This window comes from Bombyx mandarina, chromosome 15, assembly GCF_030267445.1.
Source record: "Bombyx mandarina strain Sakado chromosome 15, ASM3026744v2".
NCBI classification, from domain to species: domain Eukaryota; kingdom Metazoa; phylum Arthropoda; class Insecta; order Lepidoptera; family Bombycidae; genus Bombyx; species Bombyx mandarina.
The window spans coordinates 16,118,660-16,190,748 of record NC_143221.1 but is presented as its reverse complement, the minus strand read 5'-3'; the positions used below and the strand labels follow the sequence as shown (position 1 = coordinate 16,190,748).

At 42.2% G+C, this 72,089-nt stretch overlaps 2 protein-coding genes across 3 annotated transcripts; both read left to right on the top strand.

Moving 5' to 3' along the window:
* Positions 1–36,318: 36,318 nt before the first annotated feature.
* CPG16 (cuticular protein glycine-rich 16) lies at positions 36,319–39,715 on the top strand. Its single transcript, XM_028180090.2, has 3 exons — positions 36,319–36,427; positions 37,536–37,575; positions 39,034–39,715. Exons 1-3 carry the CDS (start codon positions 36,389–36,391, stop codon positions 39,627–39,629), a joined length of 675 nt encoding a protein of 224 aa, XP_028035891.2. The 5' UTR covers positions 36,319–36,388; the 3' UTR covers positions 39,630–39,715.
* Positions 39,716–43,956: 4,241 nt separating this feature from the next.
* LOC114247220 (uncharacterized) lies at positions 43,957–50,530 on the top strand. Of its 2 annotated transcripts, XM_089733441.1 has the most exons (4): positions 43,957–44,062; positions 44,707–44,746; positions 47,902–48,393; positions 48,460–50,530. In XM_089733441.1, exons 1-4 carry the CDS (start codon positions 44,021–44,023, stop codon positions 50,487–50,489), a joined length of 2,604 nt encoding a protein of 867 aa, XP_089589567.1. In that variant the 5' UTR covers positions 43,957–44,020; the 3' UTR covers positions 50,490–50,530. The 2 variants fall into 2 exon arrangements, with proteins under 2 accessions (XP_089589567.1, XP_089589566.1); XM_089733440.1 differs by having other exon boundaries at positions 47,902–50,530.
* Positions 50,531–72,089: the final 21,559 nt, after the last annotated feature.

Here is a 72,089-nt window from a genome sequence, read left to right as displayed (position 1 = left end):
AGCAAACAAATAAAAAAAAATATTTTCTTTTGAAAAAAGTGTGAGCCGTCACGGGACGCCTGGCAGATGTGAAACATCGACATTATTTTGTAAAAGTAATATGCAGAAAAGAACAGATTGTGATAGGAACTAAATATGTCGTAATGATAAAATAAAATATTACGAAAAAATAATTTGTTTTCAAGTAAAACACAGAGAGAATCGCACAGTCGATTGCGCATGGCGACGCGTCGCCACACCGTACACACTACTGCATATACAACATGTAACATAATTAACGCACACCCTGAAAGTAATTTGTTCAGAATCAGAATCTGGATCGATTTTGATTGTTTTTTATGTACCAAATTTTTTTTCTAAAATTTAGTTAAAACTAAGTAAATTACAGTCACCCTACACAGCTAGCTAAACAGTTCATAGAAACGAAAATGGAACGTAAGTCAGGGTATTAAGACTTTTTAAAATGAAATATCTAATTAGTAAAAAAAAATTTTATTTAATTAAATAAATCTGATACTTATTTCAAGGCTAATAGTCTATTACAAAATAAAATACCTACGCACACAATACCAACAGCGACCGCCGGCACACAGCAACACTACAATACATAAAAGAAAACCACGTAATACAAAAATAATTACTATCCCTTTCTTTCGTCGGTTTAATATTCTTACAATAAACGGCAGGCTAATCCCGATGCGACGCGGTTGCGTCGGCGGTGATCAAAGAAAAATCTAAACAACGAAGTCAACAAAATATTTTTGACAAGTCAGTCACGCCGCGTCCACCTTATCGATAAGAGGTCAAGTGATAGTGCAAATAAAATATATCCCGTATTTCGCTATGTCTTTTCGGTCAGTGACCTCCTAGATCAGCTGATTTGACGCCTCTCTACTTTTTTTTGTGGGGGCGAATTAAATCGCTAGTTTATAACACACAGACAATAAGTGCCGAAGAACTAAAGAATAAGATAATAACCGCCTTTGATAAAGTGAAAAGTGACATTGCAGTATTATCTAAAATAAAACAACAAATACGAAAACGGTCATTAAAGTGCATTGAACAAGCGGCGCGGCGAGTAGGTGTCTGTGTGTGCGTGCGCAGCGGAGTGTGAATCGGTGACCATTTTATTTCCACGAAATTGGAATAACTAATTTCACAAATAATCAATGTTAACGCACATATAAATAATATTTGGTGTATGCATAGCGTTTATACTATTAAAGTCTAATTGGGGTGTTTGAGGGTGTGCGTTAAATATGTTACATGTTGTAGACTGTATATATATACCATCATATAGCGTAGCGACGCGTCGCCATACCAGAAATCGGTTTTACGTGCGGCTATAGATGTTTCACATCAAAAATGAAACCATTCCATCAGTATTTTCTTATGACGTTGTCACGTTCAACTATCGTCAGTAAACCGACTTTACAGACAACCGATTTTTTTTTACTTCGCTTTCAGATCATGGGAACGAGTAGACCAAAAGACGATAATTACCAAAACATAACAGTGACCTAAATGACAATAAACTCATACAAAATAAAAATACAGTCTCTGGAGTCATTATTCACACCACGAACTCCACATTCGTTAGGATAAAGAATGGATATGGGATAAGGAAACCGAAAACGCGGAAAACAAAAGGATCTCCGAAGGATTCTTTATAATTGATATAAATAAGCCGACGTGCTCACGGACCACCTGCTATCAAGCAGTTACCACAACCAGAGTTCAGAATCTTCAACTCAAAAAACAATACGTGTTGTACTTTTGATTTTAATCTAAAATTGTTTCCTATCTAAGCCTTTAGAGGCTATGTCAGCGTATCCGAGCGGGTAGGAGACCTCACGTGCTCAATCTGAGAGAATTTACTAACACTAGCTCTAGCAAGAGCAGTAGTACACAGAATCTACCACCGGTTTGGAAACGCGACCCACTGAGAAGATCCGGCGAAAAGCTCAGTGGGCTTTAATCTACTTTCAATCTCGATCACGAGGTATAAAGGATGGGATATAGGCAACTAATAGTGCAAAATGTCTCAAGTCTATGACTATATTTTGGATATAGCGTTCTCTTAACATCACATGAGTCTGTAAGCTGATAAAAAAAAACAGTATAAAATCACACCTTAAAAGTTTTCACAGAAAGCTGTGCCAGGGCACGAAAGATTTATTCCATGTCCGAAGTCTCTTCGCCTAATTTATGATATATAGCGAATATTACTGAAACTTGGACACATAAATTAAGTGCAAAGTCCTTGAAAATACACTCTTGTTGCAAGCTCTGGAGGCTGCACGCCAGCGGTTGACCGAATCTTCGTGGAAACATAGGGGATGTTTTTCGGCTATTACCAGAGCCATAGATGTCACCATGTGAACGTTGCTATCTACCTTGAACCATGAGGTCGAATTCTCAACCGTTTTTTTTTGGAACTAAGTTTCTTATAAGACGATGCGGAGGGGTACCGTAACCGGGAAAAACCGTCCGTAACGTAAGATTTTTTCTATTTAGTTTGTTATCAACAGATGTCGCTGCACGTAAATTCAACGATTCCGAATCGCCGTGACGAGATGTTACACAGTTGATAGATGTTCTCGTATTTCTCTTGATAAATCATACGTACATGGCGTAGGAGATACCGTGATCATGCAGGCGGTTCCCCCAGGGCGAGGCTGCTCCATTGTACTGCAGAGAGGTTGATCCTTACGATTATTCCCAATAAAAAAATCATAATAACAAATGTTTTTTTTTTATTGCCCTTGTAAGCAGATGAGCATACGGCCCACCTGATGGTGAGTGGTTACCGTCGCCCATGGACTTCAGCAATGCCAGGGGCAGAGCCAAGCCGCTGCCTACCGCAATAATTATTTTCTTTATACCTCGAATAGAACTTAAAATTAATATTCTTATAATAAGGAACTTCGTTCCTATCCGGTGTCCCACGACACCACACATCTTTTTATTGCACTTTACAAAGAGAAATTTGTATTTCTAAAGAATTGGGTTAGCGGTATATTTGAGTACTGATATTTATTGTGCCCTCATTAGTTCAACGCTCGCAAAGACGCCTTAATCAAGTGTCGTTTTAAAGTGACTTGTTCGTGATGTTGTCGAAATGTGAATGAATTTTTATCGCTGCATTAGTGTCGCTCAGGTGGCAATTGTCAAAATGTCAGTTACTTTTTATCGCAGCCTCGACCTATGTGAAAATAGCAACAGCACGCGAGTTTTTTTTTATTTTTTTATTGCTTGGATGGATGGATGAGCTGACAGGCCACCTGGTGTTAAGTGGTTACCGGAGCCCATGGACATCTACAAGGTAAACGCGCCACCTACCTTGAGATATAAGTTCTAAGGTCTCAGTATAGTTACAACGGCTGCTCCACCCTTCAAACCAAAACGCATTACTGCTACACAGCAGAATTAAGCAGGGTGGTGGTTCATCATTAATCCACCATCATTAATTACGGAAATTATAAATTTGCGGGTTTTATTTTTATTACACACCGATTCGAACACCGTTGCATCACAAGATACGTATGCTCTAGACGTCTTATCCTTTAGGCCACGACGACTTAAAAATTGATTGTACTATTAACGCGACAGTTTTACTCTGGACGACGTGACAGTATTCCGTGTTTTTGGGTTTTCCTCGTGGCGTCGTTACTCGGGTTTAATTGCCAACGGCGCATTCGTGGTCTTACAGAATACCTTTTCTATTTAATTTACTATAATAACAACGTAACGGGACCGTGCCATGTCTGGGGAGCCGCAAAATGGATTTATGATTTTTCGAAAATTAATTTTTATTTTATTTTACCATACCAGCAATCGCACTGATCCAAAGAAAATAATGCTTAATGAACGATTAATAATCATATTGGTCCGATACGTAGTAATCTAATAATAATATATTAATAATAAAAAAACATTTATTCCAAACATAAATAACAAAAATTCAAAAAAATAAAAGAAAGTTAAGAGGCTTGGAAAAGGTTACCGGTTCAGCAATCTGTGAATGATCCATTCAAATACGGAGTGGATATCTTTGGTAAAACTGTTTAGGGTTTGGGGTTCGATGTTCTCATATCTCATTAAGCATTATTCACATTGCGTATCGCGACGACCAGCAGTCTATCGAGAAACTCGTTGTTCAGGGTAGGGTAAATGGTAAGAGATCCCGTGAACGTATCTCCATGCGCTGGACTGATCAGGTGAAAAACCTTACTGTTACCCCACTTAACGAATGCGTGAGCCAAGCCTCAGTTTGCAAACTATGGAAAACAACTGTCAAGGCTTTAATAAGCCACGACTTCTCTGCCAAGAACAACCGACTATGATGATGATGATGATTCACATTGTGTCGGTTAGAGCTCTAGTAATCGCTTACAATCAAATTAAAAACTAGTCAGCCCTCTTAATTAAACATACTAGTCCCGCAGTAGTCGAAATTGGACTATAATTAATTGGAATTGTAAGTTTGTACACTATTATGATTGTATTTTATACTTCTATAATCACAAATTTCGCCAAGACTACACTATAAAAATATTAACAAAGACAAACAATATTTAATCTATTCTCAATTTGACAACAGATGTCAAGAACAAAAGTTTGACAATAAATAGTATGCATGCGTGTGTGCGTCAAATACATGGTATGTAGTGTGGGTAATGTTTTCCTTATTGATTTAATGTATCTTTTATGCATTATTTAAAAACAATATTAGCATTGTGCACTTCTTCTCTATATTCTCTATAAGTGTGGAAAAAATTTCATACTCCTCCGTCCGCGCAATTTTCGTAAAAAGGGATACAAAGTTTTTGCTTCACGTATTAATAGATATACATATATATTATTAAAATAAGAAAAGTATGAAGATGACGTCTGATTGTACAGATATGAGTAGAAAACAACAAGAACAATCACAGTAATTGTAATGACAATATACCGAAAAAAGGCAAGCGTAAAAATCATTTAGTTCTAAGAATAAGAACATATATTTGTGCTTAATAAAGAAAAAATACGAAAAGTTTATAATTAAATTTAATTTTTCATATTATTTTCCTGTCAGGCAAACATTCGTGTCATGTGTGTGTGTATGTGAGTTTGTTTTTTCTTTATCTATGTATTTAATATCCATATAGGTTTTTTTTTATTGCTTTGATGGGTGGACGAACTCACAGCCCGCCTGGTGTTAAGTGGTTACTGGAGCCCGTAGACATTTACGAAGTAAATGCGCCACCCACCTTGAGATATAAGTTCTAAGGTCTCAAGTATAATTACAACGGCTGCCCGACCCTTGAAACCGAAACGCATTATCGCTTCACGGTAGAAATAGGCAGGGTGGTGGTACCCACCCGCGCGGACGTTTATATTTAAACTTTAAAAAAATGTAAATAAATTGCTAACCACAATCAAACTGGGAACGCTTTTCTACAAAACCATTCTAAATTATAATTTTTTTATATTTTTGTATTGCTTAATTGAGTGGACGAGCTCACGACTCACCTGGTGTTAAGTGGTTACCAAAGCCTATAGACATCTACAGCGTAAAAGCCGCCATCTACCTTGAGATGTGAGTCCTAAGGTCTCAGCTATTACAGTAAAACGGCTGCCCCATCCTTCAAATTGAAACGCATTACTGCTTCACGGCAGAAATAGGCAGGGCGGTGGTACCTACCCGTGCGAACTCACAAGACGTTCTACCACCACTAAAATATCATATGTGGTATGGTAGGACCTCTTGTGGGTCCGCGCGGGTGTAACCACCACCCTGCCTATTTCTGCCGTGAAGCAGTAATGCGTTTCGGTTTGAAGGGTGGGGCAGCCGTTGTAACTATACTGAGACTTTAGAACTTATATCTCAAGGTGGGTGGCGCATTTACATTATAGATGTCTATGGGCTCCACTAACCATTTATCACAAGGTGGGCTGTGAGCTCATCCACTCATCTAAGCAATAAAAATAAAAAAATAAAAATTTATATCATATGTGTAATTTAACAAAAATATCATAATAATATGTGCAGTCTTAACGCTTTTCTGAAAGGCTTAACGCTTTGAATTAATCTAGACTCAGCTTTTGACGTCACTACTTGAAGACGGAGCGCAAATTGCCTCATAGATTGAACCCGGCATGCCTATGACGAACGACTGTGGATTCTTAATCAAAATTACTCTCGTGCGATTGCGCGTGAAATCAACCTTACCTCCCCGAATTTACCGAAAAAATGTATATCGTACACAGATTGTCTTTTCGAGTTATTTAGAGAGGGAGTTTAACTTCAAAATAAATATCACCGTACTAAAAACAAAAAACCATTTGTTACAATAGGAGATAGTCATTTGGATCCAACATATATCACCTAACTGGCACTTTTTACTGGTGGTAGGACCTCTTGTGAGTCCGCGCCGGTAGGTACCACCACCCTGCCTATTTCTGCCGTGAAGCAGTAATGCGTTTCGGTTTGAAGGGTAGAGCAGCCGTTGTAACTATACTGAGACCTTAGAACTTATATGTCAAGGTGGGTGGCGCATTTACGTTGTAGATGTCTATGGGCTCCAGTAACCACTTAACACCAGGTGGACTGTGAGCTCGTCCACCCATCTAAGTAATAAAAAAAAGCCATTTGAAGATATGAGGTCTAAACGTCAAATGTACTTTTCAGAGCGACTATTTGACCCTTCAAATCGAAACGCATTACTGCTTCGCGACCCTAATAGTTAGGATTGTACCAAACGCGCAGGTCTTCTAACATGGCCTAATTAAATTTAAATGACTGGCATGCATTGTTACCACAACACAAATCCAACCGCGCACCTTGAGACAAAAGACCCGTCTCACTTGTCAATTGACATACTATCCCAATTTCCAAATCGGATGACTTCTTTGCAACACAAGTCCATTGGCTTTTTTGCACATTTATTGGGTAGTTCTATGAAAGAAAGAGTACATGAGTCTAATTACTTCCCAGTAATGGCGGAAAACCAGTACCAAAGAAAAAAATATTTTTGTCTTACGCCTACTACCGATAAATCTGATTTAACGAAGAATCTGTGACGAACAGTCAACATTTTCGGTATAATAATTGCCTTCAACTGATAAATTGTTTGTTTGTTAAACTTTAATGATTAACTCGGGAAATTGAATTTGCTTAGAGCTCAGGGAAGTACTTGTCACGACACACGGTCTCTAAGAACGGTTACACCATAACCCAATGTTTTATTTATGATAATTTATTCGTTTATAATCAGGCTTCGTGTGTTGTATATGTATTCTAAGCTATGGATTTAGTAGGAAAGGGTCTCTACTCTAAAGGGGGACTGAAGGTAATCAAAGTTTTTCGCTTCGCCCCCCAATTCCTCAAATCCCCTTAGTACCGTGTCATTTTGCTCTCTTACTGATTTTTTTGTTTTTTATATTTATTCTTCAAATCACTCACTCTGTTACCTCATCCAATAGTGAAGTTAGACTTCCGCTCTAACAGAACCTACGAACCCATTTAGCTTATGATTCGTCATACCTAGGACGAATTTAAATTATCCACTTAGCAAGATTAAACTTATTATTGTTAATTTAAAAACTATGAAACTTTGTGGGGGTTTTTTTTTTTATTGCTTAGGTGATTGGACGAGCTCACAGCCCACTTGATGTTAAGTGGTTACTGGAGCCCATAGACATCCACAACGTAAATGCGCCACCCACCTTGAGATATAAGTTGTAAGGTCTAAGGTGATTAATAGATTATTTTTATTGCTCATTGTAGGCAGACGAGCATACGGCCCACCTGATGGTGAGTGGTTACCGACGCCCATGGACTTCAGCAATGCCAGGGGCAGAGCCAAGCCACTGCCTACCGTTGAGTACTCTGTTTAATACTATTTCCCGCAAAAAACTTCTGAATGAATTTTGATGCAACTCTACAGTGTCTTTCTTTCTTCTTCTACAGTGTAATAATAACAGCAAGTAATACACAGGCTATTATAATGTAGTAATCAATGTACGACAGATGGTGCACAAGTAGTTTCAAGAAATGGATGGTTTTCATACAATAAGCAATAGTTACAGCGGATTGTGATCTGATTTCATTATAGCAGTTATCATCTATATATTAATACGTGACTTTTTATCCCTTTTTACGAAAATTGCGCGGACGGAGGAGTATGAAATTTTCCACACTTATAGAGAATATAGAGAAGAAGTGCACAATGTTAATATATTTTTTTAAATAATGCATAAAAGATACATTAAATCCATAAAGAAAACATTACACACACTACATACCATGTATTTGACGCACACAGGCATGCATACTATTTATTGTCAAACTTTTGTTCTTGACGTCTGGTGTCAAATTGAAAATAGATTAAAATTAAATACTGTTTGTCTTTGTTAATATTTTTTATAGTGTAGTCTTGGCGAAATTTGTGATTAAAGAAGTATAAAATACAATCATAATAGTGTACAAACTTACAATTCCAATTAATTATAGTCGAATTTCGACTACTGCGGGACTTCTAGTTCAAATAAAAACTTTATTTCATTTTAACAACATGTCTAATCTATTTTTCAAATCAAAACTTCTCGCTTAATGAGTATTGATAACATTATTTTGTATGACCAATGAATCCACGAACTTGTGATATCTTTTAAAATGTTTTTCGCGCAATCGGGCCGTAAGTACAACGAACCCGCGTAGGAACTTGCTTATCGCGCTCGTGTTTGTCAAACCAATGGCACGACCTTCTTCTGTCAATAAAAATATTTTCTCGAATCTTCCTTTTCGTCCCTTTTACCAATACGCGAAGATAAATGGAAACATTTTGGGCGGATAGTTATTTTTAAGGTTCGATCCCGGCTATGTCAAAAGAAACACGTTCATTTGGTCAATCGACTCCAATGCCACTTTTTTATGCTAAATATGCTGATAGCCTTGAGAGGCTATTTCAGCTTCGCCTTGACGTATAGGTGAGCTCACGGGGCTCAAACCGGGAGTGTTGCTAACACTGGCCCTAGCAAGAGCAGTGCTTCGCAGAACCTACCACCGGACTTTTTTTTTATCCTGATGGTACTTGAAACCGTTCTTAAGACGTCAACAACAACTGCAAAATGCGTCAATTTAAGTTCGTAGAAAAATAAATCTAAGAATACTCCTTTTTTACAAAATATATGCACATACGTTTTTTAACAATTTATTAATTGCGTATAGAAACTAATGAGTTCACAATTCAACTAGTATTAAGTGGTTATCAGAGCTAATAGACATCACCCAGGTTCGGCAACTCAGCCGAACTGTCTCACATGAGGTTTTCTTTTTTATTACTTAGATGGTTGGATGAGCTCACAGCCCACTTGGTGTTAAGTAGTTACCAAAGCCCATAGACATCTACAACGTAAATGCGCCACCCACTTTGAGATATAAATTCTAAGGTCTCAGTATTGTTACGACGGCTGCCCCACCCTTCAAATCGAAACGCATCACTGCATGACGGCAGAAGTAGGCAGGGTGGTGGTACCTACCCGTGCGGACTCACAAGAGGTTCTACCACCAGTAATAGCCTGCCAAGCCGGAATTCACAGTAATGCGTTATGCTCACAAAATATACTACTATCATTAAATCTTGCACTATTACTTCTGGCTCTACGGTTACCGGGATCCCTAAGTCTGCTTCTAGTGTTAGAGCTGAAGGTACCTAATGCAAAAGTTATTGGATCGCCATCTGCGTTAACGAATCTGTCGCGAGTTTAATTTTACTCTCAACCCGCCTAAAGAAGTTTCACTTCAAAAAGACTTATTACACAAAACATTAATTCAAATTCGCCCTACGCAATACAAATCACAAATATCACAAACTTTACACAACTCAATTTGATATTTCGTCTTCGTGTAACGAACACGGCATATTACGATTCTTCTCACGCTCTGTATTATGAATAACTTTCTTGTTACAAACAAAACTTAAATAAATAAGTAATCATACAGTGTTGATTGGTAGACTTCATGTCGGTTGTATATTTTAACCCGTCGCATTTTATTCGTTTCTGTGAGTAGTAGATGTTATGTTTGTAAGTAAGTATTCACTTCAGTGTGCCAATAAACGGTGACCGCAACGTACGTATCTATCATTTACTAGTAGATATAATTAATTCATTTCACCAAACTATGTGAAAACGCCGGAAATAGTGTGATTACAAGAAATAAGCGAGATAAAACCGTAAAAATAGTCTTAATTATTGAAATACTTATCATAATATCATCATAATACTAAAGCTTGAAACATAAAAACATAATATTTTTAATGCTTATTACTGCTAGAAGGGCTAACGAGGAAGTACTCTATCTTCCTTGATAATGACTCTGGACTCACTTTATAATTAATACTAGCGACCCGCCCTCGCTTCGCTTCGGAAACATTAAAACACACATGAAACCAAAAAAATTAAATAAAAAAAAATTAAAAAAAAGTAGCCTATGTTCATCAGGGACAATGTCGGCTTCTAATGGAAAAAGAATTTTTCAAATCGGTCCAGTAGTTTCGGAGCCTATTCGAAACAAACAAACAAACAAATCTTTCCTCTTTATAATATTAGTATAGATTATATTATGTTGTGGACCTCTGAAATGTAAGCAAAAACGCTACAAATTGCGAACTCTCTTTTTATTTGAAGCTCTCCAAAACACGTATGAAACAATTAAAAAAACGGATCCTAATAATTTTCCAGCTAGAATGCATGTCGAAATGTCTTCGCAGAGAGGACTTCCTGAGACCGGATGGTGACGCGGCAACTAGATGATAAATGATCCTGCATAATGAGGGCTTTCAAAACTTACTGAATTATTTCCATAAGCCAACTCAGGAGGCCGCTATATTTTGTGCTTACTACGTATTTTGAGATTTTGTTATTTGGCGTTTGTTTCCAATCAAAGCTCTAATCGGCAAATGACATAATCTAAATACCAACATTTCGCATGCTTTTCTTCCAATATAATTTTCAATAACTTCACAACACCTATATTACCGAGAAAATTTTGCACACAAATTGAGTAGCGACGTTAATAAAATAATTTGATAGCTAACTTATCATATTAACTACAATTACCAGACAAATATTATGTATATTTTAATTATAATTCAGCTTATCGGTACATACAATCACTTAGTTTCATGAAAAGTTAACCATTTTTACAGTATTTATGTTAGGAAAATAAAATTAAAATACATTGACAAATGAATTTTGATATCATTCCTATGCATCAGAAATTAAATTCAATTCGCTTCGTAATATTCCACCCAGCTTTTCAAAAGTTAAAAAGGAAGACAAAATTCTTACGAGTTTAACATTCCTCACCAGTTATCGACTTAAATAAAGAAGTCGTTATGAAATATTCATACCTATTCCATCCATTTTTATAACCTATCTAAATTTACGTGTTTGCTAACGCCCACAGATGATCGGGTAATAAATAAACTCGTAAAATTTTTCAATTTGCGTAATTAGTGGTGGTTGCATTTAATGTGAGCCTGCTTGGGTACCACTTTTGCGCCCATTTGCAATTTGCAACATTGCTAGTACGTGTAGTTTACTAGTGGTAGGACCTTTTGTGAGTCCGCGCGGGTAGGTACCTCCACCCTGCCTATTTCTGCCGTGAAGCAGTAATGCGTTTCGGTTTGAAGGGTGAGGCAGCCGTTGTAACTAACTAGTCAGGTCATAAGTATTGTCACACAGTAAAAACTTTTCTTTTAGAATGCTGGCCACAAAAAAGTTTATTGAATTCGAATTTCGAATTGTTCATGAAAATAAAAATGTATACTTTTAGAATTTTACTCATTTTTAAATATGGAGTGGACGCTTAAAGAAGACCGTGTTGCAGTTATTGCGTTGCATCGTTGCGGTTACGCGCCAATTCAAATTTTTAACATACTGAAAATTTTGAATATAACCAAATGATTCGTTTATCGTACCATCAAACGATACAATGAAGACTCTAGTGTAGATGACAGGTCAAGAAGTGGTCGCCCTCGGTCTGTTAGGACTCCAGCAGTGATAAAAGCTTTGAAGGCGCGAATTCAAAGAAATCCCAAACGTAAGCAGAAACTGTTGGCCCTTCAGATGGGGTTAAGCAGAACCACGGTGAAAAGGGTGTTAAATGAAGACTTAGGGCTTCGGGGATATCGAAGAAAAATAGGACATCGTTTGAATGCTCGTCTAATGGACCTGAGACTGAAGAGATGCCGCGCTTTGTTGAAGCGGTACGCGGGAAAAAAATATCGGGAAATTCTTTTTTCGGATGAAAAATTTTTTACCGTAGAAGAGAGCTACAACAATCAAAATGATAAGGTGTACGCACACAGTAGTGAAGAAGCGAGCAACCGTATTCCGCGTGTCCAACGAGGTCATTTTCCATCCTCGCTCATGGTATGGTTGGGAGTTTCTTATTGGCGCTTAACAGAGGTACATTTTTGTGAGGAAGGTGTGAAAACGAATGCAGCTGTGTATCAAAATACAGTCCTGACGAACCTTGTGGAACCTGTTTCTCATACCATGTTCAATAACAGGCACTGGGTATTCCAACAAGATTCGGCGCCAGCTCATAGAGCGAAGAGCACACAAGACTGGCTGGCGGCGCGTGAAATCGACTTCATCCGGTCCGAAGACTGGCCCTCCTCCAGTCCAGATTTGAATCCGTTAGATTACAAGATATGGCAACACTTGGAGGAAAAGGCCTCATCCCAATTTGGAGTCACTCAAGACATCCTTGATTAAGGCAGCCGCCGATATTGACATGGACCTCGTTCGTGCTGCGATAGACGACTGGCCGCGCAGATTGAAGGCCTGTATCAAAATCACGGAGGTCATTTTGAATAAACTTTAGTGTCATAAGAATCTATGTTTTGTTAAGTTCATTTTGGTATATGAATGGTTACATAATGAATAAACTTGTTTCAATTATTTTACATTAAACATGTAACAGAATTTATGACCTGACTAGGTATACTTGAGACCTTAGATCTTATATCTCAAGGTGGGTGTCGCATTTACGTCATAGATGTCTATGGGCTCCAGTAACCACTTAACACCAGGTGGGCTGTGAACTCTTCCAACCATCTAAGCAATAAATAAAAATAAAAAAAGTATTAAAACGTGTAGAATTGTTAAAATACAATCTGTTAAAATACAATTTTAACATAACAAATACAATTTAGACTTAAACCCCTTGTCTTAAGGTCTTCAACTACTTTGTGAATGGGCCATAAGCTTGTCTCATCACAATAAACACTTCAGTCGTCCGCAGGTTATATCGAAAAAGAAGAAAAAAAACTAAGTGTATTCGGTAATAATCACCATACGTCAAGAAGACGAATGCGAGATAATTACACCGAGTTAATAATGATGTAGTTTGAAGTTTTCAAACTCCATTCGACGTGACGGCTCGGCCAATCCGAACCTTTTGTTTGTGAATTGACAATTTTCGGAGAAATTAACATATATTTTTTTTTTACTTTTTGTAACAATTGACCGAGTTTCTCGATTAGGCGTCTCGTTTTAAACTTTGAGAGCCGTCGTCGAGTTTCGTTCGAAAAGGTCGAGTTTTGTTGTTCTTTTTTATGACCGAAATAAAAGATTGATGTTTCATGAAAATACATTTCCATGAAATAATTATTACTTTGTTACAATTTTTTTAATACAGCTTTTGTCTTCCCTGAGAAATGAACGTTTGATGTTTAGTTTAATGAAAAGTTTTTTACTGGTTTTTTAAGAAATTTTACTGGTGGTAGGACCTCTTGTGAGTCCGCGCGGGTAGGTACCACCACCCTGCCTATTTCTGCCGTGAAGCATTAATGCGTTTCGGTTTGAAGGGTGGAGCAGTCGTTGTAACTATACTTGAGACCTTAGAACTTATATCTCAAGGTGGGTGGCGCATTAAAGTTGTAGAAGTCTATGGCCTCCAGTAAATTCTTAACACCAGGTGGGCTGTGAGCTCGTCCACCCATCTGAGCAATAAAAATAAAAAGATCGCTACGAAAAGAAGGAAAACACCATTACATAGGACTGGATTATTAGACAATTAGATGAATACTAAGTAGTCACCGTTGACATACAATGTGAACGCTGCTATCCAATTACAGACATGAGGTCTATGTTTCAGCTGTATTAAATAACTGTCATTATCTCGAAGCCACAATATATAAAACTTCACGACCGACAGAATGGTACCTACCTTCTTGCGTAAGCTGTTCTCGATTTGCCCTATCATCCAACAATAATTGGAAGTCAAGAACAATTCAAGACTTCCACTGTGAAGGAATAACATTGTGTAATAAAAATTAAGCCCGTAAAATTATAATTTGCGTAATTACTAGTGGTAGGACCTCTTGTGAGTCCGCACGGATAGGTACCACCGCCCTGCATATTTCTGCCGTGAAGCAGTAATGCATTTCGGTTTGAAGAGCGGGGCAGCCATTGTAATGTTAAAAGTAAAACCTTACAACTCATGTATCAAGGTGGGTGGCGGCATTTACGTTGTTAGATGTCTATGGGCTCCGGTAGCTACTTAACATCAGATGGGCTGTGAACTCGTCCACCCGTCTGAACAATAAAAAATAAACGGCGGATTTGATTATTATACTCCGTCATTGCCAAAGTTCTTTATGAACATCGTAAATATGTCTAATCATCTCCAAAAGACCTTAAAGTATATTTTTGGTCAATATTGAATTTCCACGTCATTTTTAACAGTAAAATACGTTATTAAAATTAATAAGGCTAGACTACAGTATAGATGCATAATATGTGAGCTTTGGAACCAATACTTATGGGCAGATCTGACTGCCATAGTACATAGCCATCTTAAGGCAATTGATGGTAGGTCCTGAACAAGTTCTGAAGGAGATCGGCATCAAAAACTAGGAGCAAACAGAAAAAGAAAGAAAAGCGATGACAAACCGCTGTGAAGTATATACAAACGATGAGAATGTTTTGTTATTGAAACAAAAGAAATAAATGACCTAAAAGGTGTAACGATTTGTAATCTTAGATCGCTGCTGAGAGAGAGAGGCTAGTTCTTAGGCAACAGTTAGCATAAAGTTATTACTGGGGATAGTAAAAGATTCTGTTCTTTGTCAATTGAATACGGAATTCTCAGAAAAACATAATAATAAAAAATAGTTTAAATGAACAAACAAAAATACGCTTTTATAGAAAATCCAACTAAAAAATAGAAAATAAATCTTAATAAATTTGAATTAAAAATAGTGCAAGAAAAAATTATTTTATTGTAAAAAAAGCGTGGGGTGCATGGTATCAGTAGTTATAAATATTTTATGAACAGATGATGTAGAAGGGTTATTTTGATAATATCCTGAAAAGCACCCCTCGCTTTTCTTACAATAAAATCATTTTTTCTTACACTATTTTTAATTCAAATTTATTAAGATTTATTTTCTATTTTTTAGTTGGATTTTCTATAAAAGCGTATTTTTTTTTTGTTTTTTTACACTATTATTTATTTTTCATTTTTTAGTTGAATTTAAATTTTTTCAAATTTTTTTTTCTTTTTTTTTTTAAATATTTCATTGTCGTCGGTTCTTAATAAGAATACCAAATTTCGAGTTAATCCGACGTTTTGAAGGGGGTTAAAATCATGTTCAGAGATTCGGTTACATACTAACATACATACGTCTGAAGCTAATAAAAGCGTATTAAAAATGGCATCAAACAATTTTAACGCTACACTGGTTTGTATGAAAAGAGGATTTTATTTCATACATGGTCACTCCAGAGCTCCGGTCAAACAGAGCGCGTTGACTTCACATCCGGCTACGCAACATCCATCCAACGTTACACAGTATACACATAACAGTTACTTCGGTTCAAACGAGATTTCATCCGAAACAAAAAATCAGTATGAAAGCTTAAAGCAAATTTTGCGGATTTTTTTTGGAACGAAGCTCCTTATTGGGCGATACGGAGGGGTACCCTAACCGGGAAAAAACGTCCGTAACGTAAGATTTTTTCTATTTAGTTTGTTATCAACAGATGCGGCTGCACGTAAATTCAACAATTCCTGAATCGCGGTAACGAGATGTTATACAGTTGATAGACGTTCTCGTATTTCTCTTGCTAAATTATACGACATAGAAGGACGCCCTGTAGGGCGCCCTGTACCGCTGGTATGACGCTGTGGAAGGAAATTTCCGTGAGCTCCAAGTGTCGGACTGGCAAGGTGTTGCGCCGGGATTAATGGCAAAGCTTATTGTCGGAGGCCAAGACCCACTTCGGGACCATAGCGCCAGCGCAGTAGCAGTAGTAGTATCGTATTAAGAGACGTGATATTATCTCCACTCACCTCCGCTCACCAAACCTGAAATCTTTTTCACGTGGCGGTGAACGATTACAATTGCTGACCACCATTGAGTACTCCCCAAAAATCAGCAAGATCGAAACCTGGGTACCGTATTTTGTTTCAGCAATAGGCAGTTCTGACCAACTGATCGAAACTACTGCTCGTCTGAGAAGATATTTCGCCCAATATAAACGTTGCTAATAATAATAGCATTGTTACACGCTGGGATCCGGGATTAATAAATTTTCTACCAAAGTACAACTTAAAACTGTATTTATCACTTAGAACACACACAGAATACTTTAAAATTCTCAATTCGCTTCGCTTCAGGTGATCCGTTTCGCTTTCAGTACCTAGTTCCGATTAGTAACAGACTGCGTGCCATCCCTGTAACGCTTCTATAGTCGATACGAAATCCCTAGAATCGTCGAGAACATTCCTCGCAAGTCGAGTACATTCTATGTGTGTTTCCGCTATCTGACAATAGATGGCGTTGCACTCCTCGAGCGTTCTAGATGTTACTAGTTCCTTCGATATTCATTCGGATATTCCGCGATAGATGGCGTTGCTCTTACCGGCCTAACAACGTTTTATACGGGCGTTAAATAAGACCCTGTCTATTAATATGTAAATAATTATAATGCAATACAAATAATTTGTGACGTCACTTTTAAATAGGCCATTCCAGTATCACAAAGCAATAAAACTATTCGAAGCACACGATTGTAATTAAGCTATCGAACCATAGGACAATGCTGTAGAATGAAATATACGAATTTTATGATTTTTTTAATGTCACAAATAGCAATGCAAAACTGACACAGTAAAATTTACAAGCAGTATCATAACGAATGTAAAACTAGTTCAATGTTTTACGATTTTACTTTTATATGAAAACGACATACCAGCTAATGGACTACTTCGTTTTGAGTGACAAGTAGAACTCAAAGTCATATCTTGACGTAAATATCAGTGCTCATCCCGAGACACCATCTCGTTTATACTTCTTAACAATCACTAAAAGTTAGAATTTGCTTTTCTTATATGTAGCTTTTTTTCCTACCTATGCTGATAGCCTTGAGAGGCTATTTCAGCTTCTCCTTGATGTGTAGGTGAGCTCACGGGGTTCAAACCGGGAATGTTGCTAACACTGGCCCTAGCAAGAGCAGTGCTTCGCAGAATCTACCGCCGGATCGGAAACCCGACCCAGTGAGAATATCCGGCGAAAAACTTAGTGGGCTGTGTCTGTGGGCTAATTCACTCGTAGAGCCCTTCGCCGCAAGCGACGGGTTCGGCGAGAACGGTGACCGGTTATGTCTGTTAAGATTATTCTGGCTATGATGACGGTCCTTTGTGATTATTGCAAGATCGGAATATTAGAACTAATCATGCACCACCTACCCCGCGCTCATAGTATTAGCCCAGAAACCTTTCTTTAAGTTCTAACAACTTTAATATAAACCCCCAAAGCGCATAAGACAAAAAATAAGAAAGATTAAAAAAAAATTGCTTAGATTGGTGGACGAGCTCACGGCCCACCTGGTGTTAAGCGGTTACTGGGGCATAGACATCTACAACGTAAATACGCTCACCCATCTTGAGACATGATTTCCAAGCTCTCAGTTTTTACAGTACAACGGCTGCCCCACCCTTCGAACCGAAACCCATTACTGCTCCACGACAGAAATAAGCAGGGCGGTGGTACCTACCCGTGCGAACTCACAAGACGTCCTACTACCAATATATTTTTGTTAAATTAATTCTGCGAACGACAACTACTGAGTTAGTAATGTTACGCGCTGTGGTTCGGGATAAATAAAATTACATCAAAGTACAACTAAATACTGTATTCAACACTTAGAGCACTTCACTACACTTTAAAATGCTCAATTCGCTTCTTCCGCTTCGCTTCAGGTGATCCGTTCGCTGTTTCGCTTCGAGTAGTTTCGATTACTAACTGACTGCGTGCCATCCCTGCAACGCTTTTATAGTCGATATCACATCTCTAGAATTATCGAGAATTCTCCACACATCTCTAGTATTGTGTTTCCGCTACCTGACAATAGATGGCGTTGTACTTCTCGAGCGTTCTAGGTGCTACTAGATCCTTCAATATTCGTTCGACTATTCGGCAATAGATGGAGTTACTCTTATCGGCATAACAGTAACAAAAGATCATAGAGTTATTGATCAAAAGTAGCATAGCTCTAATTCCTTGTTACGACTTTGCTTAACTGAACTGCAGCGTAGTACATGCTGGCGTCGGCTAATAAAAACATCGGTCTTTAGACTGGAGCAGCTAAAGCCTCAACATATGACGCGCGACTGTAACCACCAATAAAGTTTACAGTCCTTCTATATTGGAGCTACGGGTCGATCCTCGTAAAACTCAATCCCAACTTTGTATGGTTTTGTCTAAATAACGTGACACCTGGTTAGGGTGGCCCTGTTTTAAAAATATGACGAATTTCATTTTTTTGTTTTCATTTATATGCCAGATTTCATGATTTGATAGAAGACATGGGTGGAGTGTGTGAATGACGATATGAGAGAAAGAGGAGTGAGTGTTGAGATGACAGCTGATAGAAGAGAATAGAATAGAAAAATTCGCTGTGTCGAAGAAAAATATACAACATTTGATGATAGGGTTTTTTTCTTCAACTTGTTATATTTTGCGCTTTGTTCTGGGCGGGTTAGTTTCTAAAATTCGCCAATTATTTTATTAAATTTCTACTGACTAGTTCAGCAAAAATACATATAAAATACAGTCTTATTGTCCACTGTTTTAAACATATACCAATGAACGTTAAGTGAATTTCCACTGGGTTGCAAGATCTTCAATCTCATAGGAGTAATATCGCTTTTTTGTCTTATACTAGTCGAGTGTAAATACCAAAACACATTATTGCTTATAACGCCCACGTCTACCTTTGAATCAAAATAATATTCACGTAAATTTGATACCCTGGTCACCCTACAACTATAAACCTCAATAAAAAGTGGCGAATGAAGCAGTCGTTTCGCGGACAATGTCAGGTTTATGTAGTCGCCTTAACTGTCGGTCGCAACGGACGGTCCACCGACAAATGTATGAGATTATCGTTTTTTACAAGGCCTATATTGTTAACTTGATTTATGTGTGAAGGTGTAAAGGAAATTAATCATAAAGTTACTTAATTCATTTTTTTTTCTTTTATTTGTTCGATATCAAAATAGGTTCCATAAATAGCTAAAGTTCTAAGATGAATCGCCGCGTAAATCTCAGAGGATTTATTGTATTTTTATTTTATTTCGCAACAATCCTAATAAAACTTTCTGTATAGAACATGTGGTACTGCTGTATAAGTATCACACATGAATAAGGGGTACTTACAAGAGTTCTATCAGTTATTAAGTGAAAAGGCTTAAATCCCACACCTCACCGTCCTCGTAGAACTCGTCGATTACCTTAAATTTTCGTACCGATACATAAGTATCTTAAGGAAGCGTCAGAACGCTACTTCGACAAAGCGACACGAAAACCCTCTTAACATGGCCGCCGCTAATTACTTTTCCGACCGCGACGGGTCAAGGTAAAGCCGCTGTCGCCCGAAATATTTCTTGTCGGATCCCCCGGATTCACTCTCGGTGCTTTTAGGACCCTCAAGCACAGATCACCGTCCTTGTCGAACCTATCGATTACAGCGAAGAGTTCCACGAGTGAACTAACCCATAGACCCATAGACACAGGCCACTATGTTTCTCGCCGGCTCTTCTTAGTAGGTCCCAATTTCGATTCGGTGGTAGACTTTGCGAAGCACTGCTCTTGCTAGGGCTAATGTTAACAAATTCTCTCAGGTTGAGCCCGTGAGCTCACCTACCTTTGAAGTCGTCGTGGCCTAACGGATAAGACGTCCGGTACATTCGTGTTTAGCGATGCACCGGTGTTCGAATCCCGCTGGCGGGTACCAATTTTTGTAATGAAATACGTACTCAACAAATGTTCACGATTGATTTCCACGGTGAAGGAATAACATCGTGTAATAAAAATGAAACCCGCAAAATTATAATTTGCGTAATTACTGGTGGTAGGACCTCTTGGGAGTCCGCACGGGTAGGTACCACCACCCCGCCTATTTCCGCCGTGAAGCAGTAATGCGTTTCGGTTCGAAGGGTGGGGTAGCCGTTGTAACTATACTGAGATCTTAAAACTTATATCTTGAGGTGGGTGGCGCATTTACGTTGTAGATGTCTATGGGCTCCAGTAACCACTTAACACCAGGTGGGCTGTGAGCTCGTCCACTCATCTAAGCAATAAAAATAAAAAATAAACCTACCCGTCCGGGTCTATAGCGTGGAATAGTCACGTAAGTTACCAGCGCAAAGGTAGGGCAAAAAAAGAAAACGAACACCTTATAGCGGTATAGGGTGAATAATAATGAAATACGCAAGAATGTAGACATATTTTCACAGTTAAAGAATACCGTTGTATAATAAAAATCATGTTTTGCATAGTTACTGGAGGTCTTGTGAGTCAGCACGCGCTGCCACCAATATCTTGCCTATTCCTCCAGCGAGGCAGTAATGCATTGCATAGTTTGAAGGCCGAGGTAACCGTTTGATTCATAGCAAAAATTCCAAACAGCATTTTTAAAAATGTATCTCATTTTGTGGAAATCACTCATGTGATTTATTTTCCTCTTAAATATTTTTTTATCCTGTGACTTAAACAATATCAATTGTAACTAAACAAAATCTTCTACTACGATTTTCGTAGTAATACTGTGTTATTAATATAAAAACATTGATCCTCAATCTACAACGAAAACACAACCTCAATTAATTAATAATTATGTTCATGCTGGAAAAGTGCCCTTGGGAATTTGAAGCAGGCATTTTACGTTTACAGCAATAAATACTATAGTGATGTTGTTAGCAAAAATACTCAAATCTCATTACAAAAATCGTAATTTAATTAATACATTTTCGGAGTATTTCGGAAAATAGAGTTAAGGAAATAGTGAAAGTCAGATGATTTTGAATATTTTATTAAATTTGATTATTTTTATAATATTTTATTATTATTTAATTTTCATTGACAAATTCAATTTCAACAATTTCATTTGACGGCCGTCTGGTGTAGTGGTAAGTGACATGGTCTAGTGACCACACCCACAAGGGTGTCGCGGGTTCGAATCCCGCCAAGGGGAGATATTTGTATGATAAATATAAATGTCTTTTCCTGGGTTATGGATGTATATTAAATATATGTATTTTTAGCAACGGCTTAATAATTTAAATAAATAAAAAAAATACAAAAGTGGGTAGGAACGATCGACACAGAATATTAAATCTAAGACAAGTGAACGCTGCGCGCGCTTCCAGCAAAAGTCATCCGAGGTGGCGTGATGTCCCCGCTGGTCGGTCGGTTGCCCCTCCAGATGACGTCACGAGTCCACGTGAGTGCTCGTCGTCAATGGCTCCGCCCATCGACTTTGACTTAAGAGGGAGTCGCCTCTAATACGGCCTCTCCTGACTGGTGGACGTCCACGTTCACCTCGATGTCATGACCGTCTTCAATCTCTGACGATGCAGGACTCACTCTGTGCACAGCGTTGCTATCGGGGTGTTCTATGATATCGTCATAGAAATAGATTGTTTGCATTACAATCATGATTTTGGTACCATGAACCATTAGTAAAAGTTAGTAGTTTTTGTGAGCATTTTACATCACATTTCAGTGTGTTCATGTATAGTAGGCTCTTGTTGAGTTACGTTAGATGTACTGACGACACGGCACTGTTACCATATCGGGTGTATAATATACTGTGAGAGTAAAGTCTGGTTGACATGGCCAAGTTAACATGTCAAGCTAATATACTCGTAACGTGAACTGCGTTACCACGTCACACCTTTACGTGAACTTTGTTACCACGTCACAACATATACGTGAACTATGTTACCACGGTACAACATCTACGTGAACTATGTTACCACGTAAATCTCTGCGTGAACTATGTTACCACGTTACAACATCTACGTGAACTATGTTACCACGTAAATCTCTGCGTGAACTATGTTACCACGTTACAACATCTACGTAAACTATGTTACCACGTAAATCTCTGCGTGAACTATGTTACCACATTACAACATCTACGTGAACTATGTTACCACGTAAATCTCTGCGTGAACTATGTTACCACGTTACAACATCTACGTGAACTATGTTACCACGTAAATCTCTGCGTGAACTATGTTACCACGTTACAACATCTACGTAAACTATGTTACCACGTAAATCTCTGCGTGAACTATGTTACCACATTACAACATCTACGTGAACTATGTTACCACGTAAATCTCTGCGTGAACTATGTTACCACGTTACAACATCTACGTGAACTATGTTACCACGTAAATCTCTGCGTGAACTATGTTACCACGTTACAACATCTACGTGAACTATGTTACCACGTAAATCTCTGCGTGAACTATGTTACCACGTTACAACATCTACGTGAACTATGTTACCACGTAAATCTCTGCGTGAACTATGTTACCACGTTACAACATCTACATGAACTATGTTACCACGTAAATCTCTGGAAGCATGCAGTCAACCCCAAGAATGTTTGACATTTCGCGTCACTGGTGACTCAACTAGTGCCTGAACCCTACGAGGACTCGGCCTAACCTGACCTCCACCAAAAATTAAATCAAATCGTGAATCTGTAGACTAGCGTTCGCGAGTCAACCAGAGGGCCCATTATGCCCCGTATCATTATTAAAGTTCCGAGTTTGTCAGTCAGAACTCTGACCATCTTAAGACAGAGCAACGATCTCCTGGCGCACTCGACGTATGAGACAAAGCAATCTGATGCTAATTGCATAGCATTATAAAGAATATTGGCATACTCTAACTTTCGCGGACACAACGGCTTAAAGTCTTTTACGAAGTTACCCCACGTCCGGTCACTAGACAATCACACGTGTAACCAAGTACGCTCATCACTCTTAAGACAGCCCAAAACTCGTGACAAATACTCAGTGCCTTCCCAGTTAAGGATCTAGCCCATTCTACTTCCTTACACATGTGTCTATGTATTGCACGGCAGGGTAAAACTTAGAAATAAGGTAACCATGAGCTCGATCTGAATTTACGAATCTAATGGATTCGGTTAACTTCCGTGCTGATGTGGTAGTTGCCTTTTTATTGTCACAACGCGTGGTGGAACTATTTTACATCTATTCTCAAACGCGGGTACAATCGACACGGCGATGGAACAACACGGCGTCCCGTTTGCATGATCACCGACCTGGACAGTCGGACTGTTGTCTAATTGACGTATTGATGGAGTTTGCCGACTAGTAACATTTTGAACCCTTCGAATGCTATTTCCACCCACCGAAACTGAGCATTCAGTCTCGAGCATGTTCTATCGCGTCAATAAAAATAGACCGTAAGGTCGGTTGTGATAAAGTCGTTGAGCTAGTTACTTGGTGATTTATTACATTTCATAAGAGAGTATCCGACAAAAAAAATCTACTTCGCACCAAGGATCGATATCATTAACGCTGGGGTCAAAATTAGAAATATAAAAATGGTTCGACCTTACTTTGGACAGTGCACTTAATGCTCCGATGATCCTGTCTGTAGCGTCGTACGCGCGGGACTCTGACGGCGGCGGTGATGTGATTCCCAACGCCACCACGGGTCCGGCGCCACCACCGTCCGCGGTCGAGGGACGTGCGTCTTCTATCTGCGACCCTAGCGGGCTCGACTCACGCGCAACGTTCACATTTGAGTTTTAAGCAATTAAACGCGCCAATATTATTCTCCAATATTGGTCTCGAACATTCGGCGAATGCGAGCGTCCTCCTACCCTGCTTCCAGTTACACGTATATCGGTCATTACTTTGTTAATTTAATGCAAATTTTAAAAATAAACTGTACGCCAGGATAACCCAAAAGCGGATAGGGCACAAGCCCTATCCCACTTCTGATTTTAGCAACGGCTTAATAATTTAAATAAATAAAAAAAATACAAAAGTGGGTAGGAACGATCGACACAGAATATTAAATCTAAGACAAGTGAACGCTGCGCGCGCTTCCAGCAAAAGTCATCCGAGGTGGCGTGATGTCCCCGCTGGTCGGTCGGTTGCCCCTCCAGATGACGTCACGAGTCCACGTGAGTGCTCGTCGTCAATGGCTCCGCCCATCGACTTTGACTTAAGAGGGAGTCGCCTCTAATAGTATGTATATAATAAAAATCTTACATTTATTTCCGATATCTGGTACTTGTAACACAAGTTCTTTACGAACTTATCACGGGACCAGTTAAAGTGGCGCGATTGTTTAAAAACAAAAAAAAAATTGAGATCGGGCAACACCGAATGGAGTCGCGTTTGTAATGGCGGCCTAAATTTCAAGTAATTTTTTTTTCTTAGGGGATTTTATGACCTGGTAACTAAGACCTTTAGGTCAAAAACAACAAATCAAACAAAATAAAACAAATCACACAACTTTACTCACGTTCCCGTCAAAAAGCCTCAAATCATTCTAATCTCCTGTATAATCATTCTAATCAACCAGCGGTCACACTAGGCGGTCATTCACAAACCCATTGGCTCTAAATCACTAACTATTATTTTAATCCCTGATTGTTTTAGTAATTCAACCGTCTGTTTAATCAAAATAGGGAAAACTCAACACTAGAGTCTGCATATTTCAAGATTACCTCGAGTTTAGCAGTCACTGTGGATTTTTGTGCTGACAAGTTCATGAAACAACAACCATATGCGATAGACTGGCATTGTGACGTCTCAATAAACCAAAAGCTACAATCAAGCTAATAAAAGTAGTTCGATTTTGACATTCACTCCTAACTCTTTGTATCCCCTCCTAGGGTTGCTCTTCCACAGAACGTCCAGGAGACAACGAAGTCGTCGGCTACTCCTGGTACCAGCGCGCCAGAGTAACGGTACTGTATACCGCAGCCTCAACCCCCTCAGATCGCCCCATGACCATCACCAGGAGGAAACTACCTCCTTATACCTTCTACTTCTATAGTTCTACCTTCCATCCATTCCATTCTTCCATTCTACCTTCATAGGGCTTCTATCTACGATTTTTTGTTATTTTATATTCTCGACACTCAAAGGTCAAGGTCATTTACGAAAGATTATCGAGAAGTCACGTCCTACAGCTTTCTATTTGATTAAGAAGGATTTTATTCTACAAGCCTTATAATATCGGTTTGAGTTCTATTCAAAATTTACGTGGGACCGGGCTGCAAGATTCAATTTCAAGTAAGTTTTTTTATTTCTATGAGCGAGAAAACTTACCAAAGCGACTCTTATCTATTCAAATGGCAACCATTCATAACTTTTTTCCATTTCACTCGATGTAGATATTCAAATTATTATAATTTTTTCAGAAAATTACAAATATTGAATCTAAATATTGATATCCTAATAATTCTACTTTCCTAATAATTCTACTTTGATTACCACTTTGTTATCATGTAGACTGTAGAACATACTTCTCATATACCTATATTGTAAAGGGTCAAGGATATCACAATCTATTTATCTGCTGTGCCTTTTTTATTGCCCTTGTAGGCAGACGAGTATACGGCCCACCTAATGGTGAGTGGTTACCATCGCCCATGGACTTCAGCAATACCAGAGGCAGAACCAAGCCGCTGCCTACCGCTTGATACTCTCCACAAGCCTCGTCTGAAGAAGGATATGTCATAGCACCCGAAAAACACCGTGGGGGGGGAGCTCATTCATAGCCGGATGGTACGTAGCAAAAAATACCTCTGGAAACGCACTGTGGATGACCGCAGTGGCACCAGGCAGTATGGATGAACTTTACTCTGGTGGCGGGCGGTGTGATGGTAAAAACGAGATGATGGTATCATCTCGAATAATTCCTCAGAGCACTCCCCATGAAACACACGGTACCTGCCTACGGTGCCTGTTCTTTGTACATGTTGGTAGCACAACCCTGAAAATTGCTTCAGCAAAGCTATTTCGTGTTCAAAAGACAGGACAGCCATACAGTAAATATAATAAAGATTTTCCTTGAAATTGTATAAACAACGCTGTTTATGACTTCTATGGATCACCAAATAAATCCGTGAGCTCTTCTACCCACGTATTCCGATTAAAGTCTCTAAATACCGTCTTGCACTATGTAATCTTTTTTTTTATTGCTGGATGGGTGGACGAGCTCACAGCCCACCTGGTGTTAAGTGGTTACTGGAGCCCATAGACATCTACAACGTAAATGCGCCACCCACCTTGAGATATAAGTTCTAAGGTCTCAAGTACAGTTACCACGGCTGCCCGACCCTTCAAACCGAAACGCATTACTGCTTCACGGCAGACGTAGGCGGGGTGGTGGTACCTACCCGTGCGTACTCACAAGAAGTCCTACCACCAGTAAAAAATCTTCTGTCTGATCTGACTGTCTTCTTCGGTATATAAATTAAACTATTTCTCCCCCAAATAAATTTTTAACAGACCGTTCTCATATTACCTAAGCCAATATTGGGATTAAGTAAAGAAGCTCACAAAATAACAACCCAAAAATAAATTATGCAAAACCGTATTAAAGTCGATACCCATAATTCAGTTAGAAATTCCCGATCGTCCTTGACGCCCCGTCCCAATTATATTCGGAATAAATTAGACGAAGCGAATGATGAAATAGGGAATAATGGTTGCTTCAATGGAAGAAAAATTCAATTTTTTTTTTCATTTTAATCAATATGATGTCGGGAGAAGCAGGTGTTATGAGATTTTCGGGATTTGAGAGGGTTGTTATTACGAAATTAACGCTAAATTGGAAAGCCTTCAGTATTATTACAATTTACTACAGGATCTTTTTAATGTCACGGCTTTTTTCTGCCACTGTCATGAGATTATTTGATTCACAGATATACACCGCAATATGGTTCTAGTCAGTTTCTCTGGAAAACCATTTCGGATATTGAACGTTGTATGACATTGACGGATTTTATTTGATCTTTGAAGTTGGTAACCTTTTTAGGATGCCCCTAGAAATCATCCGTATTTCTAGATTTAACTAGAAAGGTTTGCATCACAGCTACGATCTATAGCTTAAATGGGTGGACGAGCTCACGGCCCACCTGGTGTTAAGTAGTAACCGGAGCCCATAGACGTGTGCTGTTATGGTATTTGTACAGACATCGGTGGCCCATTGACACTCATGGGTTTGATAATAAAAACGAATCCAAACATTGTGTTCAATTTAGTACCTTGTAAAACACTGCGGAAAATATCAAACTACGTCTGTTAGATAACGTTTTTTATCAACCTAACATACGCATGTATGGTTAAAGTTTATCATATATTTTTCTAATTAAGGAAGCAATTTATCGCCAAAAGGCTGACTTTGAGTAAAAACAGCTAATTCATTTTGTTTTAACGGGTAGTTCTGAACACCACTAAAGCAACGCTGCTCGTATCCAATGAAGGTGTTCTAGTGGATCGTAGTGACGCTACCTAGTTTCGTCAGTAATTGTTAGATACGTGTACGTAGATCCGATCCATTTTTGAGAAAGCGTTTTTTGGGAAAAACAAAATTAAAAAAACAAAATGTGTGCAATTCACACGTGGTAGAAGTGAAACCTTCCAAAATTAAAATACAATTATCCTAAACGTCTTAAGTTTATGTAAAATTTTGTCATTAGTAAATAATTGTAAGGTAGCGCCCTCTGTGAATTGATATTTTAATTTCACGTATAATCCTAAATTAAAATTCACTACAAGAGCTTTCATACACACGTTAGTATTAAAAAATCTCACAGATGGCGCTGTATTAAATAGTATGTATATTTCTGTCTCATTCTTTGCTGGCTTCATCCTACACATTTTTGTATTTGTGTCTCTTACCTGTCGTTTTTTCCGTTGCATCCGGTTTGAAATCACAACGATTCTAAAGAAGTTTTCACTTCAAAATCTGGCCGAATAAGAATTCAATTTGGTGTTTCAAGGCAAGGTATTTGTAATTTGCACTACGATTTAGGTCTTGAACTCTTCCACGAGCATTGAAACACAGCGTAAGAATACTATTTGCCAAGAGCGTTGCGACAAGATTAACCTCTATCATGACCGCTGCTAAGTACACCGCAATGCCGTCTCACGCGTCAACCGTCACCCCACATGATACTATTCATCTGATCCACTCTAGATTTTTATAGACGCTACTAATTTTAATAGTAGCAGTAACTGTAGCCTACTGGTCGCCATGCTCGTCAAACTCTTCGAAAAGTATTCGACGTGACAATTAGCCTATTTATTTATTAATTTTTTTATTGCTTATATGGGTAGACGATCTCACAGCGCACCTGGTGTTAAGCGGTTACTGGAGCCCATAGACATCCACAACGTAAATGTGCCACCTACCTTGAGATTAAGTTCTAAGGTCTCAGTATAATTACAACGGCTGCCCCGCCCTTCAAACCGAAACGCATTACTGCTTCACGGCAGAAATAGGTAGGGTGGCAGTACCTACCAGCGCGGACTCACAAGAGGTCCTACCACCAGTAAATACGCGAAATTATAATTTTGCGTGTTTCATTTTTATTACACGAAGTTTTTTTTTTTTTTTATTGCTTATATGGGTGGACGAGCTCACAGCTCACCTGGTGTTAAGTGGTTACTGGAGCCCATAGACATCTACGACGTAAATGCGCCACCCACCTTGAGATATAAGTTCGAAGGTCTCAAGTATAGTTACAACGGCTGCCCCACCCTTCAAACCGAAACGCATTACTGCTTCACGGCAGAAATAGGCAGGGTGGTGGTACCTACCCGCGCGGACTCTCAAGAGGTCCTACCACCGGTAAAAACCTTTTCTTTTCCTACCTAAGCTGAGAACCTTGAGAGGCTATTTCAGCGTAACTAAGGTTACCTACTAGTTAAGACTAGTAGGTGAGCTCACGGGGCTCAAACCTGAGCCTTCACCGTGGAAGTCAATCGTGACAAATTTGTTGAGTATGTATGTATATTCATTAGAAAAATTGGTACCCGCCTGAGATTCGAACACCGGTACATCGCTCAACACGAATGCACCGGACGTCTTACCCTTTAGGCCACGACGACTAAGCCTATAGCCTATAGCATCAGTCCGCTGAGTTTCTCGCTGTGTTTTCTCAACGGATCACGATCCTATCGAGCAGTCATTGCACTCCTAGTAGCAGTTGCCTTTGAGTTGTTAGGTGCTCGAAGAGCTTTTAGCAAACCCATCCCGACTCAGCCTTGAGCTGGTGAAGCAGAAAAGCTCTGCGAACCACCGACAATCCCTATATACAAAAGAAAAGTAGATGATAGAGTTCACGTTATGATATCTATCAGTTCTTTTTTTTCCTACCTATGCTGATAGTCTTGAGAGGCTATTTCAGCTTCGCCCTAACGTGTGTAGGTGAGTTCACGGGGCTCAAACCGGAGTGTTGCTAACACTGACCCTAGCAAGAGCAGTGCTCGCAGAATCTATCACCGGATCGGAAACGCGACCCACTGAGGTAACCAGTTATGTACTTAGTGGTCACTTAAAAGGCTCGACAGCTTTACCAATATTGGAATAAGAAAGACAACATTATGAATTTCGTTAACCTATTTTGGAAAGAAATTTAAAATATTGTCATATATCCTTTTCGATGGTCAAACTAATCGTTGATTTCAAATTCAAAGAGATATATACAACCGCGGCGCACCATTAGTGAAAAAAATTAACGTCTGTTATCGATGCTAAATTCGTTCACGTTTTAATAAATAACATTGACAAGTGTCAAACGTGTTTCTGGAATATGGCAAAGAGGTCAAAGATAAACACATTATGATTGTGTGCTAATAACATTAAAATTATCAAAGCATGACATAAAAATATTAATTTAAAAACACAATTGCGTTTAAAATATTAATGTAGATAAATTCTAATCTAATTATCTCATGTCTTATCGGGTCTCTTGAATGCTTTGGTGGTAACAAGATGATGATGGCGGCTCAGGCTGGACGCCGTATCGTTATTTTAAATTAATTAATTACGACATTTTGTTTTCGTAATACAGAATGAAAGAACCTTAAATAACATTACTGGTGGTATTTACTGGTGGTAGGACCTCTTGTGAGTCCGCACGGGTAGGTACCACCGCACCGCCTATTTCTGTCGTGAAGCAGTAATGCGTTTCGGCTTGAAGGGTGGGGCAGCCGTTGTAACTATACTGAGACCTTATATCTCAAGGTGTGTGACGCATTTACGTTGTAGATGTCTATTGGTTCCAGTAACCTCTTAACACCAGGTGGGCTGTGAGCTCGTCCACACATCTAGGCAATAAAAAAAAAACATTATTACCAGACAGAAAATAAACAATTTATATATTGTTTGTGTGAGGTGAATAAAAGAATGGTTACAGAGAAATATTACACATATAGCTAGATTAATGGCGTTAAGATGAAGACGGAGTCTATAGGCTCAGAGCTAGATATGATACTGAATTTATTAACTTATTTTTTTAGCTCTTCTACATATCAAACATAAAATATGCGCAAATCGTAACATTTTGCATCATCGCGTAGCTTAAAGGATAAGACGCCAGGTGCATTCGTATCGAAAGATGCAAATGTAGCGGAGTTCAAATTCCTGAGAGAGGTACCAATTTTGACACGAAATACGCACTTCACAAATGTTTGCTATTGACTTCCACGGAGGAGGAATAACATCGTGTGATCAAAATCAAAGCCGCAAAATTATAATTTGCTTAATTAGTGGTGGTAGGACCTCTTGTGAGTCCGCACAGGTAGGTACCACCACTCTGCCCATTTCTGCTCTGAAGTAGTAATCTCCTTTCAATTTAAACGCCGGGGCAGCTGTTGTATTTTAAAAACTGTGATTTAGAACTCAAGGTGGGTGGCGCATATATGTTGTTGATGTCTATGGTCTCCGGAAGCCGCATATCAGGTGGGCCGTGAGCTTGTATACACCCATCTAAGCAATAAAAAAGATCATACGAGTTAAAAACAAAATCTTCAGAAGTAGAGTTGCTGTCCGTTGCATCGAGTTTCAAATCACAAGGGTACTAAAGAAATTTTTTAATCTTCCACATTCAAAGATCCTAAGCTACGGTTTTCGCCTGCGTTACGGGCACTGGAAACACATACGAGATAAGAACAAGTACATACCGAACCCAAACGAGAAATAACATTCGAAGGACATTGGTTCCGACCGGAAAATGAACCACATAGCCGACTAGGCGTCAATTAACACGTTAATATTGTTCTATCAATTCCATAAATATGACTGTATTTAATAATGGTCGTTAATTTGTATTTCTCCAAATGGCATTCGACCCCCTGCAACTCCAGGGAAGCCTGCCATCTGTTTCAGCACAAATATATGCATAGGAAATGAAAAAAAAATAGTTTAATTTTCCGATCACAATTTTTACATTATTATCATAGCAAAAAGTTATAACTTATATCGATTTTAAAAGCTATTTTTACAACATTAACTTACAACATTACGACACAGTAATTAGACTGGTATGACTCTCGTGATCTCAATTATAAGCCTAGCCTAGCTCTTTGTCTAGAATTTATAGAGTCGCAACACGCACATCGTACAAGCGAATTAGCGTTGAACGATGAAAATTATTATGGAATACTTTTTTTGGGTCTTACGATGGACTAGGAATCCTGTGCCTAAGAGGTAAATGTCCGATAATATAATTTATGACAGCTCGCTATTTTAAAAGAAACTCTAAATTCATCAAAATCGATTTTGTTAAACCATACCCTTTCTTCTGTTCAGTGACTAATGCAGACCATAGATAATGTTTTTTTTATTGCTTAGATGGATGGACGACCTCACAGCCCACCTGACGTTAAGATGTTACTGGAGCCCATAGACATCTGCAACGTAAATGCACCACCCATCTTGAGATATAAGTTCTAAGGTCTCAGTATAGTTACAACGGCTGCCCCACCCCTCAAATCGAAACGCATTATTACTGCTTCACGGCAGAGTGAAGGGAATAGGCGGAGTGGTGTTATTTGTCCGCGCGGACTCACAAGAGCTCCTGCCACCAGTAAAAACTACTGCGGATACTACTGCTCAATTCGAAGCCTCTTGCTTCAAGGTCGAAGGTTCAATGACATATGAATAAAATTAGCTCACTTGAGATTTCGTTTTAATATAAATTCACATGTTTCATTCACGCTCTCGATTTTATCTGCCACTTGTACCTACTCAATACGTGAATTAGAGGCTAGCTTAGCAACAAATCTTACTATCAAGGTACTGCGAATGAATGTCGGGGATGTTTCAAAACTGGCGTCAGTTTGGAAAGAACGGCGATTTAAATAAACTTGCTGAAGTCCATGGGCGACAGTAACCACTCACCATCAGGTGGGCCGTATGCTCGTCTGCCTAATAGGGAATAAAAAAAAGTGGTCCCCTGGTAGTCGAAATTCAACTATAATTAATTGAAATTCTAAGTTTATAAACTACTATGATTCTATTGTCAAAGACACTTCTATAATCACAGATTTCGCCAAGACTACACTTTAAACAAATATTAATAAAGATAAACATTATTACTCTATTCACAATTTTGACAATAAACAATTAGTATGCATGCGTCTGTGAGCGTGTTAAATACGTTGTAGTGTGTGTAATGTTTTATTTGTGTATATTTTTTTAAATAATTAGCATTCTGCACTCCTTCTCTATATTCTCAATAAGTGTGGGAAATTTCATACTCCTCCGTCTGCGAAATTTACGTAAGAAGGGCAAAATATTTTGCGGTGCCCATCTACTCCAAAAAAGACTTACACACATGACAATACAGATACTGATTATACCTAGTCAGGTCATAAATTCTGTAACATGTTTAATGTAAAATAATTGAAACAAGTTTATTCATTATGTAACCATTCATATACCAAAATGAACTTAACAAAACATAGATTCTTATGACACTAAAGTTTATTCAAAATTTATTAAATTATTCAAAATCACGGAGGTAATTTTGAATACAGGCCTGCAATCTGCGCGGCCAGTCGTCTATCGCAGCACGAACGAGGTCCATGTCAATATCGGCGGCTGCCTTAATCAAGGATGTCTTGAGTGACTCCTAATTGGGATGAGGCTTTGAGCACGCCTTTTCCTCCAAGTGTTGCCATATCTTGTAATCTAACGGATTCAAATCTGGACTAGAGGAGGGCCAGTCTTCGTGCCGGATGAAGTCGATTTCACGCGCCGCCAGCCAGTCTTGTGTGCTCTTCGCTCTATGAGCTGGCGCCGAATCTTGTTGGAATACCCAGTGCCTGTTATTGAACATGGTATGAGAAACAGGTTCCACAAGGTTCGTCAGGACTGTATTTTGATACACAACTGCATTCGTTTTTACACCTTTCTCACAAAAATGTACCTCTGTTAAGCCCCAATAAGAAACTCCCGACCATACCATGAGCGAGGATGGAAAATGACCTCGTTGGACACGCGGAATACGGTTGCTTGCTTCTTCACTACTGTGTGCGTACACCTTATCATTTTGTTTGTTGTAGCTCTCTTCTGCGGTAAAAATTTTTTCATCCGAAAAAAGAATTTCCCGATATTTTTTTCCCGCGTACCGCTTCAACAAAGCGCGGCATCTCTTCAGTCTCAGGTCCATTAGACGAGCATTCAAACGATGTCCTGTTTTTCTTCGATATGCCCGAAGCCCTAAGTCTTCATTTATCACCCTTTTCACCGTGGTTCTGCTTAACCCCATCTGAAGGGCCAACAGTTTCTGCTCACGTTTGGGATTTCTTTGAATTCGCGCCTTCACAGCTTTTATCACTGCTGGAGTCCTAACAGACCGAGGGCGACCACTTCTTGACCTGTCATCTACCCTAGAGTCTTCATTGTATCGTTTGATGGTACGATAAACGAATCTTTTGGTTATATTCAAATTTTTCAGTATGTAAAAAATTTGAATTGGCGCGTAACCGCAACGATGCAACGCAATAACTGCAACACGGTCTTCTTTAAGCGTCCACTCCATATTTAAAAATGAGTAAAATTCTAAAAGTATACATTTTTATTTTCATAAACAATTCGAAATTCGAATTCAATAAACTTTTTTGTGGCCAACATTCTAAAAGGAAAGTTTTTACTGTGTGACAATACTTATGACCTGACTATGTATAATAAAACCAGCTTTTGCCAATTTACGTTTTAAATAGATTAAATACTGGGTCGATACATGAAATTGATATTTTTTGATGATTTTCTGAAGTTAGTTTCAAAAACCGAATATTGAAGTTTTATTCTTTTGTTAATTGTTATTAAGTTGATATTGTTTTTCGTTAACATCAGAATAGTGTTTTATAACTATCACGGGAACGATTTGTTTACACGATATATATGTATTTTAGTTCAGAATGCATACAAATATTGTTTTATGCTACTGTTATTTTTATTCGAATTGTATTAAATAAATAAAAAATTTAAGCCTTAATGTAAGTTATTGTCTTATGAGTGAGTCCTTATGGATAAATATCACTGGCTTACCTATCTCTCTCGTGAAGCGGTCATGCGTTTCAGTTTGTTGGTGTCTACCGTTAATCAAAATTGAAACTCTTTGAACTTTTTGCCTCAAACATGCTAAGGCATTCACACTGTTACGTATATAGGCTCGACTAACAAGTTAACTCTAGGTGGGCCGCGAACTTTGTGATCACTGACCATACGTAGAAACAAAATAACAACTCAGTTGTTAACATTGACTCTTATACGCAAAATATTCATACAGTACCTTTAAAACTGGTGGTAGGACCTCTTGTGAGTCTGCGCGGGTAGGTACCACCGCCCTGCCTATTTCTGCCGTGAAGCAGTAATGCGTTTCGGTTTGAAGGGTAGGGCAGCCGTTGTAACTATACTGAGATCTTAGAACTTATATCTCGAGGTGGATGGCGCATTTACGTTGTAGATGTTCATGGGCTCCAGTAACCACTTAACACCAGGTGGGATGTGAGCTCGTCCACCCATCTAAGCAATAAAAAAAAGGCAAGTTACCTTAAAAAATATATTTCCAAATTAAAAATATATCCCTGCTTTATGCTGACGGTACCGCCTGTAATGGTGTCGTATGTCAGAGTCATGTGCTGTTGTCGGCTTTATGGCTTTGGTCTTACACCCGTAACGGCCTAACGGCGACAGCTTCGGTCGCTTAACGATGGTTGAACTAGACTTTAATGGTATCTTGTTCTTGACAATGATGTAAATTAAGTTTTCGTAGGCTTGTGTTAATTTGGGAAGGCGCAAGATCTCATCGACGTCTCAAAGAGTGGACAAGGCACTTGAACAAGCACTTCGGCTTCGCTTGGACAATAAATACGTGAATAACACAAGGGCTTCGAAGTTGATGGTGTTCAGGGTTCCCAGATACTACACCAACCTTGGTAAGAAGGCGCCTCTCAGCAGACTAGTTGGGGAATTTAATAATTTGCATAACAAGTATTCTCTGGACGTTTTTGCTGGCACTGTTGACAGTTTTAGACGAGAGGTCTACAACCTTGCTCAAGGAGTTTTTTCAATTAAGTAATAGCGTAATATAGTTTTTCTTTGTTTTTTATATAATAAACCGCTTTTTTTTATGCATGCGGTACCTGTAATTGTGTTAGCATTTAGTGTGAAATCAATGTATATGATACCTGTAATGTTCTGTGCTGATGTATAACATGTTGGTACCCAATAAATAAAATAAAATAAAACAAAACACGCTGAAAATCTTAAGTATTGGTAATGAACTTTTCAATTCAAATTAAAATATTTCAAAGATAAAACTTTGCTATAAGCATTTAAATAAATGAAAAAAAAAAAACTTCAGTTGCGTGTTAAATCTATGGAAATAATTGTAGTTTCTGTCACAAAAAATCTAAAGGCGATCGTCATATTTGTTCCTAATCATGTTTAAGCGCAGAGGTCAAATACTCATAACATCCAGATAAAGAGTACTATATAAAGCTTCAGTGAAAATGCTGTCATCAGTTCACGCTTCCAAGATGGCACTGAAAGTAAGTCTTTTTTTCCAAATCTATGTTTTATTAAAAACTAAAAATTACTGTTATTATTTATTAAGTTTTATTATGATATTTATTTGCGGACCACAAGATCTGATACCATACAGTTTCATTAATATGGAGGAGTGAAAGGCTCTTTATTAGCATCAACAATTTGATGTAATTAATTTCGATGTAATTGTTTACCCCATTGAAACAGCCGTAGAAGTTTTTAAGTTATGATATATTTTTTTCCAAAATGCTAAACTTTAAATGACTCTCCTGTAAAGCTGTAAAAATGTCGCTTAACCCAAATAGTCGGTCATCCCTCGAAATGGTCCACTCTGGAAACTGATTGTTTTCAAGGCAAATTTTCGAATAATGATCATAGTTAACTGACTCGATGGTACAGTAGCTGGCAGCCTAGCTGTCAGGTCGAATATTTTGGTTTCGGGTCGGACATTGAGCAAATATTCGTGTGACAAATTGGCTCTTATTGCGTAATATACATATATACGTATTTTTAAAACTTATGTACATTACACATGAGTATGTATTTCAGTCTCTAGTTTATTCGATTTCTTCCGATTCTTGCCGACATTATTAATTTTAAAGTGGTTATCGAAATCACAGACAACACCACCTCAAAGCCCATAAACACAGCCACATTCTTACCTTATCTAGCCGATGATAAATAAAATTAGTGATCGCTTATATATATTTAAATTAAATGTCAATATCCCGCGATAATTAACATTCATATATAACATTCCTCTTCAGTTTTATATGAGTCGACTATTATCAAAGCCGGCAATGTGACTTTTGGACAATTATTGGTAAATTAGAAAAACGAATTATTGACTTTGTATTCCATTGGCAGTCACAAAACTCTTCTGAACGACATCTTAGATAAATAACAGGTTAAGTATTAACCTTTATTTAATGCAGGTTTTGAACCGTATTCTTTGAAGGAGACGATTATATTCAAATCAATCTGTATTGACATATCAATAACATTTTTTTGTCCAAATGCACAGATTGCCACCTTTGATAATAAACGACTCATATAATCAACTCAGTCAACTGTCGATAACTTCATAACATGTATAATTTTTCGTTTCAGATTACTTGCTCTATTTTGGCTGTACTTGCAGTAGCACAAGGTTGGTACTAAGTATTTTTTTCATTTATTTATTATAGCACCACCAAAAACGGATGATCTCTGTGCCCTCGTGTTCTCAAGATCATTATTTTTATAACACAAAAGGCGTGAGTAAGCTCACTGTTTACCAGGTGAATTCAGATACCGACCTTGACGCATGAAGTAAAAATTGTATTACAAGCTAGATATGTTCCTACAAAGTCCCGTGTTGTGCTAAACCGTGGTATATGAGAAGAGAATTCAGTATAAAAAAGAGCGTAATTTTTCTGAAATAAGCATCGCAACTATGCCTGTTTTTTTTACCGATTATCCATAAAAAAATAACAGTAAAATTTCGATTATTCTCATATTATATTGAGTGATCATAGAGCATAACTCAATTTTCTAAATAATTATGAACAAAAATCCCGTTATCGTGTTGTAGAAGTACCGTGCTATAAGAAGGGTTTTGGGGAATTTTCCCTTCCGCGTTAGAGTGGAAGTGTTTTATAAAAGCCCGTGGAGGGTTAACTGTACTCAAATACTTTGTTTTAACTAAACCGGTACCACCATCCTACCGATAAGCTGCACGAACAACCAAAATATTCTCCGGTTTTAAGAGTTGGAGTTGGCTACTCGAACGCAATTGAGGCTTCGAGATTACGTCTCTGGATTGGAGATTAGATTACCGTGTTATAAGAAGGTTTTAGGGAATATTTATTTTCGTGTTAATGGAAGCGTGCTGTAAAAACCGTATCATAGAAGAGAGTTTCACCTGTACTTGATGGCTTCAGCATCCTTGAAGCCGAGGGAACGGATGACGACATAAATAGACTGATATTTAAGCCACAAACACAATGTGCGCCTTCTCCAGAATAGGCATATCCCGTAGACTTCACTTGCTAAAAATTATAAAAGATAACTTTTAATTTGTTTGTTCATATCCCTTTCTTCTTTATTAACCACTAAACGTCATAATGCAATATGTATAATTTGTGGGAAATTTTATTTGGAACGAAGTTCCTTATCGCGCATTGTGAAAGGAGGCTAGACGGAAAAAAATCTTACGAACAGTTGTCACGACACTTTTTAGATCCGTCATTCTGACCAATCAACGTGTAGGCGCTTATCGCGTGACATTGCTCGTATCCGATTGGTCCGCGTAATGAGTACAGTTTCTCGAGATAGCGTTTCAACAATAGTAATTTAGTTCATAGTCTTGTTTTTTTCTTCTTCATAATGCCGTAATTTATTATTAAACTCAAAAAAAAAAATTACAATTCCTTCACTAATTAATCGAAAGGAACTTCGTTCCATCCGGGTGTCCCTTGACACCTCTGAATTTTTTTTTTATATTCTAAAAGTTGAATTTTCGTTCGGGTTCCTGAAGTTAAAACGAATTATATTATAAAGCTAGTGACGCTTAAGTCCAGTACGCATAAAAATGTTATATTATATTATGTACGCACGTATGTTTCAGCCTTCCCTCATGGCAGTAGCGATGTTGATGGAAGCGGTGAAGTCGAAGCTGTAGCAGGAACTCTAAAAAAAGGCTTTGGTTTTGGAGGATACGACAATTCTGGTTTTGGTCATAGCGGCTTCGGCAGTTTTGGTCATGATTCCGGATTTGGCGGCTTTGGAAATCGCAACCCTGGATTCGATAGTTTCGGTCGTGACTCTGGGTTCGGTGGCTTTGGACGTGACTCCGGATTCGGAAGCTTCGGGCACGATTCTGGATTTGGACACCACGACTCTGGATTCGGTAGCTTCGGGCATGACTCCGGATTTGGACACCATGACTCCGGATTTGGACACCATGATTCCGGATTTGGACACCATGACTCCGGATTTGGACACCACGACTCCGGATTCGGTAGCTTTGGTGACTCCGCGCTCGACAGTTTTGGCAAAGACAATGCCGGACACGTAAAGGATATTTCCAGTTTAGCAGACCATGGTATAGACGAAGATAAAATCGAAAAGGGCCTTGAAGGCATTGCCAGTTCATTGGGTGGTATCGGCACTGCCATTGGTGGTGCCCTCACCTCAAATATCGCAAATGGCCTCAGACACTGATCTAGGCATGTCAACGCAATTTGTTTAAGAGCTTAGAGCTCACGTGTCTAAACAATGTTGTATAATAAATTTAATTTTAAAATGTATTATGTGTATACATTATTGATCTACGACCATATCCTGTAACCACGATAATTTTGAGTTTTCCAAGGGGAGAATCCATCCGCCGTCTATTGTCAGATACACATATTATTATTACTATGTTACGATTGGTTATTTTATTTAGAAATATTCTGCTTAAATGGCGGCAATACAATTTATTGTCATAGTTAAAACAAATGGCTGTAATATTTTTATAGTTACATCAATTAACAAAGCAAACTAATAAATCTCTGTCGAATGTTCGTACACTAAACTCAGTAAATAAATAACTCATAGATATTTCTTCTTCTTAGTCGAATACTTCATTACTGAAGGTCCGTGTCCCTGAAAGCCCTTCGTGGCTCTTTGTACCATTAGCTTCCATTTGCTTCGATTTTCGGCTTCTCTCAGGGCGTTCGCAACAGAGAGTCCAGTGAGTGCAGTTATCTAAACCAACCAACGGTTGGGTGGCCGGCTGGCGGGTCTTTTCCCTTCTACCTTGCCCACCACACTCAATCTTTCAAGGTTAACTGGTGGCCGCCGAGCAATGTGACCAAAGTAACCAAGAACCTTCTGGTAACAAATCGTCGCCAGTCTCGTTTCTATACGAAGTTGCTCGAGGACAGATTTGTTTGTTCTCTTGGCGGTCCATATTTTATTAAGCTGATACAATATGGCGGGATCGGATTAATTATTGTAAAGTTTGTCTCACTAAAGAAGTCCCGCCGACGCGGTGCTGCATGCGACAAAATATTGCCAGCGCTTCCTATAGAATTCTCCAAAAATCCCCTAGTTAGAAGACGGAGTGCTAGTGGCAGGTGGTAAATAAAATTGAACAATTCGCTATTTTATGTATTCATAAAAGAAAGAAAATACAGAATAAAAAAGAAGAATAAAATATAATTTTATTTATATTTTAACACCCATTGGTTTTATTCCAGACATACAACAGTCACTGCCTGAATCATAGTCATTCATATTACTTTCGTCATCCGACTCTGTTTCACTGTCGCTTGCTTTTGATATAATAATCCGATCCATTTTTTCATCCATTAACCCGTCATTCCTAAAATATTCATCCTCTAAATGTTCCGCATGTTGCACTGAACAAACCTATCTTCTGGAGTCGCGCATGTATTCGCGCGTCTCCCGTCAATAAAATTTTACAATTAAATTGTTTTAAATAAGTTTTTTTTTTCGGGTCCTGGTCAAAATTTTTCTCAGCCATGCGTCTTTGTACAAGACTCCATATTTTTTCAATTGGATTAAGATCGCAGTGACATGGTGGTAGTCTCAGAATTTCCTGGCTGTAGCTTTTTAAAAGTTCATCTACTGCATAAGTTGGTTGTCCTTTATTTTGTTTAATTAGATCAAACAATACGGCTTTCGTCAGGTCAGTTCAAAATGAACTTTTTACTGGTGGTAGGAAGGACCTCTTGTGAGTCCGCGCGGGTAGATACCACCGCCCCGCATATTTCTGCCGTGAAGCAGTAATGCGTTTTGGTCTGATAGGTAGGGCAGCCGTTGTAACTATACTGAGGTCTTAGAACTTATATCTCAAGGTGGGTGACGCATTTACGTTGTAGATGTCTATGGGCTCCAGTAACCACTTAACACCAGGTGGGTTGTGAACTCGTTCGCCCATCTAGGCAATAAAAAAAAAAGTTTTTTTTTTTTTATGCAATCACAATTGCATTTCACTTGTTAATGTGCCAATGTTTGCGCTTTGTTTGTTGTGCAGTGGTATGAGGCTTTGTCCATAACCACAAGTGACTTTTCAGGCAAATTTAGGATTACCTTTTCATTCATTCACTTTAGAAAATTACCGGAGTTCATATCGTCATGATAATGCTCGCAATGCTAACAGCCGCCTCTAATGGACGAACATCGCCAGACGTGCGGTTGCCTTGGAAGCACTGCTACCAACCCTACAGCTTTAACTGTAAATCTACAGTTTTTCGGAAATTCTCTTAGTTTTTACAGAAATCTACAGTTTTTTATGTAAGATGATAGCGCCATCTATTTTATTCGTCCGGACACTAAGTCAGCTTCAGTAAAACCAATTAATACTACTATCGAATACTACCATCAAACCGGAGGTAATGGTTAGGTGAGTTAATAGATGGCGTTAGTGGTCATTTCGATCGATGCTGTTTTACCGACATTCTGCTATTGGTTCTTTTACTTACTCGGGAATTGTTTTTAATGCCCTCCCTACAATGTATTCTATTTATTAGATACTATCATTAAATTATACAATATATAATATAAAGATAAGGGTGTAGATTTAGAGAGAGAGAGAGAGAGAGAGAGAGAGAGAGAGAGAGAGAGAGAGAGAGTATTCTTTATTGTACACCAAAAAACAAATAAACAGTGCGATACATTAAACACAAAAAAGTACAATTGTCGGTCTTATCGCTAAGAGCGATCTCTTCCAGACAACAATCGGGTGGACAAGAATCATTTGGAAACGAACTACGCGCGGTGTACCAATCCAGTGAAATACATAATATACATATATGTACACATACATATACACATAAATTTAATACACAATGTATTATAATATAATAATAATTATTACTTGTTGATTTACTGTTTTTAATTTGATATTTAGAGTTTTTTTGAAGCATAACTACAGTTTTGCTCTATGCTGGGGTTGGCAACCCTGCTTGGAAGCCAGTGGCGACGACAAGACGCAACCCTATCCATCGACAGCCATGACTACTCTGCCAAGAATGTCCGACTAGGAAGAAGTATTATTCAGTAGGAGTTCATTGTTCACCATGGGCAAGGATATTTTTCCTGGCACCGAAAACCGTGGTTATCACAGCATGAACGCTTCTATCGAACTAAAGAGCTATTGAGTCGACTATTATCAAAGCCGGCAATCTGACTTTTGGACAATGATTGGTAAATCAGAAAAACGAATTATTGACTTTGTATTCCATTGGCAGTCACAAAACTTTTCGGAACGACATCTTAGATAAATAACAGGTTAACTATTAACCTTTATTTAATGCAGGTTTTGAACCGTATTCTTTGAAGGAGACGATTATATTCAAATCAATCTGAATTGACATATCAATAACATTTTTTTGTCCAAATGCACAGATTGCCACCTTTGATAATAGACGACTCTATTGTCGGAGACTCTAGCTAGTACTACTACCCAATCTTACTGCTATTCAGTTCTCTAAGTGCTTTACCTACATGAAACACTTGGGTACATTACGACAGAGGCATAGACATAGACAGAATAATGGTACCCACCCGTTCAGGTCACACCAGAATCAGCACCAATCTTCATAGTATTTATATTACTTTGTCGCCGGCGTCGATTGTACAAAGGGGTAAGTTTAAAAATAAACACGAAACACGACCTTTAATTTCCTTATCCGAAAAAGCTCAACTAAGACGGTAGTTATCATCATCTTTGAATTTAGTTCCAAGGATTTGAAACTAATTAGGGATAAGTGAAAATCACAAAAGGCTAATTTTAATACCAGAGTAAGTTAATGCCTGATAATCGAAATTTATTAAATTTAATCATAATCTAAAATATAATAGACCAACACGTGTAACTGATAAATAATATTATTCTCTATCGACATTATAAAAATAATGGATAAAATTAAACACGGAAAAAGTTATCAAGTAAACTTTGATCAGAAGTTCAAGTTTATATGTCTATAAAGATAACGATGCCATGTGCCGCAGCCTACAGAGACTGTGTCATCGGATCTATTATAGGAGGCAGTCCATGGCGCAATTTAATGTTACCAAGTATTTGTCTACGTGAACAGTACGCGCTGATGGAGACGCTTATTTAATGTCTATTCAAAACCGTGTATGCAGTCATAGATTTGAGTATGAAGTTCGGGACAGTTGTTCAATCCTACCAGCTGAAACGATCGGGACCAATTAACACCTGCGTCAGCTGGAAAATGAAATACCCTCGAGCACGGCTCACCCGATCGGCGAAGACCGACCTTGACGCTCAGAATATGAGGCAACGGATTCATCAAGAGGCTAAACCACGCCTCCAGTACGGAGCGCTGATACTGAATCCTTTACGGTCGAATTTATTCTAGGCACAGGTTACCAGAAGCTCTAACATCTCGATTTTCAATAAGATTTAAGTTGCGTCACTATTTAAAAGATAATTTTATTTTGTAGCGATAATTGTCACTATTTCAGAAATGTTTCTTATCAATATTTTATAACAAAAACGCGAACTGATCTCATAGTTGAACGGGAAGGTCAAAATATGATCAAACATTTAGATAAAACAGCAATATAAAACATCGATGAACATGTCTTTATTAGTTACATTTACAATGGCTTTCAAAGTAAGTTGATTTTGAGTATTCAGTAATTTACGGTGTGTGTTATTAAAAGGAGAATCATTTACGATAGGACGTGTGATCCCACCGTACCTAGTCTCATGATTGTACCCGTTTCCGCCATGAAAAGGCCAAGTGTTTCAATTAAAAAAAAAACACAAACGTATTCCAATTTAATTGAAATAATTGTGAACTTAGCCATCTTATATTGTAAAACGGCTCTTCCGCATCTCAAACCAACACGCGTGACTTTTTCGCGGCAGAATTAAGCGGATAACACACCACCACATCCGCGCGGACTATCACCACGCTACCACCAGCGAAGCGGTTTCCCGAGGTGGTACGAATTACAACATGACTGTTGTCCTCAACTCCAACGTGTTCCTAATGTTTTAGAATTTTCTGCGGTTTTCGCGAGTCGCAGTAATAACCAAAAAAACTTTTACGAATCACTCTCCCATTCCTCATCATCATTTTACCGTAGTCCGTGAACACGAAAACGATGATGAAAGTAGTATTATCATTCATTAATTTTATTATGATAAGCGTGAGAGTTAGTTAAATTAATAAAAGTACCATATTAATTGCAAGATTCACCAATTTTCACAACGTTCTTGAACCTGTTAACATGATCTTAAATATTTTTCCAGATTGCTTGCCTAATATTGGCAGTAGCCATAGCAGTACAAGGTTGGTATAGTTTCTTTTATATATGGTTTTAAAATTTTATTTATTAACAATAGCATATTATTTGTGTTTACCACATATGACGAATGTGGGGTCACCAGATTTACTGAAAACATATTATCCATATTTATATAATTACTGGTGGTAGGACCTCTTGTGCGTCCGCGGGGGTGGGTACCACCGCCCTGCCTATTTCTGCCGTGAAGCAGTAATGCGTTTCGGTTTGAAGGGTGGGGCAGCCGTTGTAACTATACTTGAGACCTTAGAACTTATATCTCAAGGTGGGTGGCGCATTTACGTTGCGGATGTCTATGGGCTCCAGTAACCACTTAACTGTGTGTTAAGTGCTGTGAGCTCGTCCACCCATCTAAGCAATAAAAAAAAAAATAGTACGTGTTCTGTCCTTTATTTAATTAGGCTCCAATAAGTATACATTCCTAATAATACATTCATTACATTAACTGTTAGTCTCTCCGGGATTGAGTATGCATTACCTAGTCAGGTCATAAGTATTGTCACACAGTAAAAACTTTTCTTTTAGAATGCTGGCCACAAAAAAGTTTATTGAATTCGAATTTCGAATTGTTCATGAAAATAAAAATGTATAACTTTTAGAATTTTACTCATTTTTAAATATGGAGTGGACGCTTAAAGAAGACCGTGTTGCAGTTATTGCGTTGCATCGTTGCGGTTACGCGCCAATTAAAATTTTTAACATACTGAAAAATTTTAATATAGCCAAAAGATTCGTTTATCGTACCATCAAACGATACAATGAAGACTCTAGTGTAGATGACAGGTCAAGAAGTGGTCGCCCTCGGTCTGTTAGGACTCCAGCAGTGATAAAAGCTGTGAAGGCGCGAATTCAAAGAAATCTCAAACGTAAGCAGAAACTGTTGGCCCTTCAGATGGGGTTAAGCAGAACCACGGTGAAAAGGGTGTTAAATGAAGACTTAGGGCTTCGGGCATATCGAAGAAAAACAGGACATCGTTTGAATGCTCGTCTAATTGACCTGAGACTGAAGAGATGCCGCGCTTTGTTGAAGCGGTACGCGGGAAAAAATATCGGGAATTTTTTTTTTCGGATGAAAAAAAATTTACCGTAGAAGAGAGCTACAACAAACAAAATGATAAGGTGTACGCACACAGTAGTGAAGAAGCGAGCAACTGTATTCCGCGTGTCCAACGAGGTCATTTTCCATCCTCGCTCATGGTATGGTTGGGAGTTTCTTATTGGGGCTTAACAGAGGTACATTTTTGTGAGAAAGGTGTAAAAACGAATGCAGTTGTGTATCAAAATACAGTCCTGACGAACCTTGTGGAACCTGTTTCTCATACCATGTTCAATAACAGGCACTGGGTATTCCAACAAGATTCGGCGCCAGCTCATAGAGCGAAGAGCACACAAGACTGGCTGGCGGCGCGTGAAATCGACTTCATCCGGCACGAAGACTGGCCCTCCTCCAGTCCAGATTTGAATCCGTTAGATTACAAGATATGGCAACACTTGGAGGAAAAGGCGTGCTCAAAGCCTCATCCCAATTTGGAGTCACTCAAGACATCCTTGATTAAGGCAGCCGCCGATATTGACATGGACCTCGTTCGTGCTGCGATAGACGACTGGCCGCGCAGATTGAAGGCCTGTATTCAAAATCGCGAAGGTCATTTTGAATAAACTTTAGTGTCATAAGAATCTATGTTTTTTTAAGTTCATTTTGGTATATGAATGGTTACATAATGAATAAACTTGTTTCAATTATTTTACATTAAACATGTGACAGAATTTATGACCTGACTAGGTATAGTATAATACAACTGTGTTCAAAATTTCTCTTACATCATTTTGATACGCGAACTCATTAAATCATTAACAGGAAATTAGCTGTCATTTGTATCGCTTCGTCGTTCGTAGCAAAAATTCTCGTGATGTACAACGTACTCTTTTATTTTAGTGTGATGATTTTTACGATTTTAATATCTCCATAAGATTGCACTGCTCATTCTTGAAATGTTTTTGAAAGTGAAGCACCTCGTTTGAGCCCCGTAAAGCGTTGGTACGTTAAATTTAATAGCAGTCATCTTTCGCTCTCCTAACTACGATCACCGGGGATAATGTGGCTACTATAAGGCGATTAGTTGAATAAAATTGACGCATCACCTACGAAGAGATTGGAGGTCATTTAGAAATTGGTACCTCTTCTTCATTTTTCCTTCACTGCTGAATATCGCGACCACATGTGACTTTCATCCATAGGCTTCGGTCATGGGTGGCATGGACCCCGTGATTATAAACTACCACCAACCGCTTTTCTAACCAGATTTGACCATATGGCTGGTGTTCTGCCCAGGGAGCGCTTGCCCTCTATGCGACCTAAAATTATGAGCTTCTCTAATTCATGTCTGAGAGACCACATTATGTGTCCGAAGGAGCTCATAACACGCGCTTGGCAGATAGCAAAGAGCCTTTTTTAGCTCTGTTTTAAAGTTTGGTACATGGCAATTAAAAAAAAAACATCAAGCTATATATATACACAACAGAACAATAGCTTACAACATGGATTCATTATGAACTAATTTCAGAACACAAAGGGATTTGGGTTGTTCAATAGATGATAATAAAAAATGAGTGGCACATAAGCGTTAACCTTGAGTTTTTAGATGAAAACAATACTGTAAAGAAGTAATGCCAATGCTTTCCTATACACGGCGAACAATAGAAAGTCATGTTTGGCTATTAATAATAACAATATGCAATCAGTGATCCCTGATGCTACACAAAATTTAAGAATTTGTCAGCGCTTACCATTTCTGGGGTCAGAATGTCCTTGATATTTCAATTAGTATCATATAATTATGTATGTCACCAATGATCTTGTTAAAATTTCATAAGGAAACTTTGTAGGTAATGTAAACAAAAAATCCAATGAATCTTAAATTTAGGAGTCTTGTCAAAATTACCATGTACCCCACTTTATTCGCATACCATTTACTTTGGTCTTTATAGAATGAAAAGAAATTATAAACTTTTATAAGAAAATCGTCATAGAATTTTTGTACCGAAAATGGGCCTACAAAGCGCTTCCTTCAAATATTTTTAAATCGTCACATATCAATGCAACTCTGCTATTCTAACACAAAATTTGATGTGCGTGTTTCAGGCTTACCTCATCTTGGACTCGGTTTAAATATCGGCGCTGGTCTTGGTCTTGGTGGACATGGACACGGACATAAGCACGGCGACGCTGGACTAGGACTAGGTATTGGTGCTGGAATTCTTGGACATGGACATGGAAATGGAGACGGTGACGCTGGACTAGGACTAGGTATTGGTGCTGGAATTCATGGACATGGAAATGAAGACGATGACGGTGGACTGGGACTAGGTGTTGGTGCTGGAATTCATGGACATGGCCATGGAAATGGAGACGGTGACGCTGGACTGGGACTAGGTGTTGGTGCTGGAATTCATGGACATGGACATGGAAATGGAGACAGTGATGCTGGACTGGGACTAGGTGTTGGTGCTGGTATTCATGGACATGGACATGGAAACGGAAACGGCGACGCTGGACTAGGACTAGGTGTTGGTGCTGGAATCCATGGACGACATGGATATGGAAATCGAGACGGTGACGCTGGACTAGGACTAGGTATTGGTGCTGGAATTCATGGACATGGACATGGATATGGACATGGTGACGCTGGACTAGGACTAGGTGTTGGTGCTGGAATTCATGGACATGGAAATGGAGACGGTGACGCTGGACTAGGAGTTGGTGCTGGTGTTGGAGCTTATGGACACGGACATGGAAATGGAGACGGTAACGCTGGACTAGCAGTTGGTGCTGGAATTCATGGACATGGAAATGGAAACGGTAACGCTGAACTAGGAGTTGGTGCTGGTGTTGGAGTTCATGGACATGGACACGGAAATGGAGACAATGACGCGGGGTTAGGAGTCGGTGCTGGTATTGGAGTTCATGGACATGGGCATGAAAATGGAGACGGTGACGCTGGACTAGGAGTCGGTGCTGGTGTCGGAGTTCATGGACATGGGCATGGAAATGGAGACGGAGACGCTGGTCTAGGAGTCGGTGCTGGTGTCAGAGTTCATGGACATGGGCATGGAAATGGGGACGGTGACGCGGGACTAGGAGTCGGTGCTGGTGTCGGAGTTCATGGACATAGACATGGAAATGGAGACAATGACGCGGGACTAGGAGTCGGAGCTGGTGTTGGAGTTCAAGGACATGGGCATGGAAATGGAGACGGAGACGCTGGTCTAGGAGTCGGTGCTGGTGTCAGAGTTCATGGACATGGGCATGGAAATGGGGACGGTGACGCGGGACTAGGAGTTGGTGCTGGTGTTGGAGTTCATAGACATGGACACGGAAATGGAGACGATGCCGCTGGACTAGGAGTTGGTGCTGGTGTTGGAGCTTATGGACATGGACATGGAAATGGAGACGGTAACGCTGAGCTAGGAGTTGGTGCTGGTGTTGGAGTTCATGGACATGGACACGGAAATGGAGACGATGACGCTGGACTAGGAGTTGGTGCTGGTGTTGAAGCTTATGGACATGGACATGGAAATGGAGACGGTAACGCTGAGCTAGGAGTTGGTGCTGGTGTTGGAGTTCATGGACATGGACATGGAAATGGAGACGGTGACGCTGGACTAGGAGTTGGTGCTGGTGTTGGAGTTCATGGACATGGACACGGAAATGGAAACGATGACGCTGGACTAGGAGTTGGTGCTGGTGTTGGAGCTTATGGACATGGACATGGAAATGGAGACGGTAACGCTAAGCTAGGAGTTGGTGCTGGTGTTGGAGTTCATGGAAATGGACATGGAAATGGAGACGGTAACGCTGGACTAGGAGTTGGTGCTGGTGTTGGAGCTCATGGACATGGACACGGAAATGGAGATGGTGACGCTGGACTAGGAGTTGGTGCTGGTGTTGGAGCTTATGGACATGGACATGGAAATGGAGACGGTAACGCTGAGCTAGGAGTTGGTGCTGGTGTTGGAGTTCATGGACATGGGCATGGAAATGGAGACGATGACGCTGGACTAGGAGTTGGTGCTGGTATTGGAGTTCATGGACATGGGCGTGAAAATGGAAACGGTGACGCTGGACTAGGAGTTGGTGCTGGTGTTGGAGTGCATGGACATGGACATGGAAATGGAGACGGTGGCGCTGGACTAGGACTAGGTATTGGTGCCGGAATTCACGGACATGGCCATGGACATGGAGACAATGACGCGGGACTAGGACTCGGTGTTGGTGTTGGAGGTTATGGCCATGGTAACGGATACGGAAATGGTGACGCTGGCCTAGGACTCGGTGTTGGTGTTGGAGCTCATGGCCATGGTAACGGATACGGACATGGTGACGCAGGGCTAGGACTCGGTATCAGTGCCGGATCTCACGGACATGGTTACGGCCATGGTTATCACGATTTCGGACTCGGAGGTGGAGCCAATGTTGGCACTGGATTATACGGACGTGGTAGCACTGACGGCTACCGTCATGATGGAGCTAAGCTAGGTCTAGGAATAGGCGTCGGAGGTGGAGCAGGCGCTGGTTTATCTGACTTTGGATTTGGTGCCTTTAGCGGCTTAGGCAGACGCCACGATTATGGATACGACAGATATGGCAATAACGGCTATGGAAACTATGGTTACCGAGACTCTGGTCACGGCAATTACCCTGGCTATAATATAATCCACAACACAATTTAAATAGTGAATATACATTATTATTAATAAATTATATCTAATTCTTTAATTTTTTCATGGCCATCAGCTAACCTTTGACCTTTGTATGAAATTATTCAAGACGATCCGAACGTCACAGAATCCTTATGCTTCAAAAATACATCAATATTCTATATTAGTGTAGAGTGTGTTGGTGCTTCCCGCTGGAGGTTGATGCTTCGTGCTTCTAAAGGTTTAACCCGTGATACCCGAAAAAGCTTATGATAGTTAAAAAGCAACTGGGTTTTGACAGCGATTCCCCATTCCACGTTGCTACGTAATAGCATTTTTTTTTATTATTTATGAGAGCCATACACCTTTTAGGTTAAGTCGGCTATTATATAAACAAAACAAAAAAAAAACATATTTAAATACAGTGAAACATAAATCTTAAAGAAAAACACTTAAAATAACTATATCGCTTAATTTACATCTTTCAAGAAAGAACAAACTAAAAAACTCATAACACTATCACATTTAAAACCTGATACAAAAATATTATGCAAAAAAAGAACAATTCATACCTTTTTTTTTTTTTTTTTTCGGGTAGAGGGCCGAACCTCCTACGAGGTCCCCGCGCAAAAGGGGCGCGCGGGGTATGTGAGACTCAACGATCTGCATGGTGTTGTGAGCAGACCGCGGGCCCAAGGATTTTAGAGCCCACCCACTAAACGACTCCTCTGCACTCTTACACCCGACGTCCGATCCCCTCCGAGGTCAGAACCCAGATGAGGTAGGGGGGCTACCGCGGTCAACACTACAACCAGACGGCGCGGCTCACCCCAAGGACGCCCAGCCGACGGAGCCTTCGAGGCGAATCGAAGGCTCTGAAACGTCGGCCGTCTCGGTACGGCAGCCCGTCGGGCCGCCCAGACGGTGCCGCTGGTGTCCCGGAATACCCCGCTGGACCAGAACCAGCCTGCCGGGTCGGGACGCGATACACCGTCGACCGGTCGCTCTATTCACTCCACGGCAGCGCGCTAGAGTGCTGGTAGCGCGCCGCGCGGCCTCACCCCCTCAGGTCGCCCCTTGACCTTCACCGGGGGGAGGCCGCCACCTACAGGGGCCGGGACGTACGGGCGTATTCCCGCCTCCGGCCCCCGGCTCGACGGCGACGGATCGGTGCGGAAAGGGAAGAGCTCTCCCTCTCTCGCTCCGCCGCCTCCTTCTGCGAGATGGTGGACTCGCAGAAGTCGAGCATCGCCTTCCAGGACGCGTCGCTGCCGAGCATCGTAGCCACGACGCGCGGCAGCGAGAGGTCCTCTCCAATGACCGCGACGAGGGCGGCGCGTTGCTCGTCGAATCCAGAGCAACGCGCCAATGTATGTTCCGCTGTGTCTTCCTCGTCGCGGTCCGCGCAGTGGTGGCACTGCGCCGTCGGTTCCCTTCCGGCTATCTTAAAGAGGTACCGGCCAAAACACCCATGGCCGGTCAACATCTGCGTCAGCCGGAAGGTGAGGCATCCGCGGTCGCGGCCCACCCAGTCCGCGAGGACCGGACGGACCGCCTCGACGGTACGGAGGCCGGCCGACGGGTCCGCCAAGCGGCGAGACCACGCCTCCAGCACGGACCGCCGAGATTGGAGCCTCCGCGCTCGAACTACTCCTTCGCCGGGGCGCCCTTCCCCCCTAGAGCGAAGGTCGCTACGCCACCGGTAATCGGCAGCGAGCGCCTCCGCCTCCAGGTCCCAGGGTGGTGCCCCGGCGAGCAAGCACGCCGCCTCGAAGGAGACGGTGCGGTATCCTCGGATCGCCCTGACCGCGATCGCGCGCTGCGGACGTCGCAGCGCGGCGACGTTCTGGCGGGTCAGGGCGTGGCACCATACGGGCGCGCCGTATAGTGCCATCGACCGCATCACCCCCATGTAGAGGCGGCGCGCCACCTGATCGGGACCCCCGACGTTTGGAAGGAGCCGGCTCAAAGAGCCGGCCGTTGCCATCAGCCGAGGGCCCAACTTCTCAAAGTGAGCGCGGAAGTTCCACCGACCGTCCAGTTCGAGGCCGAGGTACCGAAGACCGGTCACCCCGATCCCGACGCGGACGCCTCCGATCACGAGGTGGGCACCCACAGGCGGCGCTCGTCCCGGCCCGTGAAAGAGCAGGGCCTGGGTTTTGTCGAGCGCCACCTCGAGCCCCAACCGTCGGATCCTGGTGACGACGTGTGCCACGCCTGCGCAGGCAGACTCCCGGTAGTCCCTCCCCGGAGCTACGACCAACGTGTCGTCAGCGTAACAAATTACGCTGAGCCCGGGGAGGGGTCCCCGAATGACGCCCCGCAGGACCCAGTCGTAGCCGATGTTCCACAGCAGGGGGCCCAGGACGGACCCCTGCGGAACACCGCGCTCGACGGGGAAGCGGTACATCGCCCCACCGTGTCCGATGCACTGGATCGACCTGCCCTCGAGGTAAGAGCCGATCAGTCGGCGGAGGTATGCGGGGACGCCGTGATACTCCAGCGCCCCCGCGATCACCGACCAGGGCAGGGTGTTGAAGGCGTTCCTTACATCTAAGGATAACGCCATCGCCACCCCGCCCCGGGATACGGCTTCGTCGGAGAGGGCCCTCACGCGCAGAATCGCGTCGATCGTAGAGCGGCCCTCCCTGAAGCCGTATTGCTCCGCCGAAAGATCGGGACCCGTCTCGGTCAGGTGCCGGACGATGCGGGCCGCGACGATTCTCTCGAGCATCTTGCCCGCTTCGTCCAGCAACACGATGGGGCGATAGCCCGCGGGTGAGTCCGCGGGGCGCCCGTCCTTCCGCAGAAGGACCAGTCTGCCCGTCTTCCATTTCGACGGGAACCGTCCCGACTCGAGGCACGCTTCGAAAAGCCCCCCGAGCCGGTCCCCTAGGGCCTCGAAGGCCAAGCTCCAGACCCGGCCGTGAACGCCGTCAGGGCCGAGGGCCGCGTCCTTCGCTCTCATTCTGGACACGGCCGCATGGATCTCCGCCCCCGTGATAGGGGGAGGGGGCTCCTCGGCAGCGGGAACGCTGGGGCGACGCGGAGGCGTGCCCCACGTGGCGTCCATCTGGGGGGGCTCAAAGTCCCCCCCCGCTGCCGGCGGGAACAGTGCCGCAACAATTTCCCGCAGCTGCCGAGGCTGGAGCCGCTCGGTCACCGGGAGCGCCCACGGTTGCAGTTTCCTGCGAACCATCTTGTATGGGCGCGCCCAGGGATCTTCGTCGAGCGACTCCAGGAGAGTCTTCATGCTCTGCTTCTTGGCCTCGCCAATGGCCAGCTGCAGCGCCGTCTGCTTTTGACGACAGTCAGCGTGCAGCTGGGCCGCCGTCTCCGCGAACGCAGCGTCGCGACGACGGCGGCGGCGGTGGCGTGCGCTCCGGCGGCGCGCCCTCACGCACTCCTCGCGGAGTCTTGCGATCTCGGGCGACCACCAGAACGCACCCCCACGTGGTGCTCGGGGGCCGACCCGGGGCATGGCGGCATTGCAAATGTTTGCCATGGTGCCCCGGAACCAGTCGACCTCCGCATCCACGTCCGCGAGCCGCGCGGGTTTTGGCGCCCACGCAGCAACAGCGGCCGCCTCCATCAGCAACTCCTTGTTCATCCGTTTCAAGGCCCACCTGGGGAACGAACGGGGCGCACCTTGCGGGAGCTCCTCCTCGCCGCGGGCGCCCGCGGCTGACGACGACAAGGAGGAGGCGGAGAGCTCGAATCGGACGTATCTGTGGTCCGAGAGCGTCTCCGCCCCCTCGAGTACGCGCCAGCCGCGGGTGCGGCGCACGGCGGACGGGGACGCGAACGTAACGTCCACGTGAGATTCCCCGTTCCACCGCACGCAAGTCGCGACCGTACCTCTGTTTAGAAGACAGAGGCCGGTCACGATCGCCCACTCCGAAAGGGCCTCGCCTCGCGAATCCGTGCGGGGGGAGCCCCAAACCGTACACTTGGCATTGAGGTCCCCCGCGACGATGACAGGGCGGGACCCGAGGCGGTGTAAAAGCGCCTCGAGCCCGCCCAGAAACCGCTCGAACTCGGCGAGGCTCCTGTTCGGAGAAAAGTACGCCCCGATCACGACGGTCCCGTCGATCCTAGCCGCGACGTACCCGGGTCCCCTGGCCACCATATCCAAGGGGGGTAACGCCGCGGACTGTCGTAATATAATGGCCACGGAGCCGTCGACGTCCCCTATCCAGCAGTCCTGGTCGGTGGGGACGAAATACGGCTCCGCGGCGACAGCGACGTCGATTGACCACTCCGCCATGGTGTGGACGAGGAGATCCTGTGCCCTGGCGGAGTGGTTCAAATTGCACTGGAGGAAGCGGTGGACGCAACCCATTACGGGGCTACGTCCATCGCTCCCTCGTCTGTCCCGCCCTGCGGCTCGTCTGGTGCCGCGGCGGGAACTGACTCGCCGGCTGCCCTTATTGCAGCCGGCCTCTCCTTCTTTTTATTTTTCTTGCCGCCCCTCCTCGTTTTGGTAGAGGAGGGGGCGGACTTACACGCCGGGCCCCCGACCCGGTGGTCGGCCTTCCTTTTGGCCGCGTCGCACAAGACGCAGTGCGGCGCGGCTGTGGTGCAGGAGGCTGCCTTGTGCCCCGGTTGGCCGCAGCGGAAACACAAGCCGCTGCGGTCCACGGTCGAGGGGCACTTGGCGAGGCCGTGGCCGGTGCCGAAGCACCGAAGACAGCGCCACGGCCTGGCATCCTGCAGCTGCACGTGGGCCACTACCCAGCCCACGCGCAGCCTTCCTGGGCTGTCGGAAGGCCGCCCCTGTGGAGGGGTGGCCAGGAGGGTCGCCGTTGCAATGGGGCAACGCGCCCACGCCGTCCGGGTTCCCGAATATGTTTCCCGGAGTTCCCCGACTTTGACGTCGGCGAGGGCGCAGTTGCCCTGCGACGCGATGGCCGCGGCGACCTCCTCCTTCGTGGCGCACTCGTCGAGGCCCGTGATTTTGACTTCACCCATCTTCACGGGCCGCGCGATGCGCACCATCTCGGGGTCCGGCAGAATTTCTCGAAGCCGGGCCGCCAATTTTTCGGCCGCGGCGTTCGTGTTTTCGCCGGGGCACTCCAAAAGACGAGCCCCGTTGGCCGTCTGCCGGACCTTGACGCCACCCTCCACGCCGAGGGCGTCCACATTTACGCCACCGCGCGCCTGGGTCATCACGTCGTGGTACGTGATGCCCTTTTCTTTGGCGGCCGGCAGCAGCTCCAATACAACTGCAGCCGACCGCGGGGCGCGCGGCTTTCTGCGTGCTCCTCCTCTTCCTTTTTGGCCCCTCGGCTCCGCTCGACCCTCTTGGCGGGGAGCGGTGGCCGCAGGGGCGGGCTTGGGACGCGGCGCAGCAGGCGCCGCCACTTTCTTAGGCCCACGCCGCACTACCGTCGTCCAGGCCTCTTCCATATTCGCCGGGGCAGGGGGCAGTGGGCGGGGCTGTGGGGTCGGGGCCGGTTTTGCGGCGTTGATGCCCCTCTTCTTCTTAGTCCGGCTCCTGCCAGGCCCCGCCTTCGCAGGCTGGGACGGGGCCGGAGCAGACGCCGTTGTCTTCGGAGGGGCGGACGTTGTTGCCCTCGCAGCAGCAGTCGCGGCGGGGCGTGCCGCAGGAGTTACGCCCATTTTGGTTTTGGGGCCGCCATATGTTTTGGTGGCCCTTGATACCGCGTTAGAGGTGGTGGTCGTCTTCACGATCCTGCGGGGTGCCGGTGTTGGGGCTTCTCCCTTTCTCTCGTGAGCGAGGGGCGGTCTCGCGCGCTCCACGTTGGAGCTGCGTGCCTCCTGTATTAGGAGCCGCCGCCTCAACTCCTCGGCCTCATTGGCCTCTTCTGTTTCGAGCGGAGCAGATGCAGGGGCCGAGTTGCACTGCTTCTCGACTAAGTCGTTCACGAGCGTGCGCATCTCAGCCATGTCGACCTTCATCTGCCCGTTCTCCTGCCGAAGGCGATCGTTTTCGGCACTCATTTGGGCCAGTCGGGCGTGCAGCAGGTCCACTGTTTCCCGTAGACCCACCGTTTCATCGTTGGTGGTGCGGCTTACCGCATTCGCCATTTGCTCCTCCAGGGAAGAGGTAGCCGATTTTAGGGCCCGCACGCAGTCGCCCTTTAGGCCCTTGGCCGATTTCTTAACTACCGCAGCCACTAATTTCTGGCCGATTCCTCGACCGCACGGAGGGATTCTCCTCCCGCGGAGCGGGAGGTACCCTCCTGGGGTAATAACTTTTTAACAAGTGCCATTATTCATTATTTTCCTTTTTTATTAACCAGGGGTCGGTCCCCTGGGGTCTGGTTGGTACCCTCGGGACTGGACTCCCTCCAGCCATTCATCCCATCGCCGGGCACCAGAGCTTAGGGTTGGGGCATTTTTTAAAGAGGTTTACGTCCTCGCGGCCCCGTGCCTCGCGGCAGCGGCCCCCGTCCCCCACGCGGTGAGGATTACGGGTTGGCCGGCGGCCCGCCGAGTGCAACGAGCAACACGGCAGACCACCGCCCGACGCTCAAAAGAGCAGCAACGACGAAGCCACGCCGGTATACCGGTACTCCCCTCTGGAGGGCGTGCCCCTGTAGCCGAAGCCGGGGACATGGCGACCAGCGGCCGGAAGATGCGTAAGCAACGCCGGCTCACTTCTCCATCAAAGGGCAGGCCAAAAGTGGCCCACCACCACCCGTGGGTTACGTCCGAAACGGGTCGGACGTGACCCGAAGAAAAAAGAAAAAGGGGGAAGAAAGGGGAAAAGAGAGGGAGCCCGAGCGTCTCCAGGAGGAGCACCCTTCAGCGAGTGAAGGGCGTGGAGAGCCCGCAACTCCCCCTGCTGGTTTTGGTCCGCGTCATCCGATCTCTTTCGTTGCAAAGCCTAACTAGGCTATCCTACACCTACACCTAACCTACCTCCCTAACACCTAAGAATCCTTGCAACGAAAAAGATCGGACGATACCCCTGGGAGTGGGACTGTTCCCAGAGGATCCCATTATCCGCCACCTACGGACGCGCCCGGTGGAAGTCCAGCAAAACTCCCCCACAGACGGAGCCCCCGGCCACGCAGAGTGCGCGCCGGGGGGCCCGCCCAGGTCCCTCGGGGAACAATTCATACCTTTTTTTTTTGTTTTTTGTTTTTTTTTTTTTTTGATTGTGTGATTGAAAGTTTACTGGTGGCCCGAAGGCCTTTCCAGTTTCACCAGGACAGGTGGGCGAGCAAAGGCTCAGCCAAGAGGGGTGGGATTTGCTAACAACTGCCCGAGCGCCTCCGAAGGAGACCTAACAACTCAAGAGCAATTGTTTCGCGAATGAATCTACTACCGGATCGGAATCGCGACCCGCTGAGAAGATCCGGCGAGAAACTCAGCGGGCTGATGCATGGGTTAGGTTGCACGTCGACCTCTTTGTCGAGTTCGACGAGTACGGTTACCGGGGTCCCTAAGCCTGCCCCTAGTATTAGAGCTGAAGGCATCTAATGCAAAGGTTATTGGATCTGATGGATCCGTAAGGACGTGTCTAGGGCGTCGACGGTGACTGGCTCCTGCATGATCAGGATTCGGGGAGTAGTCAGCGGCGGCAACGATAAGGCGATTATCATGACGCATAGCCTTATCGAAGTATCGTTCCGACGCTGACTTCATGTATTTCCGAATTGATTCGAGGCCCAGGTCGTCGTGTAGGTCAACGTTCCTCACGAACCACGGAGCCCCGACAGCTAACCTGCAAAAGCGGGATTGTAGGGATTGGAGGGTGTCTATGTGTGTGCGGGCCGCGTGAGCGAACACCACACTCGCGTAAGTCATGACGGGCCTTATGCAAGTTTTGTAAAGTGTCACCTTGTTCCGAAGGGACATTTTACTCCGCTTACAGATCATGGGGTAGAGTCTACCGAGAATAAACGCGGCACGGTCACGGACTGATTTTATATGCGGGCGGAATGTCATCGATGCATCCAGAGTAACGCCCAGGTACTTGACCTTCCTGGCCCAGGGTATGGGTTGTCTAAAGAGAGTAATCGGGGGTGTGAGATTCCTCCTCCTAATCCGGGAGGAAATCCGTGTGGAGCTTCCCCTCTGAAATAGCACCGCAGTACTTTTCGCTGGGTTGATGTCTATGCGCCATTTTCGGAACCACTGTCCTAGGGCTAGGGCTGCGCTCTGAAGCTTCTTCGCGATTAGGGACTTATTTCTACTAGAATAGTAAACAGTCGTGTCGTCGGCGAATAAAGCTAAATGGGTCGGCGGCGACCGGGGAATATCGTTGACGAATAAGCTAAATAGGAGGGGTGAGAGGACAGAGCCTTGCGGGACTCCAGCTGTGAGAGGTCGTGGGGAGGAGCGGGTTCCCTCGACTCGATATCGAAAAGAGCGGTTCGACAAGAAGTCCCGTTTGATGAGCACGAGACTATCCGGCACGCCCATGTTGAATAGTTTGAAAATCAAACCATTGTGCCAGACTTTGTCGAACGCTTTTGCGACGTCGAAGAAGAGAGCTCCCGTATATAACGGTTTTGGTCGATTAAGCCCCACAAGAATGTGCTCCGTGAGGCGGTGCACCTGTTGAACGCATGAGTGATTTGTACGGAATCCGAATTGTTCATCGATAAGAATGCCCTTGGATGAGACGAAGTCTCTGAGGCGTTTGTAGAGCAGACGCTCATACAGTTTGCCTAGAGACATGAGGAGGCTAATCGGGCGGTAGCTCGTCGGATGATTTTTTGGTTTACCGGGTTTATGTATGCCGATAACGTCCGCTTCTTTCCACACCGCGGGAAAGATACAGTTCGCCATAGCGGCATTGAAAATAGATGCCAACATCACGATGAGTTGGACGGGTAGAAGTTTAATAACGCGGTTAGATATACAGTCGGAACCGGGAGCCTTGCGAGGACGTAGGTCTTTGATCAAGTCTTTAACTTCTATCGGAGTGACGGGTGGTAACGCATCCGATGGTGGCAAGGAGGCTCTGCGTTCTACCTCACTGTCTACTAATTCTACATGAACAGGGTCCACGGATTGAGTGCTGGGCGTGCACTGGGTTTGCAATGTATCGGCCAGCAGCTCTGCTTTTTCGTCATCATCGAACGCCGCGAGTCGGCCTGAGGGGCCTACGAGGGGGGGCATAGTTACTACCGTATCCGATTTGAGAGTACGAGCTAAGCGGTAGTAAGACCTTTGGGAGGGCGCGAGTCCTTCTAAGAAATCAGACCATCTGGCATCTCGGACTTCGGCGATGCGAGACTTTACGTCGCGTTGTAGGGCACGCATTCGAATACGATTTTCCGCGGTAGGATACCTGTCGTAGGCGCGTATCGAGGCGTTCTTAGCTCTAAGGAGTTCCCTAATATCGTCGGACAATTTGAAGCGGTGAAGGAAGTCCTCCGCTACAACTTGTTTCGATGACCTATCTAATGTCGAGGTGATGTGTGACGTTAAGATGTCTATGGCTTCAGCGGTATCCTGAGGAGACGGGATAGAGTCCGGGCTAAACGGGAGCGATGGTGGATCAGATTCAGCCAGGCTGATGCCCAGCGTGTGCCAATCCACCACAGTCCTCGTGACGGGAACGGAATCGGGAGCGCGACCGAGCTTCATAACGACGGGACGGTGGTCTGAATCTAACTCTGAAACTACTTCGATCGAGTGTAAGCGCAGAGTTACGTTTTTTAATAACGCTATGTCGAGTATATCCGGGCGATGCGCGATATTTAGCGGGTAGTGAGTCGGGGTTAGCGGAGCGACGATATCGAAGGCGAGATCATCGACTAACGCGTCAAGCCGCCTGCCATTCGGGGTTGTGGTGTGTGAGTTCCACCTTATGTGTTTACAATTTAGGTCGCCCGCCAGAATGACAGAGCTCCCCATACCGAGCAGCGCCTCGATATCACTGCTTAGAACGATCTTATCCGGTGGAAGATAAACGGACGCGATAACGATCGGCGCGTGTCCCGTCAGTGAGATTCGGCACACTGATGCTTCGATATTAGCGAGAGGATCGAGCGGGACGCAATGCAGGGCTCTTCTATAGTAAATGACGGTACCACCACCACGGGCAGAGAGCCTGTCGTTCCTGACCATGTTATAGTTCGCGATTTTAGGGTCACGGCGCGCGGGCTTAAGTAGGGTCTCCTGCACTAAAAAGATATCAATTTGGTGGTCACGCAAAAAGTCAGAAACCTGATCACGTTGATTTGCGAGACCGTAAGCGTTAAAAAATCCTATCGTTACGGATAGGGGCTTTATTCTACTTATATACGCCATTGATTACCGGCGGAGTGAGGGGAGGACGTACGTATTTAATGACGCGTATACGTCGGCGTATTCCTGCACAACGGCGATAAAGTGTTGTGCAGTGGAGGCAGCGCGAATGGCGTCGCCCAAAGCGTTAACGCGCTCAAAGTTGATCGACTGAAAGAAGTCGATCGCTAAAGCGAGATTGTCGGACGCGGTCGGAGGGCAAGTCGCAGGAGAGGGACGAGTCACGGGGGCGGGACGAATCGCGGAGGAGGGAGTTGTAGCCGTGTTCGTGTACGGCAGCGGTTTTGCCCAGGCCGAGACACTGGGCACCGCCGCCGGAACGAACGCTGGCTTAGCCTGCGACGCAGAGAGTGCCGAGGCTTTGATGTCTGGGCCGGAAGCTCGGAGGCGGTTTTGGCGGGCGACGCGGCGATTTATTTTAGGGGCTCGGGGGCAACCACGGTAATTCGCGGGGTGACCCTGTGTTCGACACAGGACGCAGCTAGGCGGTTCCGTCGCGGTTTTTTGGTCGCGAGCGCAGAGGGCCGTGGCGTGATCGCCCAAACACTTAACACATCGGGGGCGCGCGTGACAGTTACGGGAAGAGTGCCCGTACAATTGACAGTTATGGCACTGGCTAGGAGTGCCTTTTTTATGGGGGGCTTCGACAGCGATACCAGAGAGCCTACAGACGGTCTGTGTGTTAAAGATTTTCTTACCCTCGGGGGTAGGCTGGAGAGCGACTAGAACCATATTATATGGCTCCCTACCGCGACCGGTGTGCATACGGTGCACAGAATTCACTGGTAGGCCTTGTTCTAACAGGTCGGCTTTTACGAGCTCTACATCTAACTCTTTAGGGATTCCGCGTATTACAACGCGGAGTTCGCGCTCCTCCTGGAGCGTATACGTATGGAAACTTATACGCTCCTTACGGAGGTAAGAAGAGAGGGCCCTATGGTCGTCGGGTGTTTGAACCTTAATTTGAATGCCGTTCGCGAGGTTACGGGCATTCGTGAAATTTATATTTTTGGCCTTAAGGGCCAGGCAAACTCGATCCCAAGCTGCCTTCTCCTGAAGGATAACCGGGGGAGGGGTCTGGGTTTTATTTTGTGCCACCGGACGCGGCGACGGAGTGGCACGGGCTGGGGGCGCAACGGGAGTCTGAGGGCGGGGGCGCGACGCGTTCACGGCTTTGCTAATTTTAGCGGCCGCGGGAGCTCGAGACTCCGCGGCACGCTTCTTACCCTTCTGTACCAGGGTGAATCCATCCGTCGATGAGGCGGGGGCGAGGTCGACCTCCATGTCCGAGTCAGAGTCGGAGCACGAGGAGGCGGGTGCAGGCGACCTACGAGCAAGTGTAGGTGTTTTAGAGGGCGCGACGGAGGCCGCGGATGATCGCTCAGCTGAAACGATGGTCACGGCGGACGACGCAGCAGCTTTTCTCGCCAGTATAGGCGACACGGGAGCGGCAGGCACGACAGAGGCTGCGGTGCTCAATGCAGAAGCTCTGCACGCAGGTACAGGCGACGCAGGAGCAGCGAGCGCGGCGGAGTCCTCGAGAGGGCTCGCAGTGTGATTGGCCTTGAAGGCCAAAAACTCCGAGGCGAGCTGTGGGTGGCGAAGTCGGAGGAATTCCGCGAATACAGCGTCCATGATCGCTGAGTACCCAGGTGGGGCGGCCCCGGGTCTTGAAAACACTCGCCTTGCGGCGAGGCCCCAACTTCTCGGACCTGAGCGGTTCTATTGAACACAGGTGGCAATGCGGCGCGATTACTACAGGACAAAGAAAAAGCACAACAAAACAGAAATTACGAAAAGAAACAAAACAAATAAATACTTGCAGGAAACCACTTTGTCGCAGATGTACCACGAACACAGAAACAACAAAAGGAAACAAAACAAATAAAAACTTCCAGAAAGAGCACTTAGTCGGCAGATGTACCACGAACACAGGCCGCGCGAACAATGGCCGGGCTAACAAAAGCCGGGCGAACAAAGACCGGGCGATCGAGTGGACGATGAGCACGTCCGCACGTGACGGGTGCCTCTATCGAGAATGACCTTGAGTGACCCGTATCTTGCAACAGTTCTGCTCTTTCCGGTTCGTTCTGGACACATTCCATTAGGCGGTGGTAGAGATCCTCCTTGACAGTGTGGCACGTGACACAGTTGGGACTGTCTTGTAAGCGCATTAGAAACCTAAATGCACCCAGGGGAACATGTCCAGAACGAATCCTCATACAGAGGATCAGCTCTCTTTTACTCAACCTACATGCGGAAAACCACGGCACACGAGATGGCTCCCTAACTATAGTACCGTACAAGATACCCTTCTCTCTTGAGGTTTGACAAAATGCTGTTTTCCACAATTTATATATACTTTCGCGAACCTGTGCTAAGTAATCAAAATGACATGGTTGGATCTTTAGTTCTGCACCATTGGTTAAGGCCGACCTGGCCGCAGCGTCAGCCACCTCGTTGCCGCGGATCCCCACATGCGAAGGGACCCATTGCATCCTGACTTGAACACCATTATCTATTAAACACCAAATACATTTTATAATGGAGTAAGCCTCCTGTCTCCCAAAAGTGCCCTTTCCACAGCTTAACAAATAATGCAAAGAAGACGCCGAATCAGAAAATATCACAAATTTTCTATATCCGCATGATTCCGCATAAGAAATTGACTTCAATATTGCAAGCAACTCCAGTCCCATAATAGGAATATGTTTATTATCAATCTTGAACTTAGCGTTATATGATCTACTGTGATCAAAAAAGGAGCAACCCGCATTTAATCTATCCTTTGAGGCGCTGTGTATATTTGAACAAAACCATGAAATTTATTTTCTAACATTGATGCAAATGCATTATTGTAATCATATTCAATGGTTTGCTTTTTAGGGGTTGTTATTGATTTAATATCTATAGAAATGATATTGTACAAGGGCAGCCTCGTAATAAGAAAGGGTAACTGATAATATAATAATAATAATAATAATAATAATAATAAGCTCCCTAAAATCCTACCTTACGTCCGAGGCGAACACCAGACTCACGTGGCGGGCGGACACGCGATATAATGTTACTGGCGCGGCTAACATGGCTCTGGGAACCCATAAAAAATGGAGAATCAAGAAATAAATATACGTATAGGGCCGCTACCTGGAGGTCGCCAGGGCACGTCTGGAGCTGGCGCTGGACGTGGCAGCATGCGGACCGCCAGTGGTCGTAGATTGAACAGGCGGGTCACGACCAACCAAGCTACTACAGCCGAAACACAAATCACACTTACACCAGACACTCAACAGGAATCAGCAAGAAGTGTTTTGCAGGACATGCTACCTGCAACCACCCTTGCTGGCAGAAACAGGCAGCGAATGAAGTGGACGGACGAAGTAAATAAACAACTACTTCGCTGCTATTACACGGTTACAAATTGCGAAAGTAATCTTACAGGATATCGCCTAGCACTCTACACGAAATTCATTGACATATACCCAGACCTTCACATAATATCAGAACAACGTTTAGCAGATCAGGTGCGAGTTATACACCGCAATAATAGAATCTCAGCCGCAGAAAGGGAAATAATTAAGACCGATGTAGAACAAAATCTACATAGTTTGACTTCAGTGTCTACAAATCCTACTAATTCACCTCCCATAAATCAGGAAAACATAATACACAGTACTCAACATGGTTCACACGATACAAATAACCGAAATACATTTAACTCAACAGAATACATAGTACACACACCATCGACAGACTCACAAATAACAGACCATTTGCTTACACCCTCATACACACTATCACACACACCATCTGCACATAAACAAGCATCAGATACCCAAACAGACCAACCTGATACTACAGAGAGCATACAACAAATAGAACAGATTTTTAACGAGAACTTCATAAAATACAAAGGAATTGATCCCACGCTACGACCAACTTTGTCAAAATTAAAAATATCCCATAAATCGATAAGTACAGTAAAAATACTAAATATTCTGATAGATAACAAACTGACAAATATCACAAATCCAACCATAGAAGAAGTACATGATCTTATATATAGTGCAGCAATGACTGCCACAACAATTCATACCAATAAGAATAAGCAAATGACATATACAGAAATAGCCCCTAGAACAAGTAATTCAAAACCAGCATGGGAAATACGTATAGAAAATAACATAGCATTTTTAAGACAGGAAATAGGAAGATTAAATCAGTTTATTGCAGGTAATCTAAGCACGAAAAAGCAAGTTAAGATGGGAATTTTGTATAAGAATAAAGAAGAAGCAATAGAAATCATGGATAAAAAAACACAAAGACTTCAAGCATTGTCAAAAAGATTACGTAGGTACAGAAAGTCTAATCAACGTCATAGGGATAATATGATGTTTAACACAAATCAGAAGGTATTTTATAGGAACTTTAATAGAGAAGCGGTTGTTAAAAATCTACCCGATATTACAGAAATACAGACATTCTGGGAAAATATATGGTCAAAACCAATAGAGCATAATAACGAAGCAGAATGGATCAAAACAGAACTAAATAAAACTCAACATGTAGACCCGATGTTAGAAGTTACAATTGATAGGATAGATATAGAACTAGCAATAAAAAGGACACTCAATTGGAAGACACCGGGACCAGACAAAATACATAATTATTGGTTGAAATATTTTACATCAACACACAGACATATTGCAAAAGCCTTCAATAAAATAATCCAGGAACCAAACACACTACCTATGTTTCTAACACATGGCAACACCTACCTCAAACCCAAAGACACAGACACAGATAATCCAGCTAAATACCGACCAATTACATGCCTCCCTACACTCTACAAACTACTCACATCCATAATTTCACACAAAATAAATGCACATCTCACTCATAATAAAATAATAGCAGAAGAGCAAAAAGGTTGCAGGAAAGGATCAAGGGGCTGTAAAGAACAACTAGTCATAGATACCGAAATACATACTCAAGTAAAACAATCACATAGAAATCTATATTTTGCATACATCGATTACCAAAAGGCATATGATAGTGTACCGCATTCATGGTTAGTCCAAATCTTAAAAATTTATAAAATACACCCAATGTTAATTAAATTTCTTCAACAGACTATGCAAAAATGGTCAACAGTATTAAACATAAAAACAGAAGCAGGAACCATCAAATCTAACTCCATAAAAATAGCCCGGGGAATATATCAAGGAGATTCTTTGAGTCCATTGTGGTTTTGCATGGCAATAAACCCACTATCTCAGATTTTAAACAACACTGAACAAGGATACATGATACATAAAGACACTAAGACTAAACTAACACACTTATTATATATGGATGACATCAAACTATATTCTGGCAATAGGCAACAAATGAACAGACTGTTAGAAGCTACTGAAAATTTTAGTAGCGATATCAAAATGAACTTCGGCACGGACAAGTGTAAAATAAATAGTATAATTAAAGGCAAACATCATGAAACGGATCCATACATACTTTACACACAACAGAACTCAATAATAGATAAAATGGATATAAACGATACATACAAATATTTAGGGTACGCACAGAGTATAGGATTAGATCACAGTAAGATCAAACAAGAACTTACCAACAAATACACAGAAAGGTTGAATATAATACTAAAAACAGAACTATCGGGTCGAAACACAGTTAAAGCAATAAATACATACGCAGTCCCCGTTCTGACTTACTCATTTGGCATTATTAAATGGACAACTACAGATTTAGACAAAGTTAATAGAGTAACACGAACTACATGCAATAAACACAACATTCACCACATACATTCAGCTACAGAAAGATTCAATCTTAAAAGGAAATTAGGTGGCAGGGGGCTCGTAGACGTAAAACACTTACACAATAGACAGGTACATAACATTCGCACATACATGTACAACAAATCTAATGATAGCCCTATACATAAAGCTCTTACATTAATATCCACATCTGGCACACCCTTGAAACTAAATGATAATAGTTATACTATAGATCCGCCAATAGCAGATGAACAAAAAATAATTAGCTGGAAACAAAAAACACTACACGGAAAACATCCTAACCAATTCCAACAAGAACATATAGACTCAGAGGCATCAAACGCGTGGTTATCCAAAGGCAATATATACAAAGAAACTGAAGGATTTATGTTGGCCATCCAAGATCAAGTCATTAAAACTAGAAACTATCAGAAGTATATTATTAAAGATCCATCAGTAGTCTCAGATAGATGCCGCCTATGCAACTCAAATCAAGAAACAATAGAACATATAACAGGGGGTTGTCCATTTTTAGCCAATAAACAGTACACAGAAAGACATAATAACGTTGCAAAACAAATCCACTCACAGTTAGCACTTAAATATAACCTATTAGATGAAACAGAACCATACTACAAATATAAACCTACAAGTGTACTCAACAATGAGTCAGTAAAACTGTACTGGGACCGAGACATCATTACGGACAAAACCACGACAAATAATAGACCGGATATTACACTAACACTAAAAGATAGAAAAATTACATACTTGATAGATATTACAATACCTAATTCTGAAAATGTAAGGAAAAAATACACTGAGAAAATACAAAAATATATACCACTAGCAGATGAAATACGACAAATGTGGCATCAACACACCGTTAAAATTATACCCGTAATAATTTCATCAACCGGACTCATTCCAAAATCATTACACACATCGCTCTCAGAACTTGATCTTAATAAATATTCATACATTGCTTTACAAAAATCTGTAATAATTGACACCTGTTCCATAGTGCGACGATTCCTTACATCCACTACTCAAACCCCTACAACACTACACAATGAACCAACTCACTTGGCGTAAGCCCGTGCTAGGTTCACACTTACCAGCATTAGCTGAGAAAAAAAATATATCCATAACCCATAATAATAATAATAATAATAATAATAAGCTCCCTAAAATCCTACCTTACGTCCGAGGCGAACATCTGACCACGTGGGGAGCGGAAACGCGTACTATCGAAACTTACGCGGCTAACAAGGTAAAGGTAACCCATTAATATGGAGACAAGACTAAAAAGAAAATTGAGAGGGCCGCTTCCCGGGGGCGATCGCCGGGGCACACCTGGAGCTGGCGCTGGGTGTTCCAGCATAGGATCCGTCAGCGGCGGAGAGTTGAGCAGGCGGGCTCCCGCCGGGGATTTACAACCCGAAAATGCTACAGCCGCCAACAGAAATCCCGATGTAGAAAGTAGGAGCAATAGCCCATGTGAACCTTACAGCCCGAGTACCGGTTCATACAACCCCTCGGTACAATCATCACCATCATCCTCGGGTCATAGAGGCTCACCAATGTCGACTATGGATGTTGCGCAGGGGGCGAATGCCTTTTTACCTGCGTCCACCAAAGCTGGCAAAACAAGGGTGCGCATGAAATGGAGCAGAGAAGTAAACCTATTTATCATGCGCACCTACTACTACGTCACTAAATTAGGAAGTGATTTGACAATTTACAGAAAAAAGCTGCATGAACATTTTTCACTAAAATACCCTAATCTAAATATTTCACAACAAAGAATATCTGACCAAAAAAGGGCAATAGAAAGAAATAAACTGCTATCTCAAGAAACCCTAGACAGACTAAAAGAGGAAGTGAGTAAACAGCTCGAAGACGAACAAACCAATAATGTTGAAAATGAAAAATTAAATTCAGAAACATATTCACACGAATATACGACACTAACTCCACAAATTACTTTAACGAAGAAAACACAGCAACATACAAATATTATCTCTAGCACACAGACCTCTCATTCATCCACTCAGACCGAATCAATAACCCTGCTGTTAGAAAATGAAGTCGATATTTTAAATACTAACCCCACAGATGGGGCAACACAGATACAAGAAGTTAAAGATAAATTTGAAACGAATTTAACAACGTACTCAGGCATGGACCCTAAAGCAAGGCCGCCATTGCCTAAACTTAAATATAGCCCAAAACTAAATGAACTGATACGTCTATTTAATAATGACATACTTGTAGATTACATCTCATCAGACACACAACTGTCAGATGTACATACATTAACATATTGCACCGCCGTAACTATTTCGGAAGAACTAAAATATAAAATTATAGCAAAAGAAGGAAACGCGAGACATAAAAAAAACTTTAAACCACCGTGGCAACAAAGATTGGAGAAGGATATAGCAAAATTGAGAGCAGATATTGGTAAACTGACACAATACATAAATAATCATAGATCTAAAAAAGTAGTCGAAAACGTTGAACAAATATTTAAAAATACTAAAATACACACATCACACGAAAACGGCAATAGAAAACCTCAAGAATTTTTAGACACACTGAAACAAAAATTAGCTCTAAAAGCCCACAGACTAAAAAGATATAACAAATCACAGAAACGAAAGAGTGAGAACACTATATTCGCAACAAATGAAAAACTATTCTACAGAAACCTAATGAAGCCGAAAACTGATCGAGACAATAGTAATGTAGATATACCAACAGCAGAACAATTGGAAATGTATTGGGCTAGGTTATGGGAAAATAGTGTACAACATAATGACAAAGCAAATTGGATTACTGAAGAAAAAGAAAGATGGGATACAATGGAAGAAATGCAATTTGATGACGTGACAGAGGAAGAAATAACTATTATAACAGCTAGACTACATAACTGGAAATCTCCAGGTATAGATAAGGTCCACAATTTTTGGTTTAAAAAACTAATTTGCTTACACAAAACAATAGCCAAAAATCTAACAGATATTATCTCTGGAAATCAAAGTATTCCCGAATTCATAGCGACAGGAATCACTTACATGATACCAAAAGGTGACTACTCTACAGAAGCATCCCAATATCGACCAATAACATGCCTTCCGACTATTTACAAAATTTTAACAACAGTTATTACAAAGAAAATAAATTCACATATAGAACACAACAATATCTTAGCTGAAGAACAGAAAGGGTGTAGACGAGGCCACATGGGCTGCAAGGAACAGCTAATTATAGACTCAACCATCATGAAACACGCCACCACAAAAAATAGAAATTTACACTGTACATATATTGACTACAAAAAAGCTTTCGACAGCATCCCACATTCATGGCTGATCCAAATCCTAGAAATCTACAAAATTAACCCTATAATAATAAGCTTCTTACGCAATATCATGACGCATTGGCAAACCACACTTAAATTAAATAACCCTCATAATTTTGTAACAACACGACAAATAGCCATAAAAAAGGGTATTTACCAAGGTGATTCTCTCAGCCCTTTGTGGTTCTGCCTCGCCTTGAACCCACTATCCCATCAATTGCATAGTGACCGGGCGGGATACCGCATTAAACAACAAGACAACACCGAAACAATAATATCACACCTGATTTATATGGACGACATTAAATTATACGCTAAAAATGACAAAGAAATGAAAAAGTTAGTAGATACTACCACGATGTTCAGCAATGACATCAATATGCAATTTGGACTTGACAAATGTAAAACTGTACATATAATAAAAGGAAAAATCCAACCCGGTGACTATACAATAGATGACACAAACACAATAACGGCGATGCAACCAAGTGACCTTTATAAATATCTGGGCTTTCAACAGCTCAAAGGACTCGATCATACAACAATAAAACAATCATTAACTTCTGAGTACAAAAAACGTATCAATGCCATTTGCAAAACGAAATTATCTGGAAAACATCTTATAAAAGCACTGAACACTTATGCAATACCCATCCTAACCTACTCGTTTGGAATAATAAAATGGAGCAAAACTGACATAGAACAAATAGAACGCATAACAAGGACTACATTAACAAAACACAATAATCTTCATCCAAAATCTGCAATAGAAAGATTGACAATTAAAAGACAAGACGGGGGTAGAGGGTTGATAGATATCTGGCATCTATGGCGTAAACAAATACACAGCTTAAAAACATTTTTCTACATAAAAACAGATTTAAGTGAAATTCACAGAGCCATAGTACAAAATGATAACAACTACACACCGCTAAATCTCAGACAAAAAGAACTAATAGATAATACAGAAAACCTAAGAAATAGAAATCCGCAAAAAGACATGGAAGAAAACTGGAAGAAAAAAGTGCTGCATGGACGACACCCTCATGACCTAAGCCAATCTCACATAGACAGCAAAGCATCAAACATGTGGCTCAAAACAGGAAGTCTGTTCCCCGAGACGGAAGGATTTTTAATTGCAATACAGGACCAAATAATAAACACAAAAAATTACAGAAAATATATTATTAAAGATCCCACTATTAGAGACGATAAATGCCGCAAATGCAACACCCAGCCAGAAACCATACAACATATAACTGGAGCATGTTCAACCCTTACACAGACAGATTACACTCATAGACACAACCAACTTGTTAATATTATCCATCAACAACTGGCTCTCAAACATAAATTGATACAAAATACCAACACACCGTACTACAATTATAAACCACAAACTGTTCTTGAGAATGACTCCTGCAAACTTTACTATGATCGCGCTATTCTCACCGATAGGACGATTCACTACAATAGACCGGATATCACTTTACAAGATAAAAACAATAAAGTCACCTACATTATTGACATTGCAGTCCCGAATACCCACAACATTCAAAAAACTTTTACAGAAAAAATGACAAAATACACAGAGCTTAAAGAAGAAATAGTTAGAATTTGGAAACAGAAAAAAGTTTACATAGCCCCAATAATAATCTCAGCCACTGGAGTTGTCCCAAACCACATCCACAATAGCTTAAAGCTTCTAGATTTAAAAGATAGCATATTTATTTCACTACAAAAAGCAGCTATACTAAATACATGCAGAATAGTGAGAAAGTTCCTGCAGCTTGAAGAATACTACACATAATAAAAACTAGCCTAATAATTCATAGCTACTGTATGTTACTTGGCCAAAAGCCCGTATATACAGTTCTACCGGCTCTGTCGATAGACTGGGCTGAGAAAGGGGAAATCTAGAAAAATAATAATAATTTATTTATTTCTCTCTTAAAGGTACAAGGTACATACAAATTCAAATGGAAATAAATTAACCTTATAATTTATTTTGTAAGCCTTTGAAAGAGCTGAAGTCTGTACTAGGTTCAAAGACCTGTATTACTGATCTCCAGGCTCCCTCCTTCTTAAGATAGATTAGGTTAGGTTAAGTCGTGAACAGATGATGCGGACTAGTGTTGAGAGATCATTAGGTGTTATATTTTAAGAAGGTCATTTTACGTGTGTGTGCGTGTGTGAATGTGTGTGTATTTGGGTGTGTGAGTGTGTGTGTGTGTG

Excerpts from the sequence above, each read along its gene's own strand:
- CPG16 (XM_028180090.2), top strand. The coding sequence starts at position 36,389 with ATGCTGTCATCAGTTCACGCTTCCAAGATGGCACTGAAA. Across the intron at positions 36,428-37,535 it reads CTTCCAAGATGGCACTGAAA|ATTACTTGCTCTATTTTGGC; the intron begins GTAAGTCTTTTT and ends TTTTCGTTTCAG. Across the intron at positions 37,576-39,033 it reads TGTACTTGCAGTAGCACAAG|CCTTCCCTCATGGCAGTAGC; the intron begins GTTGGTACTAAG and ends CGTATGTTTCAG.
- LOC114247220 (XM_089733440.1), top strand. The coding sequence starts at position 44,021 with ATGAACATGTCTTTATTAGTTACATTTACAATGGCTTTCAAA. Across the intron at positions 44,063-44,706 it reads CATTTACAATGGCTTTCAAA|ATTGCTTGCCTAATATTGGC; the intron begins GTAAGTTGATTT and ends ATATTTTTCCAG. Across the intron at positions 44,747-47,901 it reads AGTAGCCATAGCAGTACAAG|GCTTACCTCATCTTGGACTC; the intron begins GTTGGTATAGTT and ends TGCGTGTTTCAG.